The sequence below is a fragment of the Nelumbo lutea genome, chromosome 4 (genome assembly GCF_056320005.1).
Source record: "Nelumbo lutea isolate HS-2025 chromosome 4, American lotus-T2T, whole genome shotgun sequence".
Classification (NCBI taxonomy): domain Eukaryota; kingdom Viridiplantae; phylum Streptophyta; class Magnoliopsida; order Proteales; family Nelumbonaceae; genus Nelumbo; species Nelumbo lutea.
This window is the reverse complement of record NC_142687.1, coordinates 31,639,899-31,700,846: the sequence shown is the minus strand read 5'-3', so window position 1 is coordinate 31,700,846 and position 60,948 is coordinate 31,639,899. Positions and strand designations below refer to the sequence as shown.

Below are 60,948 nucleotides of genomic sequence, written 5' to 3'. Positions count from 1 at the left end.
TATTCAACCAACCCTGATTCAAAGTGGGTCTATAAATGAGAGTGTATGTGTATCCATACCCTGATTGCTTCAAGCAAGGGCCATCAAATATTTGTGAGCCGTCTGAATCATCAACTACTGTATCTCCCACGGATCTTTCTTCTCCCGGTCCAATCATTAAAAACAGACGGTTGAGATCATCGATGGCCCCGATTATTTATTAAGAAGGACCCACTCCACATGCATATTCATTATTCCATTTTATGCTTCACAATAATGTGTGGGTTGATGGATGTTGCATCCATCACGTGAAGGTGGAAACTGGCAACTGGCAATTGCCTAGGAATCCAATCTCTCGAAGCCGAAGACACCTTTTTTGAATCCATCCCCTCCCTTAATCCCTTCCATAGTTCCAATCTCTGGGTTGCTCTGTTTTTATTTGTAAGTCCCCTCTCTCTAGATTCTCAATTCCAACTTTGACTGTTGTTCTTGCAACTCTCTTGTTGTGCCCATGTTCCAAATTTTCAATCCAAGTCTTTAGTTTGTATTTGTTTTCATTTATTGACTGTATTATCTTTGAAAGGCAGAATCTCTGAAACTTGTTTTGTGGAGTAACAGATATTCCCTAATCTTAATTGGGTTTCTCCCAAGTTTGAAAACTTCCGTATAGAAATATTGTTCCAGGTCTCCAAAGTACACAGAAAAGAAGATGTCGGACTTCTTTTTGGCATCGATTAATGGTGACATGAAGAGGTCTCCAGGCCAAGATCTGCTAAGCGCCGTGTTACCTCTGATGAAAATCCTCTGCCTCAGTATGGTAGGTCTGATTCTCACACACCCAAAAACCCAAATTATCCCAAGGGCGACCTTCAAGCTCCTCAGCAAGCTCGTGTTTGCTCTGTTCTTGCCTTGCCTTATCTTCATCCACCTTGGTCAGTCAATGACCCTCAGAAATGTTGTTAAATGGTGGTTCATCCCTGTAAACGTGCTGTTCAGCACATTTATTGGTTGCATGTTGGGCTGCTTGGTTGCGGTCATATGCCGTCCACCTCCCCAGTTCATTCGGTTCACCATCATCATGACTGCATTTGGAAACACCGGGAATATCCCTCTTGCCATTGTTGGGTCGGTCTGTCACAGTGCAGATAACCCGTTTGGACCTAATTGTCACAGAACTGGTTTTGCTTATGCCTCCTTTGCCCAGTGGGTTGCTGTAATTCTTGTCTATACACTTGTCTACCACATGATGGAGCCTCCGTTGCAGTATTATGAGGTCGTCGATGAGGGGATCGAGAATCTTGAGATTGAGGAGCAATCACCAGTTAACGACATCAGTAGGCCTCTCCTTGTTGAAGCTGAATGGCCAGGCATTGAGGATAAAGAAACTGAACATTCCAAGACACCCTTCATTGCCAGAATTTTTAACAGCATCTCAAGTTTGTCACAGGCTGCTCTTCCTGATCTTGATTTCACTGAGGAAGGAAGCTGCAGCAGTCCTAAGTCCATTAGGTGTTTGGCAGAGCCGAGGGTTGTCCGGAAGATTAGAATTGTTGCTGAACAAACCCCAATACAGCACATACTTCAACCCCCAACGATTGCTTCTCTGTTGGCGGTCATCATCGGGGCAGTACCACAAATCAAGAGTTTCGTATTCGGGTATGATGCTCCACTTAATTTTATCACAGACAGTTTAGAAATCTTGGCTGGTGCAACGGTGCCTTCTATAATGCTTATTCTTGGAGGAATGCTTGCAGAAGGACCCAATGAGTCTAAACTGGGGATTAGAACGACAATTGGTATTACAGTGGCAAGGCTGTTGGTGCTTCCTTTATTGGGGATTGGGGTTGTGGGTTTGGCTGATAAACTGAACCTACTGATTGATGGTGATAAGATGTACAGATTTGTGCTTTTACTGCAATACAGTACCCCAAGTGCCATCTTGTTGGGAGCCATTGCCAGCTTGAGGGGTTATGCAGCTAGTGAGGCTTCAGCTCTCCTCTTCTGGCAGCATGTCTTTGCTATTCTCTCACTCTCAGTTTATATTTTCATCTACTTCAAGCTGATCTGATATGTTGGAAATTTATACATGTGTGTCTTCTTTCTGCTTCTCTCATTTATTGTATTCAGATGGGATTCCCCTGCTTGATTACGATTTATTACTACTTGTTGATTATCAATGTGAAAATGGTTTTCTTTCATTGAACTATTTCCTGAGCAGATCTGCTACAACTCTCAAGGCAAGCAATAGAACCTACAACCGAACTGACTGACTTATTTCAATGGCACAAGACTTCCAAGAGCATTTAAACCAAGTAGACATGATATCTCTGTGAAGTAAAAAACATTTCAGACTTGTAAAGAGCATTCAAAGCTCAATCAGATGCAATTGCCAGTTCCCCTTCAGAAAAATGTAATGCTTAATGGCTTACATTGTTTGAGACTTTGAGTTCTGGCCTCTGGGAGAGTTTGGCTGAGTTCTTACACAAAAAGGGAAAAAAGTTGAATTGTCAGCCTCCTGATGGATGGTTTCTGTTATGATTCCTATCAATAGGCTAGTAGATTTTTCTTGTCAAACTGAGAAGGGTGATATCCAGATACAGAAGATGTTTTAATATTGAGAATAGTAAGGCATTTTGTTTTTATCATATCTGTCTTTCTTTCTCTTTCTTTCTTTCTTTCTTTCTTCTTCTTCTTCTTGCTTTTTGTGTTTGGGGGAAGTCAGTTGGCCATAACTAACAAAGCAAAGGAAATATGTACTACAAGTAGCATCACCAAAGAAAAGTTATCTCCAAATTTTGATTTTTAGATATTTGGTTGCTAGTAAAATTCCTAGGGAAATAAAATGTTATCCAAATCTAAAATAAGAAGGTCAAATTGGAAAGTTGTGTCCTTTCTGAATCTATTATGACCCCATGATTCCATTTTACGTGTTCATGTTGAAGTTCCAATCAAACACTTTAATTTTTGTCAAAATAATATTTTTACGAGAAAATTTCTTGATTTTTTTGCATTGCATAATATTTATTTGGGAATTGGGATCCAAAGACAGCTTAAACAAAAGGGAAAAGGGAAGAAACAACCAAAACCAAAACAAAATGGAATGGAGAGAGAGAGAGAGAGAGAGAGAGAGAGAGAGAGAGAGGAAGGTAGTACTTTAGCTCATACTGAACAACAAAACGATTTTACTATGTTTAGTTAGAGTGGACGATTGGACATCAAGGTCGGATTGGACGTGATGGGACTTCGTTTCTTCTTCAGAATATGAGAAAATACTCGCAAGCGTAGAGCCAAAGTGAACTACAGGGAGAGAACCAAGGGGTACATAGGGAAAAACAGACCTCCAATTCCATGGAAAAGAAGTAATCTGTTGTTCCAATTTAAGTGAGACTGCACCTCTCTATGTAATAGTTTAATCATTTGCAGTGAAGGTTGACAAATGGTGTAAGAAGCCTGAGTAATAATTAGAATTTAGAAGCCGCATTTATTATTCTTTTATGCCCAAAATAAAAATAATTAGAAGCAACAATCTGGGGTATCTGGTTTGAAGTTCTCTTTTATCTTTTAGTCCCAAATAATTCAGATTTCCTTCTTGTTCCCACATTGCAATTCTGTAATAATTCAGATTTCCTTCTTGTTCCCACATTGCAATTCTGTAACTGGAGAGCTGTTTGTTTATACCCATGTTGGCCTTTACTACTAAATGGTAGATGTAGAGGAAATACTGGAGAACAGTATCACATTCTGGGTCTCCAGGAAGATACAAGAAAATGTGATCTTTACCCTTTAGGGAATGGAGCATTTCTAATATGATTCACAAGGATGATCAGTGGCCTATTCAATTGGCAATTCTGGGCTTTGTATTTGATGTAACACAGGAAAGGTCTCATTATACAGTCGTTTTACTGGAAGAGATATGTCGCATGCATTTGCTTTTGGAGACTTTTCAAGGGATGGAATAACTGATTCCTGAGATGAAGACCCTTGTGAAGTTGTGATTCTGTTTCTGGTTATTTTGGGTAATTTTATTTTTGCTTCTTGGATGCATAGAAAACAATGTAAAATTCTGCTGTCCTCAAATTGGAATATACAAAATGTGTTTCATGAGTTTTGGGTTCAGTGTGCAGCTGACTTGATTGATAATCTTTCAGAACCTGGTCTGATACAGAAATTCCTGGCTTGGATTGCTATGGCCATTTATTTTATTCGGTGTGCCAGACAGAAATGAGAAGGTGTTTCATCAAAACTCAAAAGGACCTTATTTTCGTTTCCACTCGACACTACCAAGAGTTGTCTCTTAATTATATTTTATTTTCAGATGGAGGGCTCATTTCTGGAAATTCCAGTTCTTATGGTTTCATTTGGTTAAACTCTAATCTCTCTTTTGTAGGAGCCTTTGGAGGAACATTTGAATCCCAGGGACTTATTGAAGAGGCAGAACTAATGGCAATTCATAAGGCTTTATGTAAAGCTGATCATGAAGGGTGGCATAATATTCTACTCTGCTCAGACCCCTCCAATGTCATTACTTCTCTTCAACCTCCTTTTGAATTCCCTTAGCGCTGTCTTCATCTTTTTGCTCTCACCAAATAGTTATTGTTAAGACTTGGTTCGATTTCTTTTTGGCCTGTTAATAGGAAGTTTAATGCCTCAACCCATAACATGTCTCAGTTTGCTAAAAATTCAGATCAGACTGAATTACATTTGTGTGAGCCTCCTGGGCTTCCGCCTGTATCAGACTTTGTTTCTCTTTCTGTGGTATAATATAGTTCATTTATATATCAAATATAAAGAAATATATATTAACTGAAAGGTGGTTGGGGCAGGGGTTGTAAACCTTCCTAATTAGGGAAATTAGTCGAATAAAAAAATGTAGAAAAAGAAAAAAAATAAAAAGTAAAAAAGCAGTTCTACATTGTCTTAAGCTGCATTTGGCATTTCTTATTTTAAAGACTTGTCTCCTTTTTGCAGTTAAAATGCCCCTATAAACACTGAATTTTTAACTGCAAAAAGGAGATAAGTCCTTAAAATAAGGAATGGCAAATGCAGTCTAAAAAAAAAGACATTTTTAAGAACTGGGAAGTCTAAAATCCTCATGACTGCCCGTTCCCAGTTCTGAGGTCTGACTGTTTAGTCCAGTTGGAGTCTGATAAAACTGGTCCCGGGCTGTCAATTGGACTGGATTTGGTCCGATCCAATCTGGTCCAATATGAATTGATTACAAATTGACCAGTCCAATCCAATATGATGAATACCCTGGACCATTTTGGATAGTCCAATTCAATGTTTGGACTGTCCATTCTATTCAAATTGGTTTTAATTTAGATTGGTTCTAGACTAAAAAATGGACCAGATATTAGTACTATAAATCATTAGGATGGACCAGGTCCAATCTAATCCAATAAATGCTTTGGATCATTAAGTCTGGACTGGTCCAATTCGATATGTCTTATTGGACTGTCCAATCCATTCAAATTGATTTTGATTTGGACGGGTCCAACCAAAAACCAATCCATTGACACCCCTATTCCCGGCTATAACTAAGCCATTTTTTGTATGCAGTGCTTAGTCTAATGTTTTAATCTCGAATTCCTTTGGCCCTAACTCAAATTAATGCCCATTTAGGAGAGCCATCTATAGTAGATTGGATTGAGACGTTTTAAATATGATGAGCCTGATAAAACTGGTTCAATATGACCACTTCAATATTCCATGGACTGATTGCACACCATAAACCTGTCTTATAATCCAAAAGCATCAATAACTAAAGTAATAATGTAAGAAAGCATGAGAAATATGAAAATTGAGTAAATGGTCCAATAGTTTTGTCCAACAATCTAATGCCTTAGATTAGCTACTTGTAAGCTCAACCAAGCAAGCCATGCATATCAATACCAAATGGATCTGATCTCTCTCACGGTCTCACCAAAGGTTGCTTGGAGCAACATTCTCTAGGAAATTTGTAGGATGTATTTTTTGTTAAACATGCAGATGTGATTGGTTTGAATGTACAACTTGTTAAATGTGAAAGTACATGAAAATCAATGTTTTAAAAACCGATTCAATAGTTGATCCATTTTTCTTTTTCTGGGTGACGATTCACCAATTTGACCACTTGGGTTGAATGGGTCAGATCATTATGTGAATAGATTAAATCTGGACCATTGGATTAGAACAATAGGTTAATCATTCTACTCTTCTTCATATCTATATCTATATCTATATATTAAAATGGAATGTGCCAAGTTGGCACTTTCTTGTTTTCTAGTTATTTTTGAGAAGCACTCATTCAATAACTCATGCCATTAATTCTCTCTCTTCTTCATTATTTCATTAAATTGCCTAAAATTCATTAACTTTTATCTATATTTATATCCCTTTCAATTTGACTATAATTTTATATATAAATTAGATATATTTATATTAAATTATAATTATCAATAAAAAATAATTATATTAAAATAGATATATTCAATGGTATATTATTAGGCTAAATAATCTGCTTCAATTTAAAAGATAATTAGTTTTGAAGTTAATTAATAAGTAATTTATGTTTCAGAATAAATATTATTTAATTCACTCAACAAATTAAACCAGTGCTTTAAAAATTGACTTGGAGGCTAAATAGTTTTTGCCTTTGGGTCACAGGTCAACGGTTCAATTGTCCAGGTTAGACAAATTAAAACATGCCACATCTTCCATCTGTATATGTATAATATGATATAATATAATTACATTTTGTGTGTGTATATATTATTTTAGGTCCAAATTGTATTGTTATTTTAGTTTTAAATTTTTATAAATAAAAGAGCTGGAAATTGAAATTTGAGATCACAAAATGAGTCTTTTGTATAGTGCGGCTGCAAAGATCATGAAAAGTTACCTAAAATAAAACAAAAATCACCCCAATTAGACAATTGACCACAAAGTTAAGTCCTCTAAAAGTTTTCAATACATTTTATATTGTAACCCATTACCCAATGACTAGATCAAAAGGGTCAATGGTTCAACTTCTTGGTCTTGACCAAATCAATGATTTTTTAACAAAATAGTTGGTTTTAGGAAACTTAGAATATACTAGAAATAAGGTTGAGTGATGGTTCAAATCGTTTAACCATCCGAGTCAACTACGAGTTGAAAACATTGAATAAAACATCATAAAAATTATAATCCATCTATATTCCTTTTGAAATAATAAAAATTAATAATCTAGTAAAAATAATTTATTAAATTACTTAAATAAGATAAAAATAATTAATAATAATAATAATAATAATAATAATTATTATTATTGATAAAGATAGTTTTATTAATATAATATGAAACAAATAAATTAATAAAATGTAATAAGATAAATTAAAAACTAATATCCATTTAAAATTAATACAAAATTATCTAACAATAGGGTAAATTAATATAATTAATTAAATTTAATAAGGAATAAAAAATTGTTAACATAAAATATAGTTTATTTAATTTAAAATCAATTGAAAATCTATTTAAGAATAGGGTAAATTATTAAAACCTCCTTGGATATTCTAACAATCCTTCGAACCTCCCCTATATATGTTTTGACCTTATCAAAAAACACCCATATTGTTTTGAAAAAAAAGGTGCAAATATTTTCCTTTCATTAGCATTTGAAATAAAAAATGTTGATGTAATGCATTAATTTTCTTTAAATATCATATTTACCCTTAACAAAATTTATTTAGAGATAATTACAAACAAAACAAATATTTTTACCTAAAAATAAAACAAAAATAATTACAAACCATAAAATTTTAAAAGTTAATAAACAAATTTGCATTAAGATACAAAAATAATACAAATTTGTCTAGAGCATTGGAAATTAGCCACTCTCACTAAAGTGCAACTTGAATTGTGACCAAATAAACTAGGCATAACCCAAAATAAATGCTTGTATTGGACTTAAATGAGCATCATTTAATTAAAAATGTCATAAAGCTCATTTCTTAAAATTTCTTCATAAAATCCATGCATGGCATGAGTCTTGACTAGTATATAAGTAAAAACTTAAAGAATGAAAGAAAGAAAGAGGAGGGGCGAGAGAGAGAGAGAGAGAGAGAGAGAGAGAGAGAGAGAGAGAGAGAGAGAAGTTAATGAGGAGAGGAAGAAGAAAGGGACAAGTGGAGGAAAGAGCAAGTTGTTGGTGTTAGAGGTGAGCATGGGCCAGTTTGGTTCAGTTCCATGGAAGAACTTGGAACATACCTTGTTGGGATTGGTTCCAAGTTTTTGGAACTGGAACCTACCCTGTGAATGTTGGTTTTGGCCTTGTGGTTCCGGGTTGGTTCTAGGCTCTACCCATGAAACCTATACTTTCTTTACCCCCCCCCCCCCTTCACAAAAAAGGCATGTTCTTTAAAATCTTGATTTTTAATAAATATAATATCTATACTATTATTAAAAGTACGAATGAGGGTGTGAAACTTTTTTTGACTAAAATGCCCATATTTGTGTATTTAGTCCATCTCTAATTATGAGGGTTGAAAATGTACTTTCAATTAATGCTTTTCACCTCATTTAATCCCCTCTGATTAAATCTTATATTTAAAGTATTAGCTCCCATTATCTCTTATTAAATCTTATATTTAAGTTATTTTTTAATGATAAATACTACTAAGTACTAATTAGATCTATATCCAATACTTTTAACAATATAAACCCATATATTTTAAAATTTACTTAGAAACAAAACCATTATTTATCCAAGTGATGACTAAGTAATTCAACCATTAGAATAAAATTGGTCAACCTATGAAGTCATAGTTAAATAAAAAAATTTTGATATTTTTGTTAATCAAATTAAGAAAGAGTATATTTAATCCATCCCTATTTATAAGGGTTAAAAATGCAATTTCAATTAATATCTTTCACCTTTTTTAATTCCCTCTCATTAAGTTTTATATTTAAGGTATTAACTCTCATTCTCTCTTATTAAATCATGTATTTAAGTTATTTTTTCACTAATAAATGCAACTAATTAGATCTATGTCCAATACTTTTAAAAATATAAACTCATATATTTTATAACTGACTCAAAAACAAAATCATTCTTTATCCAAGTAATGACCACTGTTTTAAAACACGGAGGCGTGATGCTAGGTGCTCCACTACCTAGAGGCGTGACCTTTTTTTCAGGCCCACACACTCGAGCTCAAGCCTAAAACACTAGGCTTGACATTTTTTTTCAGGTCGGGCTCGAGCTTTCTCAATAAAACCCAACTTGAGCTCGAACCTGACTTGATAATGTATCATATGATAAAAATATATTTTATGTAATATATATATATATAATATTTTTTCTTTATTATTCTTCTTCTCCTTTTTCAAGTAATAGTAAGCTCTTTCATTATTTTTTAGGTTTTGAGGTCTTTAATATAAATAAAACAAATTTTTATTGAATAAAAAGAAAAAAAATCTTTTTTCAATTTTCTGACTGAGCTCGGGCCCAGACTTTAGGCTTTATATAAGGGCTGGACTCGGGCTCAAGACTTAAGCCCAATGGTTGGGGTAAGCTTGAGCTCAGGCCTGAGTATATTCTTTTAATACAGAAGCAAAACCCAACCCGATCCATGAATGGGTCTAATTAGAATATTATTGCCAAACCCAATTTTGACTCGATAAAGTTTGAGAAGATGGCATGCGTGTTTTACATATGTTTTAAGAGTTAAAGAAAGGTGCATAAATACATATTTGTGACAAACCCAGTAAGATTTGTGTCTCGGATAAGATGGACTCCTCCCCGTATAGATGAATTTAAAATAAATTTTGATGCCTCAATGCAAAATGATGGTAGTTTGTTCCTCTGGATGTATTATATAAGGCCTCGGGTAAAATTCTAATGGCTAATGGGCCAAATTCGTCGGACCTCAATAACACTAGCGGAAATGTGGGTTGCCTTTTATGCTCATAAACTTGCCTTACAGGGTCCTCAAGCGCATTTCGTAATTGAAGGCGATCCGCTGAGAACTGTCAAAGCCCTCCAAGACAAATTCAAGCCTCACATGGAGATGCCACAGAATCCTTGAAGAGTGCAAGAGTATTGCCAAAACTTTCCATCGAGACAACTGTGCTGCTGACTGGTTGGTTGGGATGGGTCACCTTCGAAGCGAGATGTTTGTTCAAAACTCCCCAGGAGAGTTCAGTTTGATCTTTTTCTTGGATATTTTGGGAGGTTTTTCTTCTTTTCTTTTGTTGTTTTTTTTTTTATAAAAAAATAAAGAAATTTTCACTTTAATACCCTAAACTTTGCGAGGTAATATCAAGTTAGTATTTCAAATATGTCACTGTAGTTATCTAAACTTTTAAAAAGTATCATATTGATGGTTGCTGTTATTGAAAATGTCAAAACTATTCTTATAAAGACTTCAACCGTTAAATATATTAACAGTGACATACTGACAATAAAGACTTCAACCGTTAAATATATTAACAGTGAAATACTAACATATCACTTTATCACTTGTTGAGTGCCTTTGTTTTTACACCCTACATTTTGCCATATTTTAATTGTTTATCTTGTGAAGACATTGAAAAATTAATAAACAAATTGGGGCTAAGAAAGGTCACTAATTGATTCAACCATGTCGTGATCTGGTAAAAAATGTCAAGGAGATTTTGATCTAATCCAACGACTGAACAAAATTTACAGATTCTCAAGTTTTTAACATTCAGAGTAAAAAAAAAAAAAAACTCCGGGGCTTTTTCATTAGAATTCATGTCTCGTACCCACCTACATCATCTACTATAGCTGTACAAGAATTCCAAAGAATTTGGATCTCCTACACACGCCACCGGCCCGGCCCGGTCCCCGAACGGGCTTGAACAGGTATATAGGCCCATGGGTTTAATTTCGGGCCAAAAAGCCTGGCCCGTAATAAATTCGAGTCGAGCTCTGGATTTGTCAAAATAGCTCGGCCCGAGTCTGACCCGACCCGACCTATAAATAAACCTAAAAACCCTAGTTGAATACCCCTCTTTTTTTCACCTCTTTCCCTTATTTTTCCAACTAAATTTTTCTTCTCCACATCCTCTTTCCCTTCTTTATATATATATTTTTAATTTAAATAAATTTTGAATTTATATACTTTTTTAATGTAAATAAATTCTGATTTATATTGATTATTGAATAGGGAAATTTTCTAATTTTTTTATTAGGTTGGGCCAGGCTCGTGCTCGGGCCTAACATATTTCTATTAATGAAAAGTAAAAGCTCGACTCGAGCCAGGCCTGGCCCATGAACAGGTCTACCTAGAGGTGTAAAGGGGCCGCCCCCCACGCAAAATGCGAGTGAATAGTTTGGGGATCAGCCTATACGGCCCACGGCCTAAGCCCGTGTGAGTCCATGTCGTGCCTAAATCGGGCTATGGATCGAGTCAAATTTATTTTTGCTTATTTATTTAAAAAATAAAAAAAAAACATAAAATTTTAATTTTATGTGAATTTTAATATACACAATTGCTTATATATACAATAAATAAATAAATTAGTATAATAAAATTAAAAATAATTATTTATTTTATTAATATATTATATACTATATATATAATTATAATTTATATAGTATATTATATATTATATATAAATAGTATATATGTGTCGTGCTGGGCCATGCCAGGCCGAGTTGCAGACTTAAAACTCTAGGCCCAACATGGCGTGGATCATTGTGTCGGGCCTGGCATGGTCCACATGCTATCATGTCGGGCCAGGCCACGGGCAGTACAATCCGATTTACACCTCTACGACCGCTGTACTTTTAAAAACATCTCCCGATTTACATGTTCCCTTTCATTCAAAACCAAAGCTTTTGCATTCCCCGATCTCATATGTCAATCCAACCTCTTCTCTTCAATGTTATTATCCTCCTTAAAAAAAGGAAAATAATGAAAAAGAAAACGACTTCAACGGGCCATGGTTCAAACCGGCCCAAAACCAAAGTCCAAACCACCATCATTTAGGCTCTGTTTTGGTGTGTCTTTTCAGATAGTTTTTTGGTTGTTTATAAGCCGAAAAACCGATTTTCGGTCTATTTCCGTTTGACACGCAGAAAATCTAGTCACCAAAAGACGAAATGTCGAAAAAATACGACAAGCCCATTTTAGGTTGATTTCGGAAAGCTCTAAATAAAACTTTTCATGTCTTTAGTGTTTTATTCTCAAACGGAAAGACACACGACACACATATGACAAACATGTTTCGGGCTATTCAAATCTTTATACAAAAATTCAATGTATCTTCTAATTACCCATTGGAAAATACACGCCAAACGGACCCTTATTTTACTACTGTAGACGCCGATCCCCCTCTCTCTCGTGTCACCATTTCCAATGAAACACCAATGGACTATGGTTTTCCGGCCTATTAGTCAACATTCACCGGTCAGAACGAATCGTTTGACCCTGATGCCAGATGGCAACCCTCAACAAACACGTCACACGTATAGAAAAGATGGTTCGATCTCCGGTTCAGATAAACATTACGCTGCATTATAAAAAGTCAAAAGCCCTGTGGCGTACTGGCGCGTTATTCTGTTTGTATCAGAGTAAAGAGGGTAGGGGCCCACGCGTTATCAAGAGTTATTATGACATCAACGACAACTTCAACGGTTCAACCCCACAAAATACGATCAAGGATCAACCCCTCTTTTTTTCTTCCGACACATACACATTATCAACGGCTGTAATTTCAGATTTCTGAGGGGAGGGGGAGTACAGCCTAGTTACCATTCAGTTCACCCCTAAGTATAACTACTAATAGATTAGGGTAGACCGAATCCTATCCGTAAACTGATGTCAAATTCACGGATAGGATGCGATTTATAGAAAAAGTACTAGTAAACAGAGGCTGCAAATTAAATTTCGGGGATTGCTGTCCAAAAATCTCTAAATTTAAAAAAATAAAAAAGTGGTCGACTGGTCGGGACTCGAGAATACGCGGGGAATCGTATTGTATTTTGGATGCAGGCTCCGTGGGGCCCTCTACCCTCTAGTGTCGTAATCATTCTGGTCAATCGGGTCCCACCATCCCCCATCATCATTCTGGTCATGTGATGGGTTTGATCTCATCATTGGTGAACCAGGCCGTTAGCCCGTTAATTCGGTCGGAACCATTTAAAAATCAGATACGCAGTCATCTGTTTGGGTCACCGCTCCCTGGTTCAACCGCCTGGGCTAACAAGGGTTTGAACACACCGAGAGTCTGAGAAGAAGGTGAAGAAATAAAATAATGGATTCCCATTAACTGTTATTATTAAATCAAATATAAAAGCATATATTTTAAAAAGTGGATCTTTGTGGGAATCCAAGCCCATTAAAATATAGATACTGTGTAGGGTCGAATCTGGAATGGGGCCCACTCGATTTCAAGCCCTAAGCAACAGGGTTGTGATTACTGATTCCCCCGTTGACGCTTCTTACCAGTGAATTAATAAATAAATGTTGGGTTCATTTAATTTGTAGGGCTGTGAGTGGGCCTTTAATATGGTCCATTGAATTTAGTCCAAAACTCCATGTACGTGTTTGGTTAGGAAAAAGGGATTTTCAACAAATATTCTACAAATTCAACGGACAACAACCCCTCTTTTAGTCAACCACAAGTTCTGATTCCTCATTTACAAACAATCCATTGTTGGGTAGTGTTCGTTTGTATGGCTATATTCTATTTATACTTCAATGGGCTTAACACAGGCTGGCCCACTAGGTACAACAAGTTGGGTTGGGTTTAGAAAAAAAATGTCCAACCAAGTTCTTGGTTTTTTGCAAATAATCATACCATAATTTGTCATAGGGTTCATTCAAAACCTATTCCTAGCACAATTATTAATTATAGCCATAATATAAGTATCATTATTGGGTTGAGTTGAGAATGCTTCAAAAATCAAAACCCATGATGATTCATGCACAGCCACAGACCTTAAGCCCACGAATCAATCCCATTTGACACTAATTAAATGATGGACCCCCTTTTGTTGACTAATCGCATAAAGTATTAAACCATGCATAACGAGTCAAGATTAACCCTACAAAGTGCATTTCAAAAGCAAGGATAACGAAGTGGATGCGTGGAGCTTGCCACGTCAGGTGAGAATGAATGATATAGACAAAAAATTTAAACCTTTTGCCACGTAAGCCGCCACTTGTAATAGTCAATGGGCCATTTCTCATTTCATCTCTATCCTCTCGCTAGGAATCAAATCCTTGCACTCAATCTTATCTTCTTGTTGCAAAGAACGAGAAAGGAAATGAAATCGTTATTTGTCTACGACACAAAAAACCTCCTTTTCTGATAATCATAAAAATCTCCCCTATAATTTCATTTTATCAAAAGTCTCCCCACTTCCTCCTCACAGGTTCTCTGAAGATTTATTTATTTGGATGTTTATTTTTCAAGTCATTCAACTGTTCCAATAGGTTTTACCTTCAGATTCCACAATGATGCCATTTCAGACTTTTGTAGCTTCAAATCCCCTCTCCATGCCATGCCAGGCATCTCTTCCTCTTCTCTCTCCAACTTTAATGGCTGAAATCGCAAAACCTGAGAAGACCAAAACCAAGAAGATTAACTCCTATTTCCCGTTTTGCTTTAGGTTCAAAGGTCGAGTCTTCGACCCCAACTGACATGAAACCTGACAGTCGTGATGGTGGTCAAAGAAGAAAGTGCTGGCTCTCCTGGTCAAATCGCTCATTAGCTTCAACTTTCTTCAAACATTATTATTTTCTGATCTCTCCATTATCTAATCTAACCATATTACCCTGAATCTAAAAAAGGCAAGCAGCCAGGATGAGAGCAGTGTCGATGCTCTTTAATGGCAGCCTCGTATTGGCGGTGAATTAGTTGCTTAATTCCCCCCGAGACCAGCATAGAGAAGCTTATTTTCCTTTTATTCGCCCGCTTGTCCAAACTATCAATACAATGGAGCTATGGTGGTGATATAAAGCACTAACAAGAGAAGGGGGAAGAAAACGGAGATGAGGGAGGGTGCAAATAACGTATGGTTGGAAGCCTAGAGATGAGGGAGGGTGCTTCACTAAAGACCACGTTATGTTTTTCGTGAGGAGCATCTACGGCAAAAAATTTTGGTGGCGATGGGTTTCTTCATTGGGAATGCATGAAATGGTAAAAGGGTAAAAGGGTTGGGTCGGTTTATTAGCATTTTTCTAACCGATCCAATCTGTTTATCTAGAAATGAAATCGAAATCGATCTAGTACTAAGTAAAACTGATATGGTCGGTTTGAATCAATCTGGGTCGATTTTGTGAATGATTCTCTCGGTATAAATGGTAAAAGATTCAAGTCTAAGAAAGCAAGGGCTGTATGCCTGAAAATTAAAAATGATTTGATAGATTAAAATTGATATTTTATATATCAGAAATTTTATATATAATATGTATATTTCTAAAATAAAACTGAAATATATCATATATCATATATAATATCTAAAATATATTATATATAATATATATCTAAGTCGGTTTGGGTCGGTTTTCACACACATGAAAACTAAAACTGAATCGAATCATATTTTAGTAACCCAAAACCTGGATTGGTCGGTTTGGGTTTTGTTATGAACCGCCCTACATGAAATCGTAAAAGGGTAAAATGGGTAAAAATAATATATTTTACCCAAAACTTAACAAGGATTTCGGTAGAATATCTTGATGTATCTTTTATTTTTGACTCCCGTGCCTGACCGTGAGTTCACAAAATCCGTCGTTTTTGGAAAGCTTTGAAATGAGCGACGAAACGCAAAAGAAAACAGAAACGACCCTAGAAAATAGTTCAATGAAAGAAAGCAAACAAACGAATCCTCTCAGAAAAACCCTCTTCCTTTTCTTCTCCACTCCTTTCCCTCCAGATTCTCTGCATCAAAAGGGTCCAGACTCCAGATAACTATCTCTCAATAATGTCGTCTTAAATCTTCTTTTCTATTTATTTCTTTTTTCTATTTCTTCTCTCCCCAAATCTTCCCCTTTTTCAAGAAATCGAATAAAGGAGTGGTTCACGTTATCTCTGCTGCTTTTATCTCCATCTTTCTTCCTATAAATACTCTCCCGGAATCCCCATTTGATATCTGTGTTTATCTCTCTATCTCCTTCGCCTCCCATTTCGAAGTCGAAGGTTCCTCACCAAACGTCCATGGAGGTTGGCATTTGACGAAGCGATCTCTGTTTTGTTTCTTTTGCTATCTATTATTATTCCAGACAGACGTAAGAGGAGTCTAATCGAAACCCTAGATTGCATTTAAGTTCGTCGCCTATATCTAGCGATATGGCGATTGCTTTTCCTCCTCGTATCGTCTGCTCTGAGAAATCAACGATAGAGAAAGCCGTCATGGTGTCGCCTTCATCTCCTGTTCCTCCGGTCATTTTGACTCAAGATGTGCTGAAGAAAATCGCTGCATATAAAGCCGTCGAGTATGTCGAGTCCGGGATGGTTCTGGGGTTGGGAACAGGTTCGACAGCTTGGTTTGCCGTGAACCGGATAGGCGAGCTTCTGCAACAGGGGAAGCTCAAGAACATTGTGGGGATACCCACTTCGAAGAAAACGCACGAGCAGGCGCTTTCGTTGGGAATACCTCTCTCCGACCTTGATAAGCATCCGGTGCTTGATCTTGCGATTGACGGTGCCGACGAGGTGGATCCCTATCTCAATCTCGTTAAGGGCCGAGGTGGGTCTTTGCTCAGGGAGAAGATGGTCGAAGGCGCATGCCGGAAGTTCGTTGTTATCGTCGATGAATCGAAGCTAGTTGATCATTTGGGAGGTAGCGGTCTTGCCATGCCGGTTGAGATTGTTCCCTTTTGCTGGAAATTCACAGCCTACCGGTTGCAGAGGTTGTTTGAGTACGCCGGTTGTGTCGCCAAGCTCAGGACATGTGGGGAAAACGGCGAGCCCTTCGTCACGGACAATGCGAACTATATCGTGGATTTGTATTTTAAGAAAGATATTGGGGATTTGAAGGTTGCTAGCGATTCAATTCTGCGACTTGCGGGTGTTGTCGAGCATGGAATGTTTCTTGACATGGCCACCACTGTTATCATCGCCGGCGAGCTTGGAGTCACCGTGAAGAACAAATAGATGCTTTGAAGAGGGGCCTAGGTAGTTTTACTGATCACAATCTTAGAGGTTAGCTAACTTATATATGAATCTTCAGAAAGTTTGTTGTTGCGAATTACTGTAATGGGAGGAGGGTGTTATTTTTCCCAGTATCAATCGAAATAAGTACTGGACTGTGAGACCTACTTGGTTGACAATGTTGAGGAGTTGGAGGTCTCCTTAAATGGTGGGAAGACCAATCTTTCTATGTTCTAGCCGTCTTCTCTTCACCAGAAATTTTTGACTGGTAGGATGTTCCTATTCTTTTTGCTGATTATAAGATGGAACGGATTTTTCAGTCTGTTTTGTCTCTCCTTTGCTTTCAGTCTTTCTATTACTTGATACCATGGATTTGGAACACTGTAACTAAAAAAAATCATTGTTCTGCTGAAACTAGCAGATTGTTGCAGCATCTTAACCATATGAATTGTTATGGGTTCATAGGATTTACTTGACAAAAGGCTATTCCTTTGGTTTTTTTTTCTCCTTAAATTAAATTTACTTCCAAACAAACAAGAACTAATTATTCTTGGGAATTGTCAGAATGTATGCATCTCCTTTATAATTAAAATATTCTTTGTCAGTTTTGTTGAAGCATTAAAATGATATGCTCTTCATTGCTTTCTCTGCTTGTGAATATGTTTGTATGTTTCAAACTGATTTTCGTTCTATTTGTTTTCTTGGTTCGAATCTGCTTGGTTCTTACACTTGTTAATTTGTTGTGAAAGTAATATTTCATGGGAAGGAAGGACTGTGCCCTGTGGTAAGTGGTATTGGAAAGCTGTGGGTGTTTTTCATAATTCTCAATTGCAGTGCTAATTATCTCATGAGCTTGGAGTCATCGTTCTGGAGGCATAGTGGGATCCATTGAAAAAACATACTACAGGAAAAAAGTTGAGCATGGTTTTTCATGGGTCCCACCTTGTCTGTAGGGCGCAGAAATCCAAGAGTTGCACAGACTTGCTATTTTACAAGCATCCCCCCCCCTCCCCCCCACCCCAATTTCATAACTTGTTTGGTATGGATTCTATTCTATAAAGCAGTCATTGTAGTGATCTTTCTAGGGTAAGTGACATGCAACATACTGTCAATATGTCTGTTTTAATAATCTGACTTCCTTTTTGAAGGTTATGGGGTTCTTTGCGTAGAAACATATGTTGATATCACTCTGGATCTTATTCCCTTGTCATGCTGACACTTCAGAACAGAGTTCATGAGTTGTAACCATGTCCGACACTTCTAACTCTGTAAATTTCTCATCCAAAACCAGAACAAAAGGGGTCTAGTAAGTACTTACGAATTTACTACAACCATGAGTTTATTACTTTCTGTCCATAGTTCATACCACTAACTAATTTGCTTTGAAATCGTCTTAAGTTGGGGTAGTATGTTTATCTGAGTTTATGACACCCATCCTCACTCCAAATCCATCATGAATTTTAGGGTGTATTCCGCTTGATGATCAAATGTTGATATTGGTTTCTAGTTAAACTTTCTCAACAGAAAGCACATCTCAGTTCTCTCAAAGCAGTGATTTTTCCTTGTTTACTGCTGCAGCTATGTAACGCTATACAGTTTATGGTAATAATGAACTTATACTTTGTTTGAAACCTAGAGTTCTGCCTGAATGTATGCTCTTACACAATAATAAGATATTGCCAATTGAGTGCTCTTGCACTAGTGATTTGGTCTTGCGGCAATTTGCCCACACTCTTTAGAATTAATTCTAATATAAATTTACTGCAAATATAACATGCAATATTGAAACATTTGTTTGTTATCCATCAAAGAAAAAACATTTGTTTATTATCCATAAAAGAAACATTTGTTTGTTATCATGATCTTCTTCTTCTTCTTCCATGTTTATAATCTGCAGAATGCAATTTTGTGTCAATGTGATAAAATTTGCAGCGGTCAAAGTTCCTTCTCCCTTCAAACCAGAAACTGCAGCTCTCTTTTATTTCATCCATCAAACAATCCAAACCCTCACCCAAGCCTTTATATTTCCTCTAACCCACACCTCACCCAGACTCTTCTTCCTTCTCTAATAGGCCATCTACCCCGCAGGCTTTTCTTTTACAGTTTTAGGCCTTTAGCAAACCCCTCAAAGCCTTCCTTATCTTAACAGAGGAATTAGAAATTTTGACTTGATGAAAGAACAATAAATGATGGGGGAGTTTTGAATCTTCCTTTACTGGTGCTACGTCTGTAATTTTTATCAACAAATCTATCTTGGGATTCTCAATTGTTTTATTCATGCTAAAAGAAAATCTCTTAATTTTGTCATGGACTCATGGGGACCATGAGTTTGATTTCTTATAATCCTATTTATTGATTGGAGACATTTGCCGCCATCGTCCATTTTCTCTCATCTTTTCTTTTTTCTTGGCTGGGTAGTGGGTAACGCTCATCTGTGGATATATAATCTACTAAATATAAAATATTAAAATCTCTCATCCGAACAAAAAAAATCCTACACATATCCAAAACTGCCCTGTATAATAAAGTAGTCTAAGAACCTCTGAGTCTATGTTATATCAGAACTCCGAAGAGAAATGGTTAACAAGGGGAAATTTCAATATAGGTGATGTTTGGTTTCGTGCACCTTTATTGAAAAATGTTGCCACATCAGTGTCACACCGTTCTAACATCCTTTTTCCATCTTTGCATTGGAATATCTCCTCAATGAAATAAAGCACACAAATGGAGATATTCTCAATGCAAAGCAGATCTCGAATCGATTTTGCCATGACTAAAGCTGAATTCCATTGTTTGGTTGTTTCACCATTTATTAAATAAATGCTAAGAAATTAAAATACTTTGATTTTTGTACATGGGGCATTTGGAAAAACATTAAATTTTTATTTTCCTTATTATTTTAACAATTTTTGAAACAAAATGTTGATGTGACATGTTTTTATGGGTGTTAATTTGAGGTGGAAAGCAAAAAATGTTTAAAGTGAAAAACATTTAAAGTAAGATAGTACAGATAGTTTAAACCAATAGAATCAAGCATATAGCTAGAGGAAATGCAAAGAAGATTCAGGTTGAAATATTTGAGATATATTTTTTTGGCCCTATTTGTGATGAAAAGAAAGTCCAATTAGGTCTGTAAACAGATCGAATTTGAATAAAATCAGGCTAAATTTGAATTCGAAACCGATTATGAACACTAATATTCGAATTCGATTTGACATCCGATGGATATCAAATATTTTAGCTCGAATTCGATTTTGATTATCAAATCAAATATTCGATTCGATTCAAATTCGATCGATGGCAATGGTGGCTGGTGATGATGGCAGTGGTGGTTGGTGAGGCGGTGATGTTGGATTGTTGGCACTCTCGTAGTATTAGCTTGGGTTGTAGTCTTAGGGCCTTGTTGTTTCCTCTTAACTCTTTATCTCTTAAGAGGAATCTTTTAACTTTAAGAGAAAATTGGTTGTTCATTTTCTCTTACCTCTTATCTCTTATCTTTTAAAGTGCAATTATACAATTTTTTGTTTTCCAACGATACCCCCCAAAAGACAAAAACTCTCATATATGGGGTCAAAATGAATATTTGATATTTCTAGAATTTTGAATTAAGAATAATATTCTTTGCATTCATAGTTTAGATGAAAGAAAAGTTCAACAATACCAATATATTTCTTAATGTAATTATTACACTTTCAGATGTCAAACTTCAGAGCAAACGAATAGGCCCTTAGAGACAAGATTATTATTACTGAAGATGGCAGCGCAACAAAGGAGGGATAGAAGAGAAGATGATGGTTGTCATTAGTGATGGTGGTTGCCATTGAGACTACTGTCACTTGATCGCTGTTACTGACGTTGTTTTTGGTGATGGTGGTTGCTCAGGTGGCCGCGATGCTTAATCGAGATTTGAAAGAGGAGAAGATGATTAGATGAGATATGAGAGAGAACCGAGGAGAGGCAGAGGATGAGGGGCGGTGGCCAGTGATTGGTACTCGACCATCAAGTTGCAAATGTGGCCAGTGTGGTGGCTCGGGCGGTGGTGGCAAAGGGAGGGTTAGGGTTTAGTTTGAAAGGAGATGGAGACTTGGAGAGAGATATAGAGGTTCAAATGTTTCATGTTTGCTTGATTCAAGGCAAAATGAGAAAGGAGATTCGAAAACGGAGAATCTCAAGTTTTTTATTTATATTTTTAACCTTCTTTATATATAAATATATGTGTGTGTGTGTTGATGTATATATATCGGTTCAGATATTTATTGGATCGGATTAATACATATCTAAATTCGATTCGATAATTTAATTGGTAAGAAATTATTATTCGAATTCAACTGAATATTCAATTTGAATTATCCAAATTTGATTCAAATGTATCAAATTTTGAATTAAAATTTGGATTTTCGAATACCGTTTCCATGCCTAAGTCCAATTGATTTGTCAACAATACTAGTGTCCCATCCGTTCTTCCACTTCTGTGTCAGTGGTCCACCAGAATGGGCTTTGATGGGTCAATCTCAATTACGTAGCTTAAATGTGCTGGGCCTTGGTATGAATTGGCCCAACCTGACCTTTACGCAATCCTGTTTACAAAATATGGCTTGCTTTCCCAAATGTTTGGAGGGTCTTTGGCAGGGACGGTTGTTTTTCACAATGCACCAGCAGAAACCCCAATGTCCTTAAAATTATGCATCCTTTCCATCAAAAACGTGTTTGGTTGATAACTTGATATACAATACACGCCGATTAGGCATTTAAAATGCTTTATTTTTTTATTATTAAAAAATGTAATTACCCGAAGACCTATTCTGCTTTTTTACTTTATAATATATTGCATCAGAATCAGAGTGGTGATTCAAGAAATGTTAGAAATGGCTATTTGAGAATTATAACCTCTTTCTGCCTGAAATTTTAGGTGAATCGGTCAGCATTTATACATGAATTGGTATTATTTCCTAACGCAACCATGGATCAGAGTTTGCCATGAAAACGGACTGTTTTCTACCGTAACCACACTTTATTATTGGACTTAACATTCCGCAGTTGGTTCGCTTTGGGCTCAACTCTAGCCCAACCCAATATGTTCGAAGTACTTCGAACCTCTATCCAATGTTTAAAATATCGATACACCGGTATAGGTGTATCGAGTGAATTGATACGTTTTTCATGTTTTTTTCGCAATTGGTTTAGGTCTCCTCTATCCCCTGAATCGGTCAGACTTTCGATACACCCACTGTAGGAGCGTATCGGAAGGGTCCCAGAATGTTACGTATCGGCTAATACGGGCCTGAAATGTAACGTATCGGGCCGATATGGACTGATACACCCACTGTTTTCTTAAAAAACATTTTGTAATGTTTTCTATTTGACACCATCGCTGTAGCTGCCACATAGGCATTTTTCATTTCATGTCAGCATAGTGTTGCTAGCAATAGTAGGAAAAACATGAAAACATCAAAAAAGGCATTTTTTTATACCATACTTTTCCTGATTTCTAAGGCGGGAAACGTTTTTCAAAAAAATGGTTAACTAAACAGCAGAAATTTCTCCAAAAAAATGGATTTATGATGTGCCATTTTAGCATTTTCTGAAGAAACAACATTGATGCCAAACACCTATTAAGCAAAAGGAGGTTGTTAATGGAATATGGGGAAGAAACTGAATTTTTCATAAAAGGTTTACTCCCATTTTTAGGAAAACAATTTGATTGATTAATTTCGGCTGCGTTTGTTTGGGGTGGAAAATTGAACCGGGGTAAACTTTACACCCCGGTTCGATTTTACACATGTTCGGTAAGCATGTAATTTTACACTGAAAATCAGTGTAAAACTCCACCTCCATTTTTCTTTACACCGATAATCGGTGTAAATTATACATCGAAATTATCGATGTAAAACTCATCGGTTCTATCATCGAGGTAAACTCCTCTCACTCTACCCTGGCTATCTCGCGTGTCTCTCTCCTCCGTTCTTCGTCTACTCCGTTAGCTCTCTCGCCGGTGCCACTGCTACTTCGCCGAACATCCAGTAATCTCACTCACTCACTCTATCTCTCTTTCACCCCTCTCAGTTCTCCCTCTTACACTCTCTCTCACCCCTCTCGGATGTCCCTCTCACTCACTCTCTCTCTCTTTCACCCCTCTCAGTTCTCCCTCTCACTCACACTCTCTCGTTCTCTCGCCCCCCTCTCGAATCTCCCTCTCATTGATCTACTCTCTGTATTGCAGATCCCAGCCTATATTCAAGGGAAATCAATCACAGCTCTTGCAGTGCAGGTATTGTCTTCACTGGAAGAGCCAGAAAGATATTAATATTAATATTATTTTATTTTCTTCTCCCTCCCTGTTGATTTCTATGTTCTATCATTCCTAGGGTAGATCTGGTGCTCGATCCGCGTGTGGTTTTTGTTGGATTTGTAGTGTGTTATTCATTTCATTATTTTGTATGTATATAGCGTTACTCTGCTGGTTTTCCTGGTTCTGGTTTGAAGTCTATTTAATATGTTGGGGAGTTGAATGATGTTGCATAGTACGGATATATAGATTTCTGCACCAACTCTATAGATTCCATTTTAATATGTTGGGTTTTTTATTACAAGGCTTCTGGGGAGAATGGGGTTGTTCTCGAGTGACAAGACTTAGTAGAAAATGGATGTAATTTCTCCCTCAACTAGATCCTACCAAACTCACTTCCTAATTGTTCAATTTCTACCTGAATCTGGGCTACTCACACCAGCTGTGTGATTAAGGGTTTTTTGCAATAAACGCTTAGGGGCTGGAGTTCCTTTGATTCTTGGTTGGTGAAGTCAATTAGTTGCATGTGAACATCTCTTGTTTCTTGTTGTTTTGCATTTTTTTTTCATTTTCTACTCAATTGTATCATTCTTTATAGGACCTTTAGCTATTTATAGCACTATGGATTCATTATATACACAGAGAATAGCAGAGTCAACCTTTAAACAAATGAATTATATCACATCAACATATATTGTTTTTACAGCCTTTTGAAGTATATAGATTTCTTAATTCGTTGTAGGTTTACATAATGCATGTTAATGGATCGACTTGTATGTTTGAATGATAGGGTTGTTTACCCTCCCTTTTGAAGGAGATTCACTTGCCTCTTGGCTAGATTAATTGAATGTTGGATAGATGCTATTTAAATCATCAACTTAATGCCAATCTTCACCACCTTTTGGTCAAAATGTGAATTGAAATGGGGTATTAATTAATTGTACAAATCTTGAAATATATAGATTGTGTTTGCAAATAAAGCTAATGTTGTTGGTGAAATTTTCATATAAAATTAATATTTTGATTTAGGTTAAGATGCATGTTTCATTTGGTTAGAGGTTGGCTTCTTTTTCTGGTTGGCTTTGGAACATGAAGCCACAATTTGGAGTTATTTGACATGGGTTTATGGATTTGGAACCACAAATCTCATTGTTCTAGGACCATAGATAAGGGTTCTTTGAACACTAGGAATTCTAGTTTTCTTAGCCCGGAAAAATAGTTGTCAAGGCGGCAAGGTGGCCATGGTTGGTTGCCTTGCTTAAGTGCCTAGCTATATTGAGTCCAATTTAGAGTAGGCTTGTCATGTTTCAGTAAGCCTCAGTGATATATTGAGTCCCAAGGTCGGGATTTTGCTGCTATAAACAGCTATCCTCAGAGTAGGCTTCTTTTTCCTAAACATTCAGGATCTACAGCCACAAGATTATCTTCCCAAAGCAGCAATAGTGCAAAGGAGTATTCTGGTTAGCAAGGTGTGCTGATATGACCCAGACAACAAGAAGCTACCTTAGGAGGTCTTAATGCCAAATAACCACTCCTAGACAGGTCTCTATCCAAAGCACTTGCTGTTTAGAGAGAGGGGTCGGGGTACCAAGTTCAAATTGTACTGATTAAGCTTAAGACTGAAAAGATCTGTTTGGTTCATTTATCACTTATCATCACATTTTTTTTTTTTTAACATTGATGGAGATAATCAGGTGATGAACAACAATCATGCTTCTAAAAATAAGAAAAAAAATTGAGAATACCCTCTCCTATTTGAACTAAGGACTGATCGGTCCTCCTACGGCTAGTGTACAAATTGGACTTATGTTTTTTGTAGGAGACTAGATTGACATGAGACCCTCGGGAGAGGAAAGGTACATGGGCTATTCTACCATCCTGGAAACTCAATTGATTCATTGATTCCCTATGAGAGTGAGTCAGCTTCTGATAGAAACCTAGTGTTGCAATGCTGATTTGAAATCAAACCCCAAATGAGGGAAGTGTACAAGGCTGGTATAAACCTGGGTTCCAAATCTGATGACAAAAAGAGGGGTACCGAACCTCAAAAGGATCTTCAACAACCTCGAAACCAGAACCTGTTCGGTTGACTTTGAGGAATTCCACTGACCAGCCTTGGGCTTTAAATGGCATGAAGTAGGATTAAACAAAATGCAGTTGTAACACCAATTACAGATTCTGCACCATTCACAGGAAAAAGTTAGAGAAACCACCAAATAGACATGAGACCAACCTGGAGAGCAAGGTTTTGAAATCATAGGACTTTAAACCCCCAAAAGTTCTTGCCCAAACCCGTGATCTAAGTGCAAGTTAGAAAGTCACCTCATGCAAAGGGCACATGCACGAACTTGGTACTGGGTTCATGCTTGCTGTTTTGATGGATCGCTCTATAACTTGTTCGAAAAGGAGTAGCAAATGAATCACCTCTAGTTGTTGGGGTCTAGGTCATTGGACCTGATGAAAACAAAGAGAAGTCTGCTGAAAAGTTGAATGTAACAATGGAAGGGGAGATACAAGTAATTGCTGAACCAGAGGAAGGTAGAATTCAAGAGAAAGCCTAGCAGGAAATCTATAGAAGCTGATCAAATCCAGATGAATAATCCAACAGCTGAAACTCCACAAACAAATGATCAAATGGTTTAAAGGTTAGGTTTATTTTGTCATTCCTAATACTTTTCTTATTTTGTGTATGCAGAAAAGTAACTTGAAAGGCCTGAATTTGATTCTTTGGTTTCTTCCACTTTGGTTTCCTGAAATGCCTAAAATATTTTCTCACAGTTCTTATTTTGTCATGATTTGACCCCATTTTGGTTTTTACTTCTATTTTTACCAACTTTGTTGTCGTTGGGTAGGCTGGGCAAGCAAGAGCAAAGTTGGGCTTTGTTTAATGCTCTGTTTAAAATATACGAATAGGTGTAATGCTCTGTTTAAGCAAGGTGAGTTGGACTTTGTTTAAGCAAAATGTGTGCCGTTCTATATACATGCACTAGTGTTGATCTCATGTACACGTTTTTAATTCTGGGTGTAAGCAGGTGTAATCTCATGCTATGTACACACACAAACGTATTAATTCCAAACAAGCAGGTGTAAGCATGTTGAAATTGGCACCTTTCAATTCTGGGTGTAGTTTTACACCAGGTTAATTCCAAACAAGCGTAAAATAACACTCAAAATTTACAATTTTCTTCCAAATGTATTACAATGCAAAATTAACATTGACCGGTTTAATTTTTGCATTTACACATCTCGCCGGTTTTCATTTACATCGATGTATTTTTGGATTTACACTTCAAACAAACGAAGCCTTCATGTTTACTGTCTACCTTAAATAGGCAGGTTCCAGTTTTGAAAATTGTACTTATACGGTTATACCCATCAGTGATGGGACATCACAACCAAACACAATACAAAATTGAAAGAAATTTGCATTTTTACTAATTTGTATTTACATTGATACATGTTTTAAGGCAATATTTGGTTTGAAGGAGGAAAAAGAGTTCAAATCAGCCCCCCACAAGATTGCCCTTATAATGTCCCACAGTACATCCCTGCCGTGTATTGAGAACATCTCTCGATGATAATATCAGAAATGATGACATTATCGGTAAATGTTCCCAGTATATGGTGGGGATGTACTGTGCGATGTTGTGGGGGGCTATCTTGTAAGGGACTGATTTGACCTCGAAGAAAAGGTAGGGAAACCTCTTTGATATCAGATGGGAGAAGTTCCCCATCCCGTTGCACCTCTTCTTCAGCGGTGAAAGAGGTCAAGAAAAGCTTCATGTAATTTCTCTCTGACACACCAAGTCACCTTGTCTATTGGAGCAGAGCAGGGGTACAATTCGGATAAATTGTGAGTTGTGACCAGCTAAGTCCAATCTAGGCCCAACTCTAAGACTTAGACCTCAAATGTAGGTCAGACACAACCCAACGTTTAAAACCTCAATTTGCAAATCCAAGCCCAACCTGTGCTAAATTCTAGGGCTGTTCATGGGTTGGGTTGGGTTGGTTTATTGAGATTTTTTCAACCGATCCGACCTGGTTGGGTTACTTGCTATTAATGTCATTCCTATCTAGAAATTAAGTTAGGTTGTAACTAGGATAAAGACAACTTAGTTAAATAGGAACTAAGTAGGTTGTAACTACTGACTAGGAACTAACTATTAACTACTAAGTCGGTTTGGTTCGGGTCGGTTTATGATTTTTTACAACCCAAAACCGACCGGTGCTGAAGAAAACCCGACCGACTCAGGTTGGGTCAGTCTGAATTGGTCGGTTTGGTTGGGTTGGGTCTTATTATGAACAGCCCTACTAAATTCAACACATTTCAGGTCGGACTAGCTTTCGTCAATCATGGGTGGTTTGGTTGGGTTCGACTGGTTTTTTACCCAAAATTTTGTACTTCATTCCATTTCGGTTTTGTAGCCCCAATATTTTATACATACATATCAAAGTTCTAAAAGGACAAAAGTGGAGGCAAGTCAGTTAGGTGTCATAGGGGTGACGCATTACTGCATAAGCCTTAAGACATTTTGATGCCTAAGCGGCTAAGCCTTGAGCAAAAAGAATGGATATAATCTATAGACAATAAGGACATAAAAAACTTTTTTGATATATCATGGGTTCCAATCCTATCATATAGGAGTTCATATCTTCGCCCCACAATGTTCTACAGCACATCCCCACTGTGTATTGGGAACATTTTCCGGTGATAGTATCAGAACCGATGATGTCATCATCGGGAGATGTGCCCAATACACGGCGGGGATGTGCTGTAGGACATTTTGGGGTGGCCCCTTGTGGGGCGGAGATGTGAATTCATCATATAGGGTTTGTTTAAAATCTAAATACCATGTAATTCTAATTGTTTAGCTCAAGGATATGAACCAATAATGCATTAAGGACCTGCTTGATTTTAGATTTTGAGAGATGGGGAAAGTTTGGTCAATGGTATTTTGATTTTCATTGACCAAGATATCCCATGTACATTTTCAGATTTATAGAAAATTTATTTTCCCTATGTATCACTTAGGCTTCGTTTGGTTTGTGGGATGGAGATGAGAAAAAAGGAATATTCCAAGAATATTTCTTTTTATCTTGCTTCAACAGCCTTTTAAATTCATGCGCATAAATATCATGCATGTGGGCCCAGGTTAATCATATATATTATTCTACACAAACACAAAACTAAGTATATTGTAATTTGTAAAAGGTAGATTAATGGGCTTGGGTAGGTTCAGTTCGCCTAGTGCTGGGGGAACTTGGCTTCAGTTAGTGCAAGACCCGTTTGAACAGCCTTTGTGGCCTTTGCATTGAGAATATCTCCCCATAAAATAAAATACATAGGTATGGAACTTGCCCAACTAGTGCAGAAGGACTGAGCTTGCCCAGGTTGCAGTTCTAGTTACCCATAGTCAAGCATGGTCAAATTCATGGCTTCACGGTTCTAAAAAGGGGTGGTATGGTTTCAACCTTTCAGAACCATACCTATATTTTTATTTTTGTTCATGTGAGCATCAACCGTATGATTCATATGTACATGTACTTGATTGTATGATTAAACTAGATTGTTATGTTCATGAACATACAAAATAATAAAATGATTAAACTAGATTGTTATATAGCACTGATTATATTTTTGAAATAAATGAAGCATGAACATAACAATCAACGGAACACCCTCTTAATTTCTTAATTGGTGGGTTGTTATGGGGTTTGACAATGAGGGTGGTGTTTGGTTCATAATATGTGAACAATGACTATATGATTCCCGTGTAGATGTACTTTGATTGTACGTTCATTATTGGAGTCCCATATAACTGTTATGTTATTATTACTTCTACACCGGTATCCTATTACGGGTGATCATTTTCAGCCTAGCCTGATCATATTGCATATATATTATTTCTACATACTTATATATGTTATTTCATTTTATATTTATATAAAAATATTATAATATAACACCTATAGTACATATTATATAATATTATATTATATAATGCATAAATTAATTTATAATATATTATATGACATAATATAAAATATTACATATGTTTAATATGTCATACATAAAATCCATAGTCTATGAATCAGGCCCAACCCAGCCCATGATCATTCCTTACATGTCATGCTTAATCCTATTTCCTAGTTGAGAAAGCCATAAAAAAAATTGTATTTTAAACAGCTAGCTTGTTCTTTGGTAAATGTTACTTTGGTGGTTTTAGAACCATGAAGCCAACAATTGAATACAGAACGCTCTCTTAGAAAGAAAAGAACTTAAATCAAAATATGTTGTGATAATGAATTAGGGTCATTTGGTTTGCAGTTGGAATCAGAATTGGAATCCTTTGAAATCAGAATAGGAATAGTTCAGACAGGAATGCGAATGGAAATTAGAACCAGTAGGAATAGAATTTTATTCCCAAGAGAGAGACATGGAATGGCATTCCAGCAGAAATGGGAATGAGATTCCGATTCTATCCAACCAAACAGTTGAAATCAGAATAACTCTTTCAGATTCTGATTCCAAACCCCTATTCCCGCAAATCAAATAGAGCTTTAGATGAATCACGAAAATGATTATGAACTGCAAATAGCTTGGATTCTAATAAGATCTACTTGTATGTGAATTTGGTCCTTGTTGGATGGGTCGTTCCTGTATCAGATTTAGATATAATTAATAAATTAAACCAAATTGACCAAAATATTATATTTTGGTATTAAAATGAATTAAAAGAGACTTTAAGTATATAATATATTATTAATAAGGTGAGAAAAATAGCTTCATGAGATTTGATTTAATAAGCCTCTAATAAAAATGAAATATTAAACCACCTTCATTAATAAATATATTGATTATGGATGATAATTTGATCGAAATAAATATACTTGAACTTGAAATAATTAGGAAAAATTGATTTCTCTATTAACAATGCACTGTGAGTTTTAAATAAGTGGACGGTAACTCTCTCTCTCTCTCTCTCTCTCTCTCTCTCTCTCTCTCTCACAGGTATCAATACCTACTACTCACAGATGATACTGCCAAGACACTAATTAACCATCTGCCTTGCAATACAGGGCCAATATAAATTGAATGCCTTAATGTTGGTGGGCTTCCTCTGTTAGGTTCTTGTTTTGGCATTTGTTAGGTCCTTCTTGTGAATTATATGACCACAGCTGGATCTGACAAAGATCCTTCATCAAATCATTTTCATCAAGGATCGTTTTCTGTAGGAAAAAGAGCCTTCACTCATTGCACTCATTGCTGCATTGCATGCTTCATTGCCCATAACCATTGGTCTCTGTCTTCATCCTTTCATTTACTTTGCTTTAATCTAATCAATCCCATGTCCTTTTAACATCAATTCTTCGCATTATTGCAAGACATAGCGTGCAAGAGTTGGAATTTGATGGCTGGCTTTGGTGGGTTATTCACTTACTCCTTTGGCTCCGTTTGGATGGAGTATTTGTAGAGTGTAAAATCTTGTATTTTTAATTATTTCGTATGTATTTGTACTGTATATATTTGTATTTGTATTCTTTCTAAATTAAATTTTTATTACTCAATTCGAGGTTGTGTAGAATGAGATAATTTCATGGGGTTTTGGGCCAAATTATCCCTCTCTTTTATAGGGATATCAGTGTGGTACCCTCTTATCGGATATATTATATTTATATAGAGGCATCCAATTACGTATATAACCAACCGATTAAACTTTTAAAACCTTGGGAAGGCATCCTTGATCCCTCTAATCATTATAAAAAAAATAAAACAAAAGAGAAAAAATAAACAAAACATAAGCTATTGATATGTATCGAGGTTATTGATATTTTAGTCCTTGTCATTATACTGCGTCTGCTGTATAAATCATCTATAAAAATGTTATATAAATCTTTTTCGCCATTCCATTCTGTTTAATGTCTTCTATGCTATGCATATGATCAATCCATCTTATTATACTTTCTCATTTTTTATGAACCATTAAAGCTATTCCTTAGTCTTTTAAATCACTTCATTTGGTTAGTTTTACATCCATCAATTTCAGCCATTAAATGATAGTTCTTGATCTTTCAATGTCGAACACGTGCTATTAGGTATGGATTTGAGTCGAGCCAAATATATGATTATTCAAGTTCAACTAACCTAAAAAATATAAGGTTTGAGTTTAAACTCGAGTTAGATACTTGAACTTGAATTTGACTTGACTCTAAAGCTCATATGTCTAAACTCAGTTTGGCTCATCTCAAGCTTGCTTACCGAGTCAAATTTGTTATAAAAAATTACACAATTTTTTTTTTATTATTATACATATAAGAAGTAAAAATATTTTATATACTCACAAACTGAACTGGAATGCCTCGTGAAAAGTTTGATTCATGTCCACTGGTGCCACTGCCTTTCTTAATTGGTCACGATAAAACAACTTCATGGGTGAGGCACGTGATGTGTAAATAAGGAACAATAAATATTTCATCCATAAGTCAAATAGTTGAATGAGAAAATGAGGGTTGGACTAATTCTCCATTAAAACCATAATCGTATCAAATACATCCCAATAGCCAGTAGGGAGTGGAGGAATGTAGTGGTTTTTAATTGCCCCGAAAGATGAAAACACCAAATCGACCCCATTTATTATGTTATTACTTATGACGTGTGTGCGGAATGCAACTGTCCACATCTCTCACGGGGACATACGCGCTTCAATAAATTAGAAATCCCATGTGGGTAAGGAAAAGGGAAAATTCATTTTAGTATCTTTAACTTTGGAGAATTGTCAAATTAGCCTTTGGAGAATTGTTAAATTAGTATTCCAACTTTTAAATGTGTTATTGCATTTTTTAAATTTTTAAAAAGTGTTAAGTTGGTCTTTACCGTTAATCGACCGTTAGTCATATGTTGAAAATGTTAAAACTACCCTTTAGAATAAGATATTGTTCATTGTCTTTTATCTTGAGACTGAACCGGTTGACGTGTTTAAGATTCTAGACTACTGAAGTCATTGTCTTCTACCTTTAGATTTGAAATACATTCTTGTTTAGTTATTTATTTGCTTTCATTTATTGTTCCCCTCTATCATATTTCATGCTTTTTTTCTCTTTTTCTTTGAAGATAATCGGTTTAGTCTAAAGATAGAAGACAATGAACATTGTCTTTTTTTGAAGGGTAGTAGTTTTGACATTTTCAACAAATAATTAACGGTTGCTTAACAGCAGGGACCAAGTTGACACTTTTTGAAAGTTTAGGCACTGCAATGACACATTTGAAAGTTCGGATACTAACTTGACATTACCCCCAAAGTTCAAGGTACTAAAGTGGAATTTTCCCTAAAGTAAATGAGAAAATGGAAAATGAAGACGCTGCCCAAGACTAGAGTCACCCTACTCCAACGCCAACGTGGCCAAGTGGATGGTTTCGGTGGATCTATCGAATTGGGTTACGTGCCATTAAATACAATAGAGGAATTGGGATATGCTCATCACAAAACGCAACTCACATCGACCTCACAGGCACATCCCACCGTACATTGGGAGCATCGCCCATGGGTAATAATACATAAGTACGAGAGGTGTTCCAGATACATGGTGGGATGTGCATGTGAGGTGCATTGTGCGAAGAGCAGATCCGGACTCACAAGAAAGAGAGAGAGAGAGAGAGAGAGAGAGAGAGAGAGAGTCATAAACTACCCCTACCCTCAATCAAAAGACAATACTATAAAAGAAGTAGGGGCAAGAGAAGGCAATGATCTTATAGTACAAAAAAAGAGATATTTATGAGGTGTTTGATAGCATTGTTGGTTTTGTTTTTGAACTGCCATGTCAGTAAAATTATATTGTTTTTACTAGGTAGAAGTTGTTTTTGTTTTAAAAAATAAAACCAACCATGTAGTCAAAGGCCCCTTTAAGTTTCTTTTATATTTGGGGTAAATTGCTAAAATCTCTCCTAAAATTTGGTAATTGCAATCACCTCTCCTAAACTTTTTAATACAGTTGCAAGTAGACCCCCTCTTAGAATCACCTAATAAGAGGCATAAAATGTCTAAAAATACCCATACAATTACTTTTGATTAAAATATTTATTTTTTAAATTGTCTCTTCATATCAATCACTACCCCAAAACCTTCCAATCTATTTTCTAATATTGATTTATTTTCCAAATTTTCCCTTAATATCAATCACTCAAAAGATAAAGCTACAATTTTAAATTATCTTTTTTTTTTCGTTCATAAAGTTTGTGTTGTTTTTCTGTAGAAACCAACCTCAAGAATAACTCTATGGGTGTTCTGGAATTTTCAGGCCTTTTGTTAGAGGATTCTAACAGAGGGGGTTTTAAAAACTTGCAACTGCATCAAAAACTTCATGGGAGATTTCAGCAATTTACCCTTACATTTATTCTCCATGGATATAGACTTGAAGACAAACAAGAATATTATAGGCTGGATTTTTATCGGAGATTTTGGAAAACTATATTACCTTTTTTTTAACTGAGACAAAAAAAATACTAAACTTTGAATTTTTTGGGAAGTTTACTTTTGAAATGAATGCTTTTGGTTTGAAAATTTAAAATATTGTTGTCATATATACACAAAAGGAGACGCAGATGTCCACAGTTGTTCTAAGTTTCCTTCACTAAGGACACCGTGGACACTTTCATCTCAGTGATTTATAGGTTTATTCCAGTAAATGTTGTTAATTATATTCCGCTTAAAAAGCCCTAGAGGAAAGTTACAATTTGATTAGAATGAACTCTCCTGGGACGAGTTACAGCAATTTGTTGGGATGAGCCCAACCCCATCCAGAGAAGCTGAAGGAAGAAGGAAATAATAAAAGGTGGCTTCAGAATTCAAAGGTTTGAAAACTTGCAAAATTGAGATCACAGACATAGAATCAAAGTTGCATTCAAATGTTGACGTCTCATGGTCGTGGTGGTGAAGTGTACGCTTCTTAAATTTATTTTAAGAAGAGTCTCTAATTGATAATTTATAATCATTTTAGAATGACTCAACCCTATCCAGAGAAGCTGGAAGGAGGACAAAATAAATGAAAGCAAACAAATCTTCAAATGAGACATCTCATGGTGGTCTTGGTGATTTGTACAGCTGTTGGGTGATGTCAAGTTCCTTGTCTACTATATTACAAAGTGTTCAAAAGTGAGTCTCATCATTAGACCTGTTCATGGGCCGAGCTCGGGCCGGGTTTTTACTCATCATTAATGAAAATACGTTAGGCCCGAGCCTGAGCCCGGCTTGACCAACGGGCCTATAATTTGGGCCCGAGCTTGGCCCTGATAAAAAGCCCGAAGCCCGAGCCTGAGCCCGAAACCTGATTTAATGAAAAAAATTACAGTTTTCCCTATTCAAATTAGAATTAAAAATTCAGATGGTTTTTTTTCCTATTTAAATGAACAATGGGCCTACAATATGGTTCTTTTTCTATTCTTTTACGTTTTAAAACACAGTTTTACATTCTTAAATAAAAAGAATATTCAAATGGACATAATCACATAACTCATTTTAAGTCTAATTTTAGGTTGGGCTGGGCCGGGCTTGGACCGAGCTATTTTGACAAAACCCAAGCCCGATTCGAATTTATTATGAGCCGGGTTTTTTGGCGCAAGTTTAAGCCCGCGGACCTATAAACATGTTCAAGCCTCATCATATATAAAATAGCAGATGTGCCTTAGGCTCAGTTTGGAAGAATACAAATACAAAAATGTACGTACAAAATACAAAATACATACAGAATAATGCAAAATGTAAGTTTTTACACTCTATATATTTGTATTTGTACTCCTTCCAAATTGAACCTTAATAAAACTGAGGGTTATTCCGAAAAAAAGGGAAAAGAATAAAAACCAATATGCCCACAAAAGATGTGTGTTGAATCTAGGTCGACAGGATGGTGAGCTGTCTGGGATTCTTATAACTTTGCCAGAGGTAGTGTGTTGAGAGAATAGAGACCCACTATTTGATGGGCCCATCCAAGCTGTTCTTTTGGCCCATTTCTATGTAATAATTGAGCATTGCTGTTGGGCTCCAAACCTTTTTATGGTTCTGCAGCCCTACATGGCTAGACCAACCTTACTGCCTGATTACCATTAGGGCAAATGATCAAATACATTTGTCCCAAGAGATCAAATGCCAATTCATATCTTATCAAAAAAGGTGGCCCATACTTAGAGTACCATTTGTGCAGACAAATTTGCATTTCAAATCCATATAAAGAGTATCATTTATGCAGTAAGCAACAGTGATGATAGATTCTTGAATGAATTCAAATGAAGAGCATTTTGGTCTTATGGTTTTCAAAAACCTGATTGTTTAAGTCCTTTGATCCTTCTCTCATTTGATAAATTTTTTACTAACTATTTGTTTATGACAAATTCCCCTCATTTTAATAGAAGCCCAGAAGGATGATGATGAAGATGTTAGTGCAACCATTATTAATTAGTCTGTAAATGCTTATTGTTAAAGGGGAATGATGTCATGGATTAGCCTTGCAGTTGTACTTGTCACATGTTAATAACGTTTCTTCAACCAAAAACTAAATAATAAGAAAAAAAAAAGATGAATGTGGGAGGCTGTGAGCATGTTGCCTTGGGCTGCTGCAAAACCAAATTTGGTACCCTGTATTAGAATGGGAAGTTGATCCAAATGATCACTTTCTTTTGATGAATACTAAAGAGAATGTTCTCAGCTGTTGCCTCTACCTCTATTAAGTACAGAGATCTAATCCCCATTTGCAGTTCAATACATGCATTTGTTTCAATAACAAACAAAGCCCAAATTATTAATCATGAAATGATGGCTAATGCATTATTTTTATTGCTTCGCTGTTTTCTTTCCTTTTTATATTGTTTGAATCTTGTAGATGGGTTCATTTGATGGTGTGTTATGAATTTTCATGTATTTATACATATACTACTATCAAAAGTATAAATTGGGTTTAAAAATTTTGGGCTTTTTTTTATTAAAATACCCTTATTTTTCTTAATTAACCCCTTTCTATTATTTGATGGTGTGTTATGAATCGTCCAATTCCAACTGTTTGATTGGCCATAATCAGAATCTCTTTCTTATTCCTTCTGGAATGGTGTTCCCCCATTTGAGAGAATGGCCTTTCCCTGTCATGTGCTATTTCAACTTCAACTGTTTGATTGGCCATAATCAGAATCTCTTTCCTATTCCTTCTGGAATGGTGTTCCCCCATTTGAGGGAATGGCCTTTCCCTGCCATTCCCTTGGGATGAAATCTCATTATTGTTGATTCTAATTTTCATTTCCATTCCTGTCTGAACCAAACAGACAATAAAAATAGACCATTTAGATTCTGATTCCAAAATATTTTTATTTCAATTCTGATTTTAATCCTGACTGTGAACTAAATGAACCCTAAAGCTTATACTTAAAAAGTATTAATTAATAGCTCTTTGCCGAATCCTATGTTTAAAGAATTTTTATTCCTTACTATTTAATTCCTCTCGTGTCTAATAAAAGTTTCACTAATTAAATCTATGACCCATTGTTTTAAGGCTATTAAAACTTGACCTGGAAACGAAACTGTTACAAAAAAATGGAATTGTTTTTTTATGTAGGTGGGGGATTAACTATTCAACCATTCAAATCAAAATAGGTGAAGTCATGATGCAGAATTAAATGACAAAATTTTGAATATAGATAGAAATACCAAAAAAAATATAGAATTTTTGTAAAAAAAAATAAAACTGATTTTCCATCCAAGTGACATGTTAATAGTTAAGTTATCTAAATCAAATGGGTGAATCACGATGTTATAGTTAATTAATAAAAAAAAAAATCTATCAATGTACCATGCTTCCATTACTTGTCTTTGTTACACAGGTTCTATAATAAGAAAAAAATTTTGTTTTTGTGCTTCTTTCGACCATCGAACTGGGGGGACCCCAAACCCATAACCGCTCCAACCCAGTGAACATGTGAGGCTACTATAACAGCAAATTTGGATGACTTATGAAATTGCTGGTTTTGGATCTCTGGGGTCAGAAGTCATCCATTTACTACTACTTATGGGGTGTTTGACAATATAACAACATGATTTGTCTTGTTTTTTAAAACAAAAAACTGCCTGCCACATCAGCAAAAATATACAAAACCAACCATGTTGTTCAACACCCTTGGGTAGTGTCAAGTGTGAACATGAAGTTATACAGAAGACAGTTGAGCACTTAAAACGGGTTGAATCAAGAGAGGATTTGACTGGATCCCAACCTGGATCCAAAAAGTAAAATACTAAGTGTCCATTTGGTTCATGGGAATAGGGGTCTGGAAAGTAATTGAATGGTCCATTCTGATTCCAACTGTTTGGTTACCCGGGTGGAATCAGAATCATATTCTCATTTCTTGTGGAATGGTATTGTTTCATTTGAGGGAATGGGCATTCCCTCCCCCTCTCTTGGGATTAAGAATCCATTCCAACTAATTCTAATTCCGGTTCTAATTTTAATTCTAATTCCAACTATGAACCAAACGGACCCTAAGGTCTGAGCGTATGTAGACATTGTCAACACAACGTACGCATCTCCATACTGTATCTCCACAATGTGGACATCCCACCGTCCTTTTGATTTCACCAATAACCATTGATGCATCTGGCCATTCACTTACGTCCATCCAAACCAAACACAGCCTAAAAATTCAGTTTTAGCCTCGCTGTGCTAGTTTTCATGTAAAGAAGGGCATAACCTAATCTTTTGGCCCAGCTAATATGTTAAATAAAAATAATTGTCACATCAGCAAGAAATAAGAAACAAAATCAAATCAATCATATTGCTCAAGAGAGAATGGACAACTTGGTTCATTGGGTTTAGTTTGGTTCAGATTGTAGCATGTGGTCCATCAGAGGGCTGTCATCATTTTCTGACTTGCATATATTGATTGGCCCAGTACCATAGTTTTGATTCCATTTTTTGCTTTTAGCCATTGAAATGCTGACTAATGACTAGTGAGTGCCTCATGAACCACACTAATTAATCATCCTCAGAGAATTTTGTGGGATCAGTGCCCTCGTTGGCCACTGATATTGGTGGGGAATTCACCTGAGTAGTACAAAACTTGAACTCTTCCCTCTCTATTTGGTAAATTGATTGTTTTACAGGCATTTGATAGGTTTACGTCTTTGTACTGAAAATAAAAATAATTATATTTATTTATTTTACTTTTACACTTGAAGTTGGTATTTATGTATTTGTGAAAAAAAAAGTCTTGAAATTTGTATTTACACCAATACTACTAAACATAAAATATAAAATTTATCGATGCAAAACTAAATTAAGTTTGTATTATCTTCAACTGAACATATTTATTGTCCTGTTTGGTTTGAAGGAATAGAGATTTTGCATGGAAATGAGAATGACTTATTTTGATTTTACTGATTAGGTGAAATTTGAATCCTATTCTCATTTTTGTCTCCCCTTTTTTGAAAATAAAATCTCATTCCAACTGATTCTAATTGATTCCAATTCCCATTTTGATTCTTATCTAAACTAAATAAATTATGGAATAGATCATTTCAATTTCAATTCCGATCATAAATCAAATGGACCCTGTATTTGCACTCTTAACAAAAGCGAAAAAAAAAACAATTAAAAAAGACAGGTATTAAAAAAGGGATGGAGGGTTCTCACTGCAATTTCCTCTACATCCATTCTGAGGAATACTCCAATGTTCTTATTAATTTGATTCGGTCCAGTTTTGGCCTGGGAGATGAGACATGGTGTGAAGTGTGAACCAGTGACATTAAAGTAGACTAAAGGGCCAAGGAGGACCTACAGTGCAGGAATTTGCATTGGAAGTTGATTCAAGACAAGTGGGTAAGTGATGGATCTTTTGTCTCGACTACAAAGCAGAGAAATTCAATCTGTACCAGCATTGCACTTTTACCAATTAGGAGAGAGAGAGAGGGAGGGTGCTTGTGTCTTAAATTTTCTTTTCTCCTCTCTTTTTGGGCCTGCGTAAGTTGGAATCTTGCAGTACAACCACAATTTTAAACCCTACTCACTGCAACTATTCTAATTACTGTACCTTCCTAATGACTTTTGTTTACTGGAGCGAAACATTTGTTGCTTCGTCTTTTAGTAGATAAAATAGTTGAATGATAAAATAATCAAGTGTGGTAATATGCCAAATTTTAGTTTCACCTCAAGAAGCCAATGCTTTAAAAATCAATCCAGAGGCTGAATTGTTTTTGCCTCTAGGCTGCAAGTTTTTTGATTCGATCATCTGGGTCGAACAGGTCAAAAAATCATTTCAATTGAATAAAAAAAGGTTTTTCAACAAAAATAACGGGATTGAAAAACATAAATCTTAAAAAGTTATCCAAAATCGATAAATGGGTTAATGATTGAATCACCTGGATCAAGTAGATTTTGGCCAAATCAATAGTTTTTGGTCAATAAATGAGATTCAAAACTTTATTATAGGGAAAATATAAAACGAGAAAGTAGGGGATTTTTCTTTTTTAAGCCACGAAAAATGAAAAGAACAAAGCTGAATCAGATGCCTTTGTCTCGGTGATTGATGGGGTGAATTGAATCTCTACACCTAGAGTTGCCCCTAACAAGATTTCCATTGAATGGTTCTTATACTGAAATCTAATGTCCTACGGTCCTGCCTACCTTACCTACGGAGCCTCAGTCCACTGTATTAATCCCTCAAAGAAAGTCGTAGAATTACAGGTTCTAAGAACTTTGCCGAATTGAGTGTCACAAGGAAGCAGAAAAGCATTAAAAGTGACATCTTATGGAGGGTTCTGCTCACGTTGTATGGTTGATGTATGTTGAGTGTCTTGTCATGCTTTTTAGAAAGGTTCAGGGAACTTCGTTCTTAATGAATATGATGATAAGGACTAAGGAATATGCTTAAAAGAATAAGATGATATAAATTCATCTCTAGGTCACTCGCTGCATGTTCAGTATGTTTTTTTTTTCTTTCTTTCTTCTTTGGTTAGGAAGAAACTAGATGTTACAACAAATATGTTTACATGAAAATTTAGTAAAAGCAGGGTGGTTTTCCTTTTTAATTTTATTGATAAGTTTAAATGTGTAATCATATGAATTTAAACAATTTGAAACCATATATAAAAGGTAAAATCTATGGGCCATGCACCAATTGCTGCTAGGGGTGCTCAAGGTTTGGTGGACATTTTTTGGAACTGAACTGGTACTATTAGTTTTTGGAAAATCAGTAATTGAAACTGAATTGAAACTAGTCGGTTAACCAGTTCGATTTGTTATTTTTTCGGTTTTTTATTTTTATAATATAAATTATAAAAGCATATATAAATATATAATAAAAAAACTGAAACCAAATCGATACCTTTGATTTTTTACTGCACATAAAAAATGTGATAAGTTGAGCATGTACATCTTATAAAACATGAAAGTAATCAATGAAAAAAACAGACCTTAATGTGACTGGTTGAGAGTTAAATTTAACGTGCACCCAATAGTAATGAATGGATCCTAGTTGAACTCTATATAAAATTCAAATTAAAAAAAAAAAAGAAAAAGAAATGATGTTTGAATTATTTTTGTGAGCTCTATGAAAGTTAAACAAAATTTAGTTCCAACTTTTTATAAAGAAAATAAATACGGGGATATTCGATTATGATGCCAGAAATACATAATTCGTGCCAAATACCCAGCCAAAAATGAGGATTTACTCACAATGGAATGAAGCACCCCAAATGGGGAAAAACTGTTCTCACGCTGGATTGGAATGAATCACGCAAACCACTGGACCCCACCGGTTTGGGTACGATGAGGGTGAGGGGGGGCCCAGTTTCATGAGTCCATATGACACCAATCCACTGGACCCCACCTTGTATTGTCACATGTATCATTTGACACCATTCCACCAATAGGTCGGTGGGCAATACACCCCTTTTATGTGGGTCCCTTTTGTTAAATAATGGATCTATCAAGGTAATGATAAGGTGGGGCTCCCACAAATGAAGAAGGGAAGCTCTGAAGCTTTAAATTGGAATATCCCCTTTTCTGCTTTACATCAAACACCCACCTTGCATTGTCTTATGTCCCACCTCATGAAACTGACAATAGACAGCTTAAATGTCACGGTATTCTCGTGCCAATGCTTCATCAATTATTGAATTATTTCCCTTCACTACCCTTCTTTTCGGCCAAAAAAAAATGGTTTTTGTTTGGAGACAGTTTGGAAGGCAACTTACTTTTATTTTTTTCTTTTTCCTTTTTATTATGGTTGACTACCGAGGCCAGACTCCGGACTCCAAAAGCTTTGGCGTTATCGTCCATTGCTCACTGCCACTGCCACTGGACACAGTACCAGTCCGGCTTTGGTCTGATCGCCACACGTGAACTGGGTTTCAGTGTACTACCAGTACACCTTTTTGTTGTCCTCCGGCCTGCCAACTGGCCTCTTGTCTTACGCTAATCACCATATCAACCTAGCCCGTCCAGTTTTGGTCCAGAACCAACCTCACCATGCAATAATCAGTAAGGGGCTTTTTGATAACAGCTGAATATGCTGAATTGAAAAAGCTTCTTATTTTGTCTTTAAGGTTCTGTTTGACAAGAATGTAAATAGAAATATGTATGGTTCATATATAGCTCATACATACGTATGGATTCTGATTGTATTTATATACCCAAATAGAGGTTGTTAGTTTCTTCGTGGCTGAAAGCCTGAAACTGAAGTTGGATAGACCACAGTATCTTTGAAATTTGTATTATTTAATTATTTGAACAGTTAAAATTCAAAAACAGTAAGTTATTCGATTAAGTTCAGATAGCAGCTTTTGGCTTTATGACATGGGCTCCATCCGGACAGTTCATAAGCCATATTTGGTGAAAATCACAGGAATCCAATAATGGATGTCTCTCAACCAGAACTGGGTTGTCTGCTGATGTTTCCTGGGGAGGGCTGAGCTGTCAAGATTCAGCAATTTGGGCACTCCTGATTTCGGTCCATGTAGAACCCACCTTGAAAAACATGAAATCATTATACTTCAGCCTTTCCAAAAGCTTTAACCCTCCCAAACAGGTCCCAAACTAAGCTAGACATGAAGCTAAACCGAAATTCTTAATTTCTCTGAAATTATTGGCCCCCAAAATCCGAACTCAAATCCTACGTTAACCCTCCATGTGCCACAGCATCTGTTTCTCATACTTTACGTCTCACTGAAATTATGCAAGAGGGTAACAGCTAGTAACAAGTCCAACTATGAAACCGTTTACTTAGAAAATAAATAAGTATATTATATATAGATATGGTTAGTGAGGTTTTGAGCTTTTATAATTCCTAAGAACCCACAGACCCACATCCAATGTTAAAACATATAATTAACGTACAATCCGGCTTCTTGGGACTTGAGAGAGGTGGACTAGATGTTAACTCAATTACCTAATCCTTCGTCATTTTCTCCCTCAATTCCCACACTTTTGAGCGGTGGTTTCTTTGAACTAAAAGAACATGTCTAATATTTAATATTATTTCCAAGATACCAGTTTTTGAAATATGTAATGACAAAAGTCCCCTTTGTCAAAATATCTTTATTTACAATCTAATTTCTAAAAATAAATACCCTTAATTTCAAAGAGTAGTTGTTATAGTTTTAGCAAAATTTTTAATGAACCCGGCCCAAAGTCCGAACTTGAAATAAGGATGCATCTGGGCAAGTTGGGTTGGGTCGAAGGTCAACCCAAGCCCAACCCTAAAGGTGAAAACCTTGGGCTTGGATTTGGTCCAACCCGAGGTTAATTCCAATTTTATCAATCCAGACCCCAACCAGAGGTTAATCCAATACAATTCAAGTTGAGCTTGGATTTGGTCTGAACCGGGCCAATTGGGCTTGAAAAAATTTAAGTATATATTTTATACATTCTAAAAATAGAAATGATTGAAAATATGTATAAATTGCATTTAAAATATATGTATATGTGTATATATGTATGTATGTAATTTTTTTCAGATGAACGGAATCGAATTAAATTGGGTTAGGCTCAAGTCGAACTTAGGCTATTAAAACCTCAATCCAAGCCCAACTCAAGTTTAAATCAGACCTGAGTTTTTTTTTTTTTTTTTTACTAGGCTCAACCCACTACTCAAAAACTTAGGCACAACCGGTGCAAAAACTCGGATTGGATCAGGTTGAACTTGGGTTGCCCAAATTGCACCCCTTACTTTAAAAAGCAATGTAAAAAAATGCTAACTCAGGCCAAATCCCAATTGCAACCCAATTCCTAAATATTCAATCAAGCACAAAGGCATATAGAACATGAGAAACAAACTTAATTAATATTACAAATAGGAATTCTCATAAAATATTTCCTAAGAAGATGAGGAACAAATACTCTTAGAAGTCGAAGAGAAAATGATAATCCTATCTTCCTCAATACCAGGCAAGAGAGGGGCATTTTGGTCTCGATAATATAATGGCATTCTGTCAGCCAATATCCAATGGAAAGAAAGAGGTACGAATCAAGCAAAGATACGTCATACGTGAGAGACATCCTGCTCATTTTCATATATATAACCTAAAAAAATAAATAAATTAACAACATGCAAATCTCGATTCTACTATCCTCAATGGGTTTTAGCCGTTGGACTGGGGCCTTGCACACTCACGATGGATGGGGCCGGCAGAAATTTCCAATATTCCACTTTTGCCCCCCTAGCGTTGACCTGGCCGAGTGAAAATAAATCACGTAGACCCCAAAAGAATGGTCTACGGTCTATCCTATTTACTGCACATGAGCACACGTGAAGGAGAAGAGAAAGTGGCACTCACTCCACCTTCAACGGTCCCACCCCTGTGACACTTACGGACTTCACTCCTGTGGGGACCACCTATTTGGTCTCCACTTGGACGGTCAAAGAGGAGGATCTCTGGCAGGGACCAATCTGACGGCCGTGATTCATCTAATCACCTTTTGACTTTTTTACGGCACGGATGCTCTTAAATGCAGTCCACCTCGTTTATGTTGCGGGGTCCCACTCATATCTTAGTGAATTAAACAGGACAAAAGCTCAAAAAGGCCGTTTCGCGTCTCTCGACTCTCCCTAGTATGAGGAGTGGGAGTATCCTTACTCCAGCATCCAAACAGGGCCGTGCACGGAACCTCCAGATGAACGGAACCTTCCTGGCCTGGTTCCTGCTGACTAAAAGTCGAGATTTTCTGTTTTTTTTTTTTTAATTTCTAATTTTCAAAAAAAAAGGAAAAAAGAAAAAAAAAATTCTCACGCTTCGCTCATCACAAACTGGTCATTTTCGTCTGAGAGACTGAGAGCAGTGACAAAGAAACAGGAGTTGAGGAGAGGTCTTGATCAGATGATTGAGATCATTAAACCTCTGCATTACACCCCTTTAAATCCGTACCTTTCTCAGAGAAAAACAGTTATTTGGACCGTTAATCTCATAATTTTTCCGTTTACCGAGGCGCTTCCGTTGACGATCCTCTTAAATTCTCTCAGAATTCCTATATTTTACGTCCCTGGTTTGTTTGGTTTCAATGATTCAAGATTTCAAGTAAGAGCTAGCAGCCGCAGCAGCGACCCGCGACTCACCACTGGTCGTTGGCGTTGTTGAATCTACTGCCCTCTTTCTCTTCCCCATTTTTGATTTTTTTTACTCTGAAGATTCGTCGCCAAGTGGGTTAGATTACCTTGCTCAGTTTCAGTATAAATAGCACCCTCATCAGCGTATCTCGCTACTTCTCAGAGAGGAATCCAGTATTGGATCTATTCTGGTTGGTCCTGTATATTTTTATCGTCTTAGATTAGATTAGCCCAGTAGGGTTTATCTTAGTCTATTCAGTCGACCATGGAAGGCGGAGCTGCAGCTAATTCCGATACCACTGCTGGTGGCGCCGCCGCTGCTACTGGTGGTGCCACGGGGGGTGTCCAAATAAAACCCAGTCGGAGGCTGCCCGACTTCCTCCAGAGTGTTAATTTAAAATATGTAAAACTAGGGTATCATTACTTGATGAGTCATCTTTTAACTCTGTGTCTGATCCCTCTCATGGCGGTTATCATGGTGGAGGTTGGGCAAATGAATCCGGAGGACGTACGTCAGCTATGGTTCCACCTCCAGTATAATCTCGTTAGTGTTATTGTCTGCTCCGCCTTCCTAGTCTTTGGCTCCACCCTTTACATCATGACCCGCCCGCGTCCCGTCTACCTCGTTGATTACTCCTGTTACCGTCCGCCTTCTCGTCTCCAAGTCCGTTCTGACCAGTTCATGGAGCATTCCAGGCTCACCGGCGACTTCGACGATGCCTCGCTCGAGTTCCAGCGCAAGATCGTCGAGCGCTCCGGTCTCGGCGACGAGACTTACGTCCCTGAAGCGATGCATTATCTTCCCCCTCGTCCATCGATGGCCGCGGCTCGCGAGGAGGCCGAGCAGGTCATGTTTGGTGCTCTGGACAATCTGTTTGCCAACACCTCTGTCAAGCCCAAGGACATTGGGATTCTTGTTGTGAATTGCAGTCTCTTCAATCCCACCCCTTCTCTTTCCGCCATGATTGTTAACAAGTATAAGTTGAGGGGCAATATCAGAAGCTTCAATTTGGGTGGAATGGGCTGCAGCGCCGGAGTGATTGCCGTCGACCTTGCCAAGGACTTGCTCCAGGTCCACCGCAACACTAATGCTGTGGTCGTGAGCACTGAGAACATCACTCAGAACTGGTACTTCGGGAACAGGAAGTCAATGCTGATACCCAATTGCCTGTTCAGAGTGGGTGGCGCAGCCGTGCTGCTGTCGAACAAGTCTGCCGATAGGGGACGGTCTAAGTACAAGCTTGTTCATGTCGTGAGGACTCACAAGGGGGCTGAGGATACGGCATTCCGTTGCGTCTACCAGGAGCAGGATGACGCCGGCAAAGTGGGCGTCTCCCTGTCCAAAGATCTCATGGCAATTGCTGGAGGAGCTCTGAAGACCAACATTACCACCCTCGGTCCTCTTGTCCTCCCAATTAGTGAGCAGCTTCTCTTCTTTGCAACTCTAGTGGCGAAGAAGCTGTTCAATGCAAAGGTGAAGCCATACATTCCGGACTTCAAGCTGGCTTTCGATCATTTCTGCATACATGCCGGAGGAAGGGCTGTGATTGATGAACTGGAGAAGAACCTACAGCTGATGCCGGTACATGTTGAGGCTTCTCGGATGTCCCTCCACCGTTTCGGCAATACATCGTCAAGCTCCATATGGTATGAGTTGGCCTACACAGAGGCCAAGGGGAGGATGCGCAAGGGCCACCGTGTGTGGCAGATTGCATTCGGAAGTGGTTTCAAGTGTAACAGTGCTGTCTGGGAAGCTCTTCGGCATGTAAAGCCTTCTCCCAAGGGTCCCTGGGAAGATTGCATTGATAGGTACCCTGTGCAGACAGTTTCTTAATCTCACCCACATTTCCATTAGACATCTTCTTCATTCAGACAGTAGTTAGCTATACCCCAACTAGCTCTGTCTATTTTACTTTACCATTTGATTCTGGTCATTTAATCCATATTGATGTTTTTCCTTTTTTTTTTCTTTTCATTTTTCTTTTGTTAATGTGTGCTTCCAGTACTTCGCAATCATGTACTATTACTCTTTGGGAATTTATAAGCTGCACCCTTCTGTTGTAATTGAAGAATGAATCCTTAATGGCTTCCTTATTCTGAATCCCCCTGGCCCTATTGGATATGCTTGTTTCTTTGTCTTTAAATATTTATGGCTCTTCTTCACTAATGGCAAAAGTATTTCAGAAACTATGTAGAGGTATTTACATATGGAGATTGGAGAAATCTTTGGTTTTCCAGGGAATATTAACTAAGCTATTTGATTATAAATTGTTAATGATAAGATTGTGATTGTCAGTAAGGCTTCCACTGGTATAAGGCATCTCAATTCTTCCCTGTGCTTGCCTCTCTTCATAGATGATGGTGTATAGCTTGCTTCCAATGTGATAGGACGGCATTTATTAAGTGAATTATAAGTTGATGGACTCGAAACCTGTGGATATAGAGCCCAACTTAAGTTATTTTGTTCACTACAATGAGTTGTGATCATTTCAATGTGTCATCTTCCTACTACTGGTCTTGGTTTCCTACCTGCCATAACTAAGTCTGAAATTCTCTACATTACACAGTAAATAATCATTTCTTATTTAATTGTCCTGTCATTGGCATCCTGTTATTTTTCATGACAGCGCTAATAGTGAGCTAGATTTTATTCTCTTCATCCTATATGTGAGTAATGTAACTGAAAAACAGAAAGTGTGACATTCCAATTTCATACCCAATTTGTATGAGGAGTTCTTACACCTAGTTGATATTTTCCTTTTCATATGCTCCTTTCCTCTTCTGCAGGCAGCTATGCTCATTTGCAGTCAGTCACCTGTGTCCCAGATTCAGTTGCCTACCAAAATTATAGTTATGGTAATGATATTATTTGGCAATTTGGGCAACTCTTTTTAATTATGGCATGCAAAGACAATTAATATATAGTGTTATTATTTTTGTCCTTCTATTGTCCTTGTCCATAATTAATTTCTTTTTTTTTTTTTCGGGGATGGGGGTGGGGGGCGGGCAGGGTGGTTTCTCACATCACTGACCTAATAATGTTAGAAATCCCAGATACAGTTATTTGATAGAAGATTATTTTGATTTTACTTGCCCCCATATGAATCTCAATTCTTATTGTACTCTCTTTAAGATTGATCAGCTCTTCAATATTCTCTAAAGATTAAAATTATAGCAATTGGAGGCAACTTGTAGCAATAGTATATGTTAAATATTAAAACTACTCCCTATGGTCAGAACATGCTTTTACAATATTCTCTAAAGATGCATTAGCAATAACATGGGGTAGTGTGATCCCAATCTACACTTTGATTGCTTCATATTCTCAGTGTATCTACTAGCTGGTCTTCTACTCTAGCTGGTTAAATTTCCTTACCCATATAATGGAACTTAAGAGTTATCCTTGAATTGAAAGTTGAAACAGGAGACATAACAAAGGAGCAGAGTATTCCTGGAAGCTTTTGTTGTGGCTTCATTTACATCTCTGAATGTGGGAAATAATAAGATTAACAAGCTCATCACCAATCCACATGCATATTCACAAAAATGAACCCAACACATATGCTGAACTCAGATTCACAAACAAATTCTTGTCAACATTGAGCTTAAATACCCATTAGCATCCTAGAGGGGAGTTCATCTCTATAAGACTATTACAGTATTTTCTCTGTTTCCTACGTTTCAACTTATGCAAATATCTCCCTGTTCAACAAAGCAAAGCTCCTTTGGACCCAAGCCAAAGATATTGATGCTTATCTACTTCAATGGAGTGAAAAATTGAAACATATCTTCTTTCTCATATAAGAAAAATGAATATTTCTTTTCTGAACTCAGGTTGCATTGTGAGCACCACCAAAAATAATTTGGAGAGGCCCATAAACTATTATGAGAAACTCCTTACAAGAGGAAGAAACCAGCTCTTTTCAATTGCCACTTTCCATAGGTCTTTTGGAGGCTATTGTTTTTAGGCAGAGAAGCCAAAGGGAAGTAACAATGTCAGATTGTACATAGATTTATTTACTACTAAGAATTGTGGACAGGCTTGCTTCCTGCGTTGGCACTTTCTGATCACATTTTAAAAAGTATAATTGCACAAATGTGGTCTTAGTTATCCTCGCTTCCAGATTGCAAACTTATTTATTATTAAAAATTGTGGATAGACTTATTTCCTACATTGGCACTTTCTGATCACATTTTAAAAAGTACAATCGCACAAATGTAGTCTCAGTTATCCTCATGGAAAGGATGAATTTTTCTGAGGCAGCTTCATCATCTCATCATATTGAACTTGCTCATGTATGAATCTATGCTTTGAATGGCCTCAATGGTTGCAAAGTCAATTAGAAAATTGCAACTTTTAGCATAGAAAAGGAAGAATGAAGATAATAGAAAATTAATTCATTTAAAGAAACTTGACAGTGGGAGCAACTCAAAATAGACTTTTGGATCCCAAGGTAAATAACTAACTTTGTTCAACAAACGGGTTATGGAACATATAAAATCACCATAACAACAAATATATCCTCCCATTTTCTCATCTTGTCCCCTTATTCCACGGAGGTAATTGATTCTTCTTGCACTGGATACTCTCTCAAAGAGCACATATCTTCATTAAGAACTGCAGAAAATGATTTATGGAAAAGAGAAAGGAAAAAATAACCTGCAGGGAGTTGCTGATGGTTGAATGTAGAGATTTGGTTATGCACATGTAAATTCTGTTGAAACATTTGAGAGCAAGCAACTTGTCTGATGAACTAATACATTGTTGTCTATCATCCCAAGCAATGCAAACCTCTCTTGTTTGGTAGAAAGAATATTCCTCTCAAGTGCAGATGCAACAAAAACAATAAGACATCATTCTCTTCAGTGAAGCCCTTTAAGGTGCATGTCTTTATGTATTTCATTCTTCATCCATATATTCTTTCTTTAGATTTACATAGAAAATAGCAGGATGAAAGGACTTTAGTTCTGCTTTAGTCTCTAGACATCTGAGTTGATATAGCAGAGATTATGTGATCTAACAAACAGTCAACATGGAGCTGCTGGCATTTGTACTCTTATAGAAGTGACCCTTTATTATTTCATCCTTAATTTCACATGTCAACTTATTTCTTAGACTATATTGTTACCAACTTCAAAACTACTAGAAGGCAGGGCATGGGAAGGAGTGGAAGTGCTACTGTTGGATAGTTCTTTTTGGGAGGTGTTATGATGTTGCAGCTCAATTATGTTTTCTGGTTCTTGTCTGGTTATTTAGTCATTCCTATGGTTCTTTGGGAGGGCTTCTAGCATTGAGGCTTTGGTTTCATTTTTTAAGTGGTTATATGGTGTTAGAATTTCTGGTTTTGACCTGTTCCTTAGTGATGTGATCATTGTTGTTTCTTGTCGGGAAATTTTATGCTTTCAGCAGTTATGTGGGGTTGGGGGTGGGCTGGTGGTTCTCTTGTTCTTGAGTTGGTGCCCTCTTGTTCCCATGCACTTTCGTTTTATCTTTCATATATGTCTATGTAATCATAAACTCATACAGTATATTACTGGCAAAAAACAAAAATGTTCCAACAGTTATGAGTTACCATAACTTGCTATGATGCTAAAGATGCAGGATATAAGTATCTTGTACTGCCAAGGTGCGACTAATAAGAAAGAAAGAAGAACCATATAATTCATGTTGGATTCTTTGACCTTGAGATACACAAGTCTGTGTTTTTGTGGAAATCCACATACTGATAATAGTAATTCCCAAAAGAAATTTTGTTGTCTTTTGAGCAAGGGTTCTATGGTTCATTTGAGGATAAAGTTTGTGAAGTTTGGTAAATACCTTCTGGTAATGGTTTCATTATGAACTAGCAGATAGCTTGCCCCATAATTTTCTGATTTTTCTCTAGTTTTGATGATTATCATAGCCTAATATCTAAATGCTGAGCATTGTATTCAGAGTAATGGTCACAAAAGCAAACCCAAGCTGGTATGGGACACTGGACGTCCATATGCATATATACATCAAACATTCTAAACAAATATTCCTTTTTAAGGTATAGTTTTGCAAAACGTAGGATCGTCATTGTATGATGTGCTAAATCTTATGTGTGAACATAAGGTATATTCTAGAATGTGCATATGACATTTATTACCCATGTAATTACCATAATTATAAGAGAGACTTTTTCCTGTAACTGAATTTGAAAAATCATTTAAATTAAACAAAAAACAAATTAGTTTGCACATAAAGGGAAAATGTTGATCATGAATTCATTTTCAGGGTGTACTTGGTCATAATCTTAGAGCATGAATTATTAGGTTTTGGTGTAGGTATGTATGTTATTATTTATGGTTGTACCTGAGTTTTCGTAAGGGAGGGTGCTAGAAAGTAGTACTTTGGTCTGGCTTGCTCTATGGTGCCTGGATTCAGGTAAATGCTTTGGTATATCGGATTTAGGTCTGTTATATTGGTCTTTTAATTTTGTTTTAGAGCATCTCTTGGTCATGGATTTATGTTTCTATTTTTGGGTTGGTTGGTTTTTTTTCCTATACTTATTCCTTTTCTGTCATGTTAGGGGGCAGGAGGGATGCAATTTGGGAATTCTTACACTTCTATTTTCTGAGATGGAGAAACTTCTATGCCCTCTCCTGTGGATGTAGGCTACTTTGATGTGCCATGTTGAATTTGTTTTTCTCATATTTTAATGCTTTCAGAATTTTTCAGTTATTATTCTATTCTTTGTAGATTGACAGATAGGAGCCTATTAGATACTACAAAGAATTCCTAAAAGCCATTGTACTTAACCTCATGTTTTTGTAGGTTAAATTAAATGACATTATATAGGATTATAATCTTTTTTTTTTTTTCCTTTTTTCCTGTCCCTTCCTTTTTTTCCAATGTTTTCACTTCATCATAAGCCTCTAACTAAACTTGAAGCTAATCAGTTTATTAGATCTTCATCTTAAAACTTTGTTGAGCTAGTTCATTCCATTAAGTTTGTGATGCAGTTAATAATTCTGTGCATCTGTTATTTTTATTCACTTTCATGCATTCCATCTGCTACAGTTCTTCAATTATTCATCTTAAAACTTTGTTGAGCTAGTTCACTCCATTAAATTTTTTATGCAGTTAATAATTCTGTGCATCTGTTATTTTATTCCCTTTCATGCATTCCAGCTGCTATAGTTCTTCAGTTCTTCAGTTCTTGAGATTATTCATTTATTTTTTCATTTAGCATATTGATAGAATCCTGGTGCTTAAAATCAAATTCTTGACAAGAAAACAAATTTCTTAGTTGACTTCTGGCTACTTTTTCAGTCTTAGATGAAAATGTTTTGTTGGTAAAACTGAAGTTATGCTACGAACTTCTTATGAAATGTGTTTCTTTCGTCATTAGTAATATTTTTTTTTCAACCTCTGCAGATACTCCACAAAGTTAGACCATTTAAGTCCAATCTTTAATGAATTTTGGCATGTTTCTTTCATATGATTGAAGTTTTTCCTTTAAAATGGGCATCTGCTCTGCTCAAAGATATTCTTAACTTCTACCTTGGCTTTGGTTTAACTCGCTTAACATGGTTGAGATAAACTGTGGAGAGAGTTAAATTAATAATGAGTTTTCATCCTCAGACCAGAGTCAATATTTCATTCAATTTGAGATATTCTATACTGGTAGTTATACCTTTCTACAATTGATAATCATTAATAAAAGAAACTAACACTGACTTAAATATTATGTATGACTGATAAAATAAAGTAGAAATAACATTGATGTTTTCTAGCATTAACAAATGAACTAAAATGATTTCCATCAAACTGGCAACTTAGGTATGTAGTATAGGTTGTCAAAATGTAACAACACTTTCATCAAATTGTAAAGTAATATGGATGGATGTTTATAGCAGTCATTTAGGATGTGCATAGTCATTCCATGGTCTTGAGGAAAGTTGCAATGTTGTGGAACATTGCCTGTTGCCTGCACTTGGATTTAGGCATAATTCAGAGTCTTGTGCCCTCAAAATCACAATAAATAAACATGTCATATTTCTTTCGATCTAGTTTTGCATAAAAGATGTATTCTAGGTGAATTAAGCCTCATGGATATGGTATTAACAAGACTAGATGTGCTTTATGTATAGAATGTGGGCAAAAGAACACTGACAAAGACTGAGTACAGATGAGGTAAGAACACTAATGTGGATAAGTGACAAGACTACAAAAGCTAAAATCTAAAATTAATCTAGTCATGAAAACCTAGAGTGTCCCTAGAGGAAAGCTTAGTTGATACAGTAAATTCTAGTAAATACAGTAAATGAGTAAAGATATGAGGCCAATTAAAGGCTTTAGCAAGACACAATGAAGAGAGAAACAAAAACAACCTTGATTGAGTAGTACAAAAAGACTCCAGGACTGTTGTTTGATAGTAGATCTACCCCAGATTGGGTTGCAATGGCAAAGTTGGGTTGGTTTAATAGAACCATATGGTTGTGTTGGAATTGGATAAGCCTAACTCCATTTAGTGATGCAGTTTCACTACTCTATAACTTACGAAGTGCTTCACTCACCCTAAATTTTACTTTAGGAGACTGGGGAAATGCTGTATCATGATATTACCAAATTAAGATTGTTGTGATTCCTCTGACCATGGTTTGCAATCCTTCCCAAAGATGTACAAAAGCCTCCCCAAGAACATTGAAATTATAATAAAACTCAAATATCTAATAAAATGTTCTTTTGAAGTTCATGCTTTTGTTTGATGCCAATCCTGTGAGCCATGCCAATCTGTGGTGATGTCATGCAATCTATATCTTAATTGAAATTGATTTATTCCTTTTGTTTATTCAAGAAAGTGGCAGTATTCCTAGAATAAATTGTTTTTGAATTCTTATATTTAGATATTAATCTTGCTTTAGTTTTCCTATTTTAAGTTCTTAGGGTTTTACTAAAGAAAGAAACCAGTTCCAAAAATCAAAGTAGAAGTTATTAAGTAATCTAAACAGCTTGACCAAAAGACAAAGTCAAATACATAAATGCAATGATTTCCATCAAAGATGGGTGGTGTACACTGTTTTCTTACCTCTCAAATCACGAATCAAATGAATTTGATCATGTTGGATTCATGGATTGAACTTTTTTTTTTTTTTTCATTTTAGACATAAAATGCTCTGCTTTTTAGCCATATAATTGTAACACATTTATATGGTCTATCTGGGTTAGTATATTCCGCTTTCTGTTATAATGAATCTGAGGATTCGAGGAATTCAAGAAATTCCCTTCCCACATGGTAAAAATGATATCGAAATCTAATAGGAGCATGATCAACAAGCTCGCTCTGAGTGCCGAGACAAGGAAACTAGCAAAACAGTTTGCAATATTAAACTTCTTTCTGAATCCATCCAACTGATCAATGTCAAATAGCTCAATACAAAGTCATATTTCCAGCCAGATCTTTCCTTTAATGCCTCCTCATGGAGGCTAGTCTCAAGAAGTCTGAGGAATCCGGTATGCTTCTTGTCGTTCTTGTAGAAGGATCATTACCCAATGTCAGCCACCATCCAGAGTTTTGGGAGGGGCCACTGCTTGCTGTAATGGTAAAATCCTGGGATACAGACATGGGTACATGGATTCAAGTCTGGGAGTGGCAACATCTATGTACAAGAAATGCCAAAAGTTCATGTCATTTCATTAAAATTTTCTCCTTGGTTGAGAACTGCTGCAAATTGTTGGAATTCAAAGATTCCATAAAATATCGAAGTTTTAATTAACTTGAGTCTCATTATAAGTTTTATTCCATTTTTGTTTGAATTTATTGAAGAGACAGGGAGAAGGATTGAAGTAAAAAGATTTCATAGGTATTGCAGATGAAAAACACAAAACCTAGACCTGATAAGCGGTAGCTCACCCAACAAGGTTGTCAAAACAATGCTCAGAGGGGCTTGGCAGGTGAGAGCTAATTAGCCTCTGTCTTTTCATGGTACAGTGTAATGTTCATTCTTTGTAGTTTGTATATCTTGACAAACCATAAATGCACTATCTTCATTTATAGAAGGAGCCTAGGTGTAAAAGCATAAACATACGAAACACCATCCCTAAGCATGAATAGGAGTTTGAAACAATCACCTCAGCCAGCATAATGGTGCAAGATGCCATCCTTAAATTGAGAAACAAGGTAACTGATAGCAATATGTGACCAGCGTTCAAATAGATGTAGCAAAACAATACTATGGGCGAAGTTGGACAGGTTAGTGAGGTCCAAGCCAGATGTGCCAAAGGATGAACTGCAGTGTGGTCAATGGATAGAACAACTGAATAAACGTATGACGGTATGAGGATTGTTGGCTCATAGACATCCTGACATGATCTAACCAGGAAAGAAAAAGTTTGTCGCCTAAGCATAGATTTGCAAACTATATGACAGGGTAGATGGAAAACAAAATTGAAGCAGCGCTGATGGGACAGCCTACTATGGAGAAGGTTGTATCTTCTATTGTTGTTCTTTTATTTAAAACACAAAAATTAAGGTGAACATAGGTCCAATCTAGTGGTGTAAAGTGGGCCACCACGGGCCGTGTCGTCCTCCCCGGTGGAAATTTTGGGGGTCGGCCCGGCCCATGGCCCAGGCCCAAGTGGGCTTGGACCAGGCGGGGCCGGGCTGCAGGCCATGCCATGGGCTTGGACCATGCCGAGCTGGGCCAAAGGGTGGGCCTTGGGCCTAGGCTGAACCGGGCTGCACTGCTTTTTTATTTTTTATTTTTATTTGAAAATTTTGATTTCTTTTCTAAGTAAAATTGTAAAACTAAAATATTTAACTTTCCTATGAAATTTGGGAATTAGGAACTATTTAAAAAATTAAGAAATGGGAAATCTAAGTTATTTAATACATAAATGAAAAAAAATAGTTAACCAAATTGAAATAAGAATGGTGGAACAACAAATTGGAAGAAAAATAGGAATTTTATTTCATTTAAAATTGAATGGTACAAATTAGTGAACTACAAATACAATGATTGCATCATTGTATTTGTATTAAATACAAAAATGAAATACAATGATTGCATCATTGCATCATTGATTACTTGGATGAATGAAATACAAAAATGGAATAAATTAATAAAATATAAAAAATACAATATGGTTACAAATTGAAAATACAAAATTACATTGTTAATATATATATAAATTAAATAAAATTTAAGAATGATACAATAATTTGAAAAATGAAAAATTCTACAAGTAGTCAAATTCATGAATCATCATTCATGACTTTCATCATCTTCTTCGGGTGAAATGTCCGATGTTGTATCATGCCCTCCCTTGTCTTGTAATCTATCTTCTGCATCTAGCCAATCCTTGAAACAGATGCACATCTCTATGCTCTCATCGTTCATGCAACTTCTTTTGTCATCTAGCACCCTGGTACCTGCACTAAAACAAGACTCCAATGGAACTGTAGACACCGAAGGGAGTAGTAGATCACGTGCCATGGCGGTGAGAACCGGATAATTTTTCGAGTATTCACTCCTCCAGGCTAAAAGATCAAAATTATTTGATACTTCACGTAAATTAGAAAAAATTGCTTACAAATAAAAATTAGGTTCAGTAAATGAACTTGTTGTAGAACTAGCAGATTTCTACCTTCTACTTATTAAATAAAAAAGCTTTTCTCTTCTACTACTGGGCTCAAAGTCAAAAGGAGAAGAAGAAGATGATGAACAAGTTGTAGGAATATTCATATTTTCATATTTTCCTACAACTTTAGATTCATATAAATTGTACATTTCAAATAATAAATTATTAATTTCTTCTTTTTTATTTCCTATATCAATATTCATATTTTCATAATATGTTTCAAGTAAAATATCTAAACCATCTTTCGTAATCCTAGGGTCTAATATTGTAGCTAAACAATAAAGGGGAGAAATGTTCTCCCAATATTTTTTAAATTTATTTTCCATAATTTCAACAATACTGTATATTTCAAATAATAAATTATTAATTTCTTCTTTTTTATTTCCTATAAAAATATTCATATTTCATAATATGTTTCAAGTAAAATATCTAAACCACCTTTTGTAATCCTAGGGTCTAATATTGTAGCTAAACAATAAAGGGGAGAAATGTTCTCCCAATATTTTTTAAATTTATTTTTCCATAATTTCAACAATATTGTATATTTCAAATAATAAATTATTAATTTCTTCTTTTTTATTTCCTATAAAAATATTCATATTTTCATAATATGTTTCAAGTAAAATATCTAAACTATCTTTCATAATCCTAGGGTCTAATATTGTAGCTAAGTAATAAAGGGGAGAAATGTTCTCCCAATATTTTTTAAATTTATTTTCCATAATTTCAACAATACATTGAAATTAGCAAAACAATCACTAATTACCATTAATTGATACGGTAAATTACAACTAGTTGGATAATAAAGTCCAGATAATTCATTTGTTGCATCATAAAAATGTTTTAAAAGATCTCTTATACAGACTGTCATTTCCCAGTCTTCCTCAAATATCATATCATTAGGAATTTTTAAATTATAAAAATCAGAAATTGTTTATGAGATATACAACTTTCTAACAAAGCATAGGTAGAATTCCACCTATGCTATACATCTAATATAAAATGTTTATATTTTAAACCATAATTTTGGCATAAATATTTAAATTCTTGTTTTCTTGCCCATGAACTTTATATATATATATATATATATATATATAGATAGATAGATACAATTTCTAATTTTTGAAATATGATTTGAAATAATGTTCAAGGCACCTTGAATACATAAATTTAATATGTGACATGCACATCTAATATAAAATAATTTACCATTTAAGCATGGTTTTAATTGAGATTTTAAAATATTTATTGCAGAATCATTATTGCTAGCATTATCAAAACTAATAGAAAATAATTATTTGCTTTCTATTCCATAAGCATGCAAAGTATTTAAATTACTTGCAACAATAGGCGGGCCACTATGTGGCCATTCAAGCCTAGTAAAACTTAAAATTCTTTTATTAAAAAGCCAATTTTCATCAATGAAATGGCCGGTAACACAAATATAAATAATATTAAATTTGCATGTCCAAACATCCGAAGTAATTGCAACTTTAGAATTAAGATTTGTTAACAAAGAAATTAAATTTTGTTTATATGAATAAAAAATTTTTAAAGCATCAGTTCTTATATTATTCCTATAAACTTTTTTATATTGTGGATTTATAGAACTACGCAACCATTTTTCTAGCTTTGGATATCCAATTAACATAAATGGTTGTTCTGCATGTACAATATATTTAGCAAGTTCTTGTTTCATTTTTTCTTGTGAATATCTAAAAGTATCAAAACTAGTCCCCCTCCCAATCTATGTTTGGGTTGTTTCTCTCCCTTCACCTTTCTCTCGCTCATGTGTGAGCAAATGTCTGCTCAAATGACCCTTACCACCCTTGCTACAATAATTAAAGTCTTTCCTACATTTTTGGCAAATGACCCTTTTCCCCTTCCCCTCAATATCTTCTACTTTGAAAATTTTCCAAGCTGGGCTACTCAGTTTAGAAGCCCTTCTTTTTCCCATAGTACTACTACTACTAGGGGTGAGAGTTTCACTTCCATCGACATCAAACGCATCAGTGCTAACACTAATATTGGGAATCAGTTTTGAGAAGGGCTGGCCTTTTTTTTTTAATTCTGAACAGATAAAAATTAATCTAATTCGACTTACCTAGATTGTCGGTTTAAGATCCCAACTTGATTTCAATGGTTGAAGCCTTTCAACGTCCAAGCCTCCCGAATTGAGATACTTGAACTGGTTGAGCAAGCCTTCTTCTTGTTGAAAGTCGAAACTTTGATAAAGTTAAGACTTGAGAATTGGAGAATGCAGAATCAGACGGTCAACTAATCAGAATTTCTCATATTGCAGATAATTGAGAATGTATGAGTATGAAAGAGAGAGAGAGAATTAAGAGAATTGTTGAATTATTGTGATGAGAATGGTGGAGGACAGGGCTATTAATAGGAATTGAACATAATTCAATTGCCCAAAATACCCAAAAAACTATTTGTTATTTAGTTGTTGGGAGGGGTATTTTGGTCATTGTAAAGTTACTTATAACTTTACCCAAAATGCCCCCCTAAACTAATTGTTATATAGCTATTGGGGAGGCACTTATGTCATTTTTTCAACCCCCCATAAGCAAAATATAGAAATACCCCCCTAATATGGCTATTTATAGATGCTAGGGGGTATTTTTGTAAACCCCCCAAAAGCTGAAACTAAGTGTTGTTGGACCCCTTTGGGAGGGGGGCCCAATGGCTTTTTTCCCGAGCAAGCTGAGTGTGGCCCGTTACGGACCTGGCGGGCCGTGAGCAACACGGCACGACACGTGCTGTTGTGCTGTGTCATGTAGGCCCATGGGCCTCGAACCCCCGGTCCAGCACGACACGGACCTCTGTGCCGGGCCTGGCACGGCTCGTTAGCTGTCATGCCGGGCTGGACCGACTGGTGCAAAATCTGGGCGGCCCGGCCCGATTTACACCTCTAGTCCAATCTGCTAACCACCCAGTAGTTGAACTTGAAATGGTTGCATACAACCATTTAGGAGGCATTGAATCAAACCCGTGGACACATAGGCTCTCCATGGTATGATCAGTGGGCCTATTCCGGTTGGCCAGAGTTAACATTTTACACTAATTTTGGGCCTAACTCGTGCTTAGGGTCAGGACCATTCAAATTTTGACAAAAATCCAACCCAAGCCTGGCCAAATTGTACCCTTAATGGGCTTCATGTGCATGCCTCACCGCCGATTCTCCCGGACAAAAAAAAAAACAGGCATACGCCCAATCTGTCCTATGCTTTGGATATGGGTAGGACAGCCCAAAACAGGTAGAGCTTTGGATTATTGGATACCCGTAGGTCCATTCTGGCCTTGCTCAGCCAGAAAAGGGTGCTCTTCCATTCTCTACTTTATTATTATTGTTGTTGTTGCTATTATTGCGATGATGGAATTGCATTGAATGTATTTATTTTAGTGGTTTGTGGCTCTAACTTATGAAGGGAAGTATTACTAAAAGAACATATATGTGCCATAACGCAAGAAAGGAACCAAGCCATACCTAAATATGCCAAGACTTGTTGAGGGATCAGTTTCTTCTTTCCTTTCTTTTCTTTTCTTTTATTTTTTTCTTCTTTTTGTTTGCCAGGAAGTTGAGGGACCTCGTCGGATGTATTGATTTTTCGGGTCTGCAAGTCATAACTATAAGGTGGTGCTTGGTAAGATTGATTTACCAGCTTTGCTTTCTCATCTTGCCACATCAGTTGATTCAACAAATCACTCTAAGAAATCACATTTTGTAATCTCACTCCTCAAAAATCAGTCTCTATGTTTTCATGTTTAGAGCAATTAGCCAATTATCCAAGCGGAGGGTGATGTCCAAATACCTGAACTTTTTTTTAAGAAATTATCATGTCAGCATTGTATCCACCAAATATGTTCTTTATAGGGTAAAAACTGGTAATTCCTTAAATGATTCAAATTTGGTGATTTCTAGGGAAGCAATTTTTATAGAATCAATTCCTCTAACCAAACACCAATTTCATTCATTGTGAGTTAAAAGATGGAGATACATCACAGTCCAAAACCTAGAAATGCCATAATGAAGCCCTAAGCAGGTTGAGGGTTGATCAATGAAGCCAAGAGCTCTTGCAGAAAGAGCATGAGCCAGTCTACCAGCACATGTTTGGTGGTGGATCAGCTCATTCTCTAAGCCTCTCACACGGTCTTAGTCTCTTAGATGTAAATGGAAGCATTACTAAAAACATGAATGAGACAATAACTCAAGAAAGCAATCTATCATCTCAAAATATACCAAGACCATATAGATGAATCCTGTCTCATCTATTTGGACCCTTTGCCTTATTTGATATACTTTGAAGGCTTTATCCTGATGAAGCATTCTAGAAAATAATGTTAAAACTTCTAAGATTTATGACGATATAATATTTTATAGAGAAAAAAAAAATTGCAACATAACAA

The 60,948-nt window shown here is 36.2% G+C and overlaps 2 protein-coding genes, 1 long non-coding RNA gene and 1 pseudogene across 11 annotated transcripts; all 4 read left to right on the top strand.

Annotated features, from left to right (window-relative positions):
- Positions 1–261: 261 nt before the first annotated feature.
- Positions 262–2,185, top strand: LOC148855002 (protein PIN-LIKES 2-like). Of its 2 annotated transcripts, XM_088982074.1 has the most exons (2): positions 412–1,635; positions 1,734–2,185. In XM_088982074.1, the coding sequence occupies exons 1-2, from the start codon at positions 689–691 to the stop codon at positions 1,744–1,746; spliced, it is 960 nt and encodes a 319-aa protein (XP_088838200.1). In that variant the 5' UTR covers positions 412–688; the 3' UTR covers positions 1,747–2,185. The 2 variants fall into 2 exon arrangements, with proteins under 2 accessions (XP_088838199.1, XP_088838200.1); XM_088982073.1 differs by having other exon boundaries at positions 262–2,185.
- A 13,570-nt stretch (positions 2,186–15,755) lies between these two features.
- RPI2 (ribose-5-phosphate isomerase 2) lies at positions 15,756–21,365 on the top strand. Of its 7 annotated transcripts, none has more exons than XR_016112860.1 (4): positions 15,762–17,338; positions 18,219–18,376; positions 18,535–18,672; positions 20,767–21,365. XR_016112860.1 is itself a non-coding variant. In XM_088984203.1 (2 exons), exon 1 carries the CDS (start codon positions 16,267–16,269, stop codon positions 17,071–17,073), a length of 807 nt encoding a protein of 268 aa, XP_088840329.1. In that variant the 5' UTR covers positions 15,789–16,266; the 3' UTR covers positions 17,074–17,094; positions 20,767–21,365. The 7 variants fall into 7 exon arrangements, 2 of the variants coding, with proteins under 2 accessions (XP_088840329.1, XP_088840328.1); XR_016112863.1 differs by having other exon boundaries at positions 15,789–17,094; XR_016112862.1 differs by lacking the exon at positions 18,535–18,672 and having other exon boundaries at positions 15,756–17,094.
- A 1,350-nt stretch (positions 21,366–22,715) lies between these two features.
- On the top strand, positions 22,716–23,634 carry LOC148855000 (uncharacterized). Its single transcript, XR_016112298.1, has 2 exons — positions 22,716–23,090; positions 23,291–23,634. It is a non-coding gene; the product is annotated as an uncharacterized LOC148855000 (long non-coding RNA).
- Positions 23,635–44,450: 20,816 nt separating this feature from the next.
- On the top strand, positions 44,451–47,025 carry LOC148854999 (3-ketoacyl-CoA synthase 4 pseudogene; annotated as a pseudogene). Its single transcript, XR_016113402.1, has one exon. The product of XR_016113402.1 is annotated as a 3-ketoacyl-CoA synthase 4 pseudogene (transcript).
- The last annotated feature ends 13,923 nt before the right edge of the window (positions 47,026–60,948 follow it).

Bases quoted from the DNA above. Each gene is read 5' to 3' on its own strand.
- LOC148855002 (XM_088982073.1), top strand. From the start codon at position 689: ATGTCGGACTTCTTTTTGGCATCGATTAATGGTGACATGAAGAGGTCT.
- RPI2 (XM_088984203.1), top strand. From the start codon at position 16,267: ATGGCGATTGCTTTTCCTCCTCGTATCGTCTGCTCTGAGAAATCAACG.